This window comes from Buteo buteo, chromosome 12 (assembly GCF_964188355.1).
Source record: "Buteo buteo chromosome 12, bButBut1.hap1.1, whole genome shotgun sequence".
Lineage (NCBI taxonomy): Eukaryota > Metazoa > Chordata > Aves > Accipitriformes > Accipitridae > Buteo > Buteo buteo.
In genome coordinates this window covers 40,812,494-40,884,582 of record NC_134182.1, presented here as the reverse complement: position 1 = coordinate 40,884,582, position 72,089 = coordinate 40,812,494, and the positions used below count along the sequence as shown (strand labels likewise).

At 39.5% G+C, this 72,089-nt stretch overlaps 2 protein-coding genes across 9 annotated transcripts; both read right to left on the bottom strand.

Moving 5' to 3' along the window:
* Positions 1-9,737: 9,737 nt before the first annotated feature.
* BNIP3L (BCL2 interacting protein 3 like) lies at positions 9,738-24,535 on the bottom strand. Of its 5 annotated transcripts, none has more exons than XM_075043610.1 (6): positions 24,329-24,534; positions 18,517-18,703; positions 16,658-16,730; positions 14,735-14,838; positions 13,806-13,955; positions 9,738-12,533 (listed from the first exon to the last, which is right to left on the bottom strand). In XM_075043610.1, the coding sequence occupies exons 1-6, from the start codon at positions 24,420-24,422 to the stop codon at positions 12,485-12,487; spliced, it is 657 nt and encodes a 218-aa protein (XP_074899711.1). In that variant the 5' UTR covers positions 24,423-24,534; the 3' UTR covers positions 9,738-12,484. The 5 variants fall into 5 exon arrangements, with proteins under 5 accessions (XP_074899711.1, XP_074899710.1, XP_074899709.1 ...); XM_075043609.1 differs by lacking the exon at positions 24,329-24,534 and adding an exon at positions 20,927-20,945; XM_075043608.1 differs by lacking the exon at positions 9,738-12,533 and adding an exon at positions 12,540-12,884 and having other exon boundaries at positions 24,329-24,535.
* Positions 24,536-30,791: 6,256 nt separating this feature from the next.
* On the bottom strand, positions 30,792-71,245 carry PPP2R2A (protein phosphatase 2 regulatory subunit Balpha). Of its 4 annotated transcripts, none has more exons than XM_075043604.1 (10): positions 71,040-71,245; positions 68,433-68,507; positions 40,568-40,665; positions 37,015-37,180; positions 36,339-36,451; positions 35,886-36,063; positions 34,779-34,943; positions 34,007-34,176; positions 33,077-33,168; positions 30,792-31,805 (listed from the first exon to the last, which is right to left on the bottom strand). In XM_075043604.1, exons 1-10 carry the CDS (start codon positions 71,044-71,046, stop codon positions 31,526-31,528), a joined length of 1,344 nt encoding a protein of 447 aa, XP_074899705.1. In that variant the 5' UTR covers positions 71,047-71,245; the 3' UTR covers positions 30,792-31,525. The 4 variants fall into 4 exon arrangements, with proteins under 4 accessions (XP_074899705.1, XP_074899704.1, XP_074899703.1 ...); XM_075043603.1 differs by lacking the exon at positions 71,040-71,245 and adding an exon at positions 70,538-70,574; XM_075043602.1 differs by lacking the exon at positions 71,040-71,245 and adding an exon at positions 69,158-69,209.
* Positions 71,246-72,089: the final 844 nt, after the last annotated feature.

Sequence of the window (72,089 nt, the reverse complement as noted above, 5' to 3'; positions counted from 1 at the left end):
AGCAAGATCAGGGCATTAATTGACACAGAATAGTTACGAGATGCTGTTCAGGCTGGAGTTGTCTGCAAGCATCTGTGAAAGCACATAAACGAAAAGCTGCTTATTGCTTAAGTCTAGGGAACTCTGTGTCCCTCTTGGAAGGGACAGAACAATGCAGGTCCTTGGAGCGATGGGGGTGGGAGGATAAATACAGCTGCAACTCAGGGAAGACAACAGTGATTTCTTTTGCAATATAAACACACTGCTTGATTGCTACCTGGCCAAGGAAAAATAAAGGGCAATACGTGTCACTGTATTTAAATGGTTACCAAGAAACTGGCTGAAGGGAAGAAAACAAAGGCTTCCCAGTGGACTGACAAGCAGGACAGAAACTCAACTGCATTTCTACTGTGGTTTTACCGGCCATTACCTGCACCGAGACACCAGCCACTTCCTAGCTGCTAGCCCTCCCTCTGCAGACTGCTTTGTGAACCTGCTTGGATCTGATTCATCTCACAATCTAGACAATGTCTAAAGAAAGCCTGCCTTCGCTTATGCCTGCAATTAGGCTGGCCATTGCTTTTCTCATCAGATTAATCCAAAAATACGCATCTACCAGTACACTGCCAGAGACTACAGCTCAGCACAGAGACAGCTGTTAAGAGCTTTACACTCAACTTATGTACAAAGGGCCTTATAAAAATTTGTGTTATCCCACCCTGGTATGTTTAGAGAGGAAAACTACAGAGAGATAGAAAAAATATGACCTAACGAGTAAAACATAAGGCTGTTCAGGCTGCTGTGATTAAATGCTTTACAGAAGTGTCTTTTGGCTAAATCCTATTCCTTATTTCCCTGTCTGATCCTGATACTACAAATGTGTACCACACCTTCTTCTTTGCTTATATGACCATTCAAATAGATACAGATTTTACTCATTTTATTCCCTTTCATCTTGGGCCAAATTGCCCTGTACTTATCCCCAAACTGAAACACAATGTAATCTATGCATTGAGTGAAACTTTTTCTTTTATCTCAAATAAGTATCCACCCACTCAAGAGAACCAAAAAAAACCCAAACCTGCAGACCTCCTTTCAAACATTCAAAATAGTAACAATAAAATACCTCTACAGTTGTGAGAAAATATGGCATCACTTTTACCTAGGTTATAGGTGTTTGGGTTTGGTTGTTGTTTTTATAATTTTGAAAAGTTTTAAAAAAACAAAAATCTGCTCCAGCCACAAGCCAGATGTTGGGTTTCCTTCATGTGTTATACAGGACCAACACACACTAAGGTCACACGACGAAGAATCAGTGTCCATTGATGTTGATTTTTTTAAACCATCAAGCTGGGAGGAGAGAAAAGTGTGTTTTTCTAGGAAGTTATTGCTTTACCAGGAAGGGTAGGTTGCAGGAGTTCTTGGTTAATCAAGCTGCTGAAAGGTTAATTATCTGTCAGAATACACATGAGGTGGGGAAGAAATAATTTCGAGGCACTGAGTTGCTAGGGAGTAGAGGTTTCGGGAACAAAAGGCAAATGGGTGCTTGGGGCAAGGAATCTCCATCCCTCTCTTTGCAAAGCATCATGTGCATCTGCAGCACGGTATTAGGGATGGCTAATAATAAACTGTAGTGCTGGGCACCTGCTAGACTAATTGCAGCACAGCATGTTCAAGTGCTGTGTGGAGAGCATCTGGAGACAGAACTGAACTCAATGCAGCGTAAGAGCTCACAGAAAGAAGTGTATTAGCATGCTGGCTCCCAAGTGCCAGACCGCTACTAAATCTCTGCTTTGGGCTGGGGAATGCAGATCGTTAACAAGAAGACAGAAGGAATAGCTGTCAGTTGAGACTCCTATGCTCTGTCCCTCACTCTGAAGCCTGCAGAGGCCAGTGGAAAGACTCACCCTGGCTTTGAATCAGGCTCTCTGCCACGAATATGCTGCGTGGTCATGGCAACCCAGAATCGCTTGGGAGGTCACAACACTGGAGAAGAGCTTTGCATTTGCTTCACAAGAGATCTGAGTGAGGTTCACTTCCGAGCAGAGATCTGGCGTAAGGCCTGGGCAGCACTTATGTCCCACAAAAGAAGGCCTGTACACAGGGAACTTGACCCTCGTCTCTTATCAGTGCAGCTGATGAATTAGAGCTGCTTATATTTCATGTAGTCGTTCCTCAGAAAATAAGCCTTTGCTTGACCCTGCTGAAATCTACAGCTCCCAGTGAAGGGCGAGGCACAAACTTGGGTTACTCTAATCCAGTGCCCAGCCTGCCTGCAAGCCTCGGCCTCTCTTCCCGATACTTTTAGACCAGTCCTCTTTTGACAGATGCAAGGACACTGGATAGCATCCATCGCTCCTCCAGGACCCTTGTCACCCCTTCCTCACCCTGACCCTCTTTGCCACAGCTTTCCCCCAGCAGCTCGGGTGCGTGACCCAGCTCTAGCACACTATCTGACATGCAGAGCCCTCTGACAGCACAACGATGTCACAGACTCTAGAGAGCAGGTCTTACAGCCAACACAGTCCTGCATGGGATAGTTCAGCCATCCAAAAGCCATTTTTCCAAGTTGCTAGCAAATTCAGACAGATATGATAAAATCAAATATATTTAGCCAGCTTTTAGAAGCTTGACCAAAAAGACATAGAAACTTACTTCAGGAAGAAGCAGCAGCAGCAGATGACTGAATATAATCATAGTTCTAAGGAAGAAACCAGTGGTGCCAGCATAGTGCATTTGAATGTTAATCAAGCCCCATTTCTCTTGAAGTCAAAAGAAGGTATTTAGTGGTGCACTGGAGAAAAGCCTTCAGCAGGTTTAAATTATTCTGTCCAACCAATATTCTAATCACTCCGCCTAACCTCCAGAGATCATCATTAGGTTTCTGGCTCACTGCCCCACTACATGTGATAAAAGCATTTCAGGCTTACCAATGAGGTTTTCATCGCTCTCCATAGGAGGTCTGGGAAGGCCACTGGATTCTGCCTCGAGAACAATGCAGATTTCCTTGTTGATAAAAACGGTAGGGAATAGATTATATAACAGGGTCTGTGTATACACCGAAAGAGAAAGGATCTTAACGTGACAGCATCAGTCATCCCACTTCGTATCACCTACATTCTAGTGCACAAGTATGTCTATACGCTTCAGCTATGCTGCACGACAGAATCTGCCACAATCCCAGAGTTTGGTTCACACAAATAAGTTGATACCCACAGACACTGAACACAACCCATCGCTCTCCAGTGAGGCTCCACATGTATTAATTAACTGCAGAAACAAGGCAAGAGGTTTTCAGATCCTGACCCTCATGGTACAGTTCATATGGCAATCATGTTGCCCGATCACACTTAACAAATAGTGTTGTACTGTATATGGATGTGAAATATTCACATTACACTTTATCTTCAAAAATAAAGGTTAAAAATATGATTACTGACTCCACATGCTAACGTGCGAGCCCAGTTCAGTAATTTAAAATTAAAGACCATCATCTCATTACTTCACTAAGATATGGCCCACAAAAGCAGCTCACCAAAAATTGAGTTCCACACAAATTTGAGTCTCACAGGAATATTCTTCTATAGGAATATAAATTTAGTAATTGCTTCACGGGTCATCAAATCTGGCCTTACAAGCAAAGACAGACACATACCATATAATGCAAAAACTAATCAAACCAGAACAGGTCAGAGAGCACACACATCAGCATACAATTTGCTGACAGTAAAATTATCTACACTGGCTGAGAATCTGGAAAAAAAATCATTGGTGTTTGAGACCTTTACACAAAAGGATTGTAGAAATCCTTTGCTTTTAAATGACGTCATTAACACCTTTCTATGGTGAGCTAGTATTTCCATTTTACAGATGAGGACCAAGTCACAAAGACTTTCCTAGAGCCAAAATTAAGTCAGTGGCATAGAGAAGACTGCTTCTTTAAGTGCTTGTCCTCAAAAACAAAACCACAATTCATATTTCTAGCCTAATTTAAAAAAAAAAAAATCCTTAATACTTGGAGAACAAATTCAAATTAAACCACATATTAATAGAAAATGGTCAAATTCACCAGAAAGGGTAAATAGTAAAATAAACTAGTAAGAAAAAGGTGTAAACGGTGAAGTCGTATAGCTTGTGCTGTTTTGGTTTTCAGTGGGTGTGTCAATTATGCATGCAAATTTGCATGCTCAACTAGGTGTGTACATCAAGAACAACATACAAGCGCTTTGGGGCAAAAAAGACATCTTCCCATGTTTGTAGAATTCAGTATCACAAAACCTGAGTCAGAGGGTTAAGACAGACGCAGGCTCGGAAGAAAATGTCTTCTGTTGTGCCTTTTTTTTTTTACACTCATCTAATTACCTATTCATAAATGCTCACAACTAACACAATACTTTCAGCACCACTGCATTTGTCTTCCTTGTGCATTCATCACCGTATTTCCATAGCTCTTTGCCGATTCTTCGGAAAACCCTAACTCTTGTGCATAAGTACCGAAATCTAACATCCCCCCCCCCCCCCCCCCAATTTTACATTAACTTAGCTCTGACTGCATTCCTAAGAGCAACAGTAATGATTTACAAGCAACTCTCACTTTTGCAGAAGGAAAGGGAACATAGCACCTTTCAGGACCATCCTCTCTCTCTCTCATACACATTTCTGCTAAGAAATAAAAGCCCAAGCCTGCAAAGTGCCAGAACACAAGCTTGTGAATAGGCCTGCCGGGGTGACATCACTTATCATACCACTACGTTACCAGCCAATTGGCGAAGTTTCTCACGCAGCCGTTATTTCTCACCTAGCAGGGAAGCCTATAGGAAAATGTTACAGCACTGGGAAAGGACTCACTTTTATTGTTGATGCTTATCTTGCCACACCTCCATTCTTTCCCCTTTCCCACTCCAGTGTGCATGCACACAGACACAGAACACAGCAGAGGCAAAACAACCATGCACAGCAAAAATCCATTTCTGAGTGTTAGGCTTTTGGCAGTGATTCACATAAGAACTTCGTGCTGGTTCTGGAGATTCATATTTTCGTTCAGCAATTTCAGTGGGAGGAAGAAGCTTCCTCTTCTGAGCCAGTGATCATTTAAACTCATTGTTATGACACTGTGCAGCTAACAGTCTTTGTATTTCTATCCCAAACACATTAAAAGCGACCCACCTCCAGCCAGATAGCCCAGTCATGCCTGTAACCCTGTGAAAAGACAGCAGAGAATTTAAAGCTGGGCTATGTTCTGACTTTCCCCAGGTATCTCTGTTCATTTAACTAGACAAGACCCAATTCTTAGCACGCAGAAGCAAAGCCCAACATCAGATCAGGGTAAGCTGCAGTGCTGTAAACTGAGGCTTTCGAGTGCATTCTGTGTTTACACCAGATATACTTCACTGCTGCTGCTGTCTAGAAGGAGAAATAGGAAATGGGCACATAATGTTGTTCACAAGATGAAGCAACCTATTAAAATAATTGGTAGAAAGATCTCTTCTACTTAGCAGACAGTGCTCTTAGAGAAGCAGCTGTAATTGTCAATTGCTTCTCCCTCTGAAAGAAAATGACAATTGATACATCAAGTAAGCAAGTCTGTACAGTCTTTTGGTACTGGTATAGCCTACTCATACGAGAGGGGAAAAAAACCAGGCCCTTTCTGTGAGAATTCAAAAGATTGTACTCTAGGCACACAGCTTTAAACCCAGCAGCACCTAAAAAGCCTATGAATGCAAAGAGATTTTTGTCACTCTCATTGCAAAAATACTCAAGAACTGCTTCAACTCTAGATAGCAGTCACACACACTTTACTTCCAAGTTTGCAAAGATCAAGCTGAAAAATCCAACTCCATCTTGCTCTTATTGACTGATATGAACATTTGTTCCTATCTTATCAGTATTCACAAAATATTTGTATTTTTAAAAAGCAGAATCCTGCAACTAGAGCTGACTAGATAACCACAGGAAAAGGAACACCCTGTTCTTTCCCAGCACTGGCGCAGCACAACCACCCCAAACCCTGCCACGCTGTCCCAGGAGGCCAGTTTCTGCAGCTCGGTCAGACCTTGGCTGTTCTGCTACGCTGCTAGGTACAGGTAGGGATTATTACGGACCTCTCTGCCAGTCTGAACCAGACTGCAGAGCACCAGGTAGACGACCAGGACTTTTGCCAGTGCTGCCTGATTCACTACCCTCTCACCACCACCTAACTAGACTTCCTGAATCTTAAGTATTCGCAGCGATAGCTTCTTCATCTCATCTCCAACAACAAGCAAAACACTGGCAGAAATAGCAACTTATTTCTGCAAGTTCCCTTCTGTGTGGAATTCAGAGCTGTAAGCAATTATGTTTTATTCAGCACCACTGGAAGTGAACGCTGCTCACAAAGCATCCTCCAAGCCTTCAGGAGGACTCCTCCAACAGAAAAGTCCAGAAGATGATTCCAAGTTCAGAGATGAAACCCAATTTAGCTTACTTATTAAGCCACCATCACAATCTCTTACCTAGGAACATGACAGACTACTCTCTATATAACCTAATTCCTTTGAGGTGAAAGCAAAACAGTGACTTTTGAACACACACCCTTCTGGGCTTTACCAAATCCAGTTACACAGACCAACCACAGATTAACAGAGTGCAAGATCTGAAGGTGTGTCAGTGAGCACATACATACCTGAAGAAAGGGCAGATCTTGTGGAACCAGGAAACACACAACAAAACAAGGCAGTATTTTGTCTCAGTAACTGAAACTCTTCATGAAATAGGCAGGTACACAAAAAGACTGTGCTCGCTCATGTTATTTGACCAGAAATGAGAAGCAGCATGAAAACACAAGCAAATGAACGAAACACAAGGAGCACTCAACAAAGACTGGGCAGACCATAGGGAAGAGGAGTGCAATGAAGCAAGATGAGAACAGAAGCATCCAAGCAGTGAACTTCACGGTGAATAATGGGAATGCAGAAGCAAGAGGTTTTCGATCAATAGTAAGCTGCAGAAGAGGCATGTTGTTCCAGCTGCCGATCTGTCAGAATGGTGCCACAAAAGCTCTTTACACCACCTGAAGGACAACCAAATTGCTTGCTCCTGTTCACAAAACAATCTGGTGGAATGATGAGCATAGCTTCCATTTGAAACGCCACACATGCACCTTTTACATTTTGTTTGGTCAAAAGCTCATGTAACATTTTTTAAGTAAATGAGGAATTTTATTTATTTATTTATTAGGAAAGGAGGGGTAAGAAGTATGTTTTGCTGAAGATTTTGCACACATTTTTCTATTGGTCACAGATAAATTACTGTCTCCCAGCACGTATTTAGATGCATGTTACATGTCAGTAATAAAAGGTTGTGAAAATTCCCAGAGAAGATCTGTCTTAAAATACAGAGATTTTCATTAAAACACTTATTTAGGAGACACAGTCTATAAGGAGTATGCACCTGAAAGTCAAAGGCTTTTTCATCTACCACATGAAGGCATTCTGGGATCCAGTGGTGAAATTTAAACTTCAGTCCAAAGAAAGATGCAAGTTAAAGGCTGTAGGAGCTGAATCAAGTGGGAGGTCCAGCACAACTCCATACACTGAAATCTTTGCAAGGATATATGCATCCTTCTGTGATCTAAACTATATACTTTAACTAGAACAACTGAAACAGCCGTAGGACTCGCTATTCTTCCCTTTCATTACATACACCAGAATAAGCACTTACAGTATTCTCATTCATTTGTCTTTAGATAACAAACTGCAAGTTAAACAAACTGTACCAATGAAAAAAAAGTCTCTCTAAACAAACTCCACAATCTTATTGGAAAAGCGTTAGGAAATAGTTTAAAATACAAAATGCTAGTTTCCATACTCTCAATTTTCTGGCAGCAGCTCAAAAAGTTAAGTCATGTTTACTTTCCTTAATGGAAAACCACCACTGTCTCTCTCCCTAATGTCAAGATTAATCATGCTTTAAGTACTGCAAGCAAAAGTTTGGCTGAGTCAGCTGTGCTTAGCCAAGCTGACATACAGTGCAGGACACAAAGAGTGATTTAATGAAACAGAAATTAATTTAGCTTTTTCTTTTTCATGTCGATGCTGTATGCAGCATGAGATTTTTTCCAGGAGTATCTTAAGGTTTTAGTTTTGTTTTTAAAGTGATGACTGAACTATACAGCATAGTTCAAGAGTCCTAGCATTTTATTTGGTTTTCAAGACCCAAAACACAAAGGAGTCTTCATATATAACTAAGTACAAGGCAAAGATCCTACAAAAACTTGCACAGAATCAGGATTTCATTTTTAGATAGAATTTTTACATGTATGCACACACACACAAAAATGTATAAATAAAACTTTTATATAGAACTTTTTCATAAAACAACGAATTCAAAGTAAATTCTAATCTTTTCATATGTATACAGTCAAGTTTGAAAACAGACTGTAAGTAGGACTCAACATCCCGTCAGCCTCAGGTGAATAGCTAACTGAGCTAAATCTCTAGGTGTGTTGCAGTTAAGGTAGAAGGTAACCTTCCCAGAATGTAACATGAAACACACTTCTTGGTGCTGATTACAGAGGAAAACAAGACACTATGCAACTCACTTGTCTAGCTACATTGCACTTAGTTGAACAGATATGCAACATCACTATGCTGCTCTAAACTGTGTGTAAATAAATCCCTTCTCTTCATTCTTTACTGGAACACTCACGTACTAGAACAAAAAGAAACTTGAAGACAGTCCTCAAACTCCATCGAAATATGATTTATACCACAACAATCTTAGTGCAAAGATACTGATGCCTTATGCAGTATTATCTTCGGTTTATTCTTTTGCAAAAGATTGCATTACAACTAAAATAGTTTTGAAGCACACAAATTTTTTTCCTGTGGCACCTACTATCTAAATGTGTTTACTTCGGTTGGCTGCAGAGAAACAATCTGCTCAAAAACCCCACAACCCTGATGTCCAAAGCAGTTTCAAAGTAGTAGTAATTCAAAATTTAAAGCCCAAGTTTCATTGTAAGACCCAGACATCTAGACCTTCTGAAAGTAGGATTTCTAATTTTATGTATCTTATTCCTCAGGAAAAAAAAAATATCCTATTTTCAAAAAGTTCTGGATTTTTACATTAAAAACATGGAAAAGAATCATTAGGTAAATAAAGTGGTCAGTAACAGTATCAGAACAATGATGTTTCACACTTAGAATGAACAACTCTTCACATGACACTCCTAGAAATAACCAGTGCTCTTGAACCAAGAATATGGAGGCAGATTAACATCTAGGGTTTATGTCCCTTGTTCTTTAATTTGCAAATTTAACAGAGTTAGGAAACAGAAGAGAAATACAAGGAGTACAATAGGGTTGACCAATTATACAAAATCTCATCAATTCTACTTTACATTTCATATGCCACTACATTATTTTGCTTTACAAGTTTTCCTTGACAAGGTGCTGGAGAACTTGGCGCAGGTATACATTGCTGACAATGGAAATGTTTTTATTAAGTGCTTCAGGAAAAGAAGCAGATGATCCCAAGTCACTAAAAAAAACCCACCAAAACAAATAAAAAAAAAAAAACAACCAAAAAAACCCCAAAACCCACCCAAGCAATCTTTCAAAAAATTATTCCAGTCTATAAACAGCAGCTTCAATGTTCATATAACCCAGGACACAATAGTTTCATAAAACACTATATAAAGCAGTCCTGTAAAAATAAAGAAAATAAAAGAAAGAAAAAAGAGAAGAAAGGCGCAGCAGGAAGTAATTTCAGACAACCAGTTTTGTGAGAGCTTTAATGGCACAAAATGTTTATAAGCTACAACTTATACAGGTACTGTAAACTGTATATAATGTTACAAAGTGCTAACTAATTTATGAAGAATGCATAATCACTTTGGCTCAGTTAACTCCAATATTTCAACAAATGTCAATTAAAAAATTTGAATTTCTAACAATCTTCAGCTTTCACTTTTTAAAACAGTAAGTAAATATGCATTTGCTGCAGTCAAGTTAGCCTGCTGCATTTTTAATGTGCGAGTTTATGCATTTTTCTTCTTGATCCTATTTACAAATATTCTAGGCCAGTTTTTGCTGAATGTAAGAAAAATGAAGCCTGCATTTTTTTTTCCAAAACTGTAAACAGGTATAAAGCTTTTTAAACAACATTTATCTTAACAAAACTTCAACTATCAATAGTTGAAACCCCTTTTCAAATTATACAACAATCTGTTTCTGTTCATTGTAAAACTAGAAGTTGTAGACTGTCATCCAAAGCTTATAGTAGGGTATCAATAAATACTGCATTATATCCTAGCAAGTGTTACAGTGATCACGTATCCATTCCTCACCTATAGTTTTCACGATTTTTACTTCACGGCTCCTTCAAATATTATAAGCTGTGATGATACTCTAGCCACAAGCTTGCAATATTATTTATCAGATATTCTGAAGAAGAATTACCTTTTAATTTAGAAAGGGATAATTTTTTTTTTAAAAGTACTCCCTACTTAGTAAAAATCTATTTTTCCACTATTCCAATTTCCATACAAAACAAAGTGCTGCAATTAGAACTGGAAGTGTTTCAGCCTTTCTCCCGTTCCCTCAGTTTTTAGGACTGTAAAATGATGTACTTGATACTATCTAAAACACCCTTCACCACTTCCCCCTTCCCTCCCCCACCTTTGGGTGAAACCCAACATCCACACTTGAAACAAATATGCAGTTGTAGGCAACTCAAGTGCCACTAGTATTCACAACTAAAAGGAAAAAAGCAGATGTCTTCAAGAGAATTTTTTGTTAGATTGCCCTTTCACCCTGAAAGCATTCTCTAACAGCATTCAGAAGTAGAGAATAGAAATAAATACAGTTTAGCAGTGTATTTATACTTAACTTTTTTACTTCCTGGGAGCTAAGTTCTTTTAAACCAAATCTCAGTTGGGATTTAGCTTCTATGCATCAACTGTTTCAAGCCATCACTGCTATATCAAATAATCAGCTTTATAAAGGCTGATGCAAGCAAACAATTATAGGTAGCTGTTCTCTCCAAACTGGCTGACTGTATTTTCTTATCATTTTCTACAAGTCCGCCTACTGAAGTTTTTATTTAAATGAGATTTGTGCTAGTCTTAAAATTAGCATTGGTTCCCTAAATACTTAGTATTAAAGTCTATATCATATTTTTTTTATATATTCATATATATATAAAAAAAGAGTATTCTATCCTTCAGAGTCATGCTACATGTTCTGAAATCCAATAAAATCTATTTAAGGACACGACTGTCCCAATGCTTTGTAACAATTTGGTACTAAAGCTTCACATTTTGAAAAGAAGTGTCACTGAAGGAGGACAAGGCTTAATGTTCCCTAAGATAAAAGTTCAACAACATTAGTGAGAAGTCTATCTAACATGAGACATCACAAGTGACTTTCAGATTCCATGTATCCCCGAAGGAGATTGTACAGTAAACAATGAGCGATAGGAATATTGAAAACTCATTTGCAGAAGACATTTCAGAGCTTTACAATTTCTGAATCTTTACACACCTGCAAGATTGTCCCCCTTAAAGATAAGTCAAACGCTTTACTTTCTGAAACTGCCATATCATCATAACTGTAAATGGTTCCACAACAAACAGAATCATATCCTTTTATACAGAGTCTAACTACACCTACAGCTGTTGGGTTTTTCCTTAATTTAAAACTACTTTTAAAAGGGAAATTTCACATTTTAAATTTTCCCTTAAGAAAACAGGTAAGGAAAAGAAAAGCTTCTTCACATGCAAACAATGCAATTTTTCTAATATTTTCTAGGCATCAGACAGGTTTTCCTACAAGGAATAAGGAGCTGACTTCATAGAAAAGACAAGATTACAACAATTACCTAATATTAAAATATGCTGATGGTTTAGTTATCCTACTTCAAAATTTATGCAGTCTTTGCCTCCTGCAAATCAAATCGTGTTAGCCAATACAAGGGGCCAAGTAAATTCCCCCAAAAGCTGATTTAAACTGTTTTTATTGCCAGTGATTTCTTAGTTTATTTCACAACCAGCTTGTTTTTCAATAGAAAAATTCATTTTCACTCCAATCAATAATGTTCTTCCACAGAGACTGTTAATTTTATCACCATAATACAGTCAACATTTATACCATGCACAACTGCTATTTAAGTCAGGTTGCACTAAGGAGGCAACAGCATCACTGATAAAATTAAAATTTGCTGGTGGCATTTTGCATCAAGAGAAGCCCTTGCAACATATAGACAGTTGTAAACTCCGTTCAGCAACTCTGACGTGTCTTGCAGGCCAAGAGGCAGGGGAATGGGAGGAGAGGGAAAGAATGTGGATAGCGAAACACCTCAACAGAGTTCCAACACAATACTGAATTCCAGAGTTAGCAAAAACCTGGATGTGTAAGGAAAGGGTGAAGTCAGGGTCATGCTTAAAATGGTCTCAAGTCAAATGTACTAAATGAGACAGTAACACCTTCACAGGTCACGTGGATTTCCAGGTTTTGCACTCCATCTTTCAATAAGTGCTGGCTGAAGGTGTGGTCAGTCGTTTTCCAATGTAGATGCTGAAATAAAAAGTATAAGGCATATCGTATTTCATGAAAATACTCCCGGTTTTCCAAACAGTCCTCATGCACTCACGTTATTCTAATTTGTCTTTCAAGAAAGTCTGATGAGATTCTTCCAAGGACTTCACTTCTCTTCTATAAAATTACTTAAGGAGTGAGATTTTCAGACGAGCCTAGAAGGACCGACGACATCAACGTTCAATAAAAGTGGGTTTCTTCCAGTCCCAAGCTCATTTGAAAACCACAGTCCAAAAGTTTTTGTGTTGTTTGTAGAGTACCCGACACAGGGACTCTTGAACAGTCAAGCAACACTCCCATATTATGATGGTAAAACAAATGAAGGACTGCCTATAAAGGGAGGGGGTGAGCTTTAGAACACTGAGCATTGAGGATCTACACAAATGCTGACGTCTAACAAATAAATCCAGGCAAGATTTAATTGGTCGCAGAAATACACGATTTTGCTACAGCACAAATATCTTACAATTTATTCTCATATATTCTATCCTCCTAATGTATTTGACAGCTTACCAGAATTTAGAGAGACGCTTGAACTACACCCCAGAAACAAATACAAAGCTAAATAAAAACATATTTTGAGTACATGACTTTGCCCTCATCACAGAAGAACGTAAAATGGATAAACATAACGTAAGGACTTAAGCAAGCTGAGAGATTATGTTGGCAATGAAAACATTGCTGAGCAGAGTCATAGCTGATCTTGCAGGACACATCCAGTATTTCATGTATCTTTCTTTAAGTATTCAAAACTTGACTTTCAGTAATATCACAGGACTGCAGCATTAAGACATTGAAAATTACACAGTATGTGCCATACACACAGAACTTCAGCATCATTATTTGTACAATGTGTTTTTGTAATGGTGAGTAAAAGTTACAGCAGTTTTCCACCTATTCTTTTCTTACTTGCCCTACATTATAACCTGAAGCATTTAAGTAGAAGGCGTGGATAATCAAATGGCACGTTATAATTGCAAAGGTCATTTGCAAATTCATGACAATCCATGCATTTTCAATACAAGAAACTTGGTCTATTCTAGAAATAAAACATATTAGTGGCTGCAAAGTTTTAATTGCTGCAAAGTTTTCCTGCATTTCAAAAAGCGCACCAAGTCTATCTTGAGCAAGGTGCAACAGTATTCTAGTTTTTCAAGATAAAGCCCTTTTCAGCAGCCACCTAATACACAAGTAAAAGGGAAAAGCAAAGCCAGATGCAATAGTTAAAGTGAGAATTAGGTTAATACTTACCCTAGTCCCAAAGCCAAAACATGAGATATGAACAGAGATGGAATGAAAACCTTAAGAAATTCTGCAGAGAAAATGCCACCTTTTTTCATTGCTCCACTTTTTCTCATACTTAAAGACACTGAACGTTTAGGATGTCTGAAATGAAATTCCCTGAAAGAAGAGGGGGAGGGGGGAAAAATTCAACAAGATTTTTTTGTTTCTTTTTTTTTCCCCCACACAAATGCACAGATCTCTGTAGGAACATTTTTTTTAAAAGTACAAAGAGCTAGAGATCAAAGCAACAGATCCCTTACACAGAGTAAGGAATCAAAGAGAATAATAGGAGGTATTGTGGAGAGACCACTTACACAGACAGTATAGAGACAAAGGGAGCAGTAGCTGAAGAGAGAGGTAGGTCCGAGAGAGGGAATTTCAGGATGTGATTTGTTAGCAAGAGCCTCATTTTTTGTTCCAAACAGAGATACAGAAGTCTGCTACATTTAGACAGCATCCTCTATTTTAATAAAAATGCTTTGCATTCAAGGATCTCAACGTTTCCCCTTCCGTGGATGAACATTACATATTTTACATAGAAAGAAAAAAAGGTACAGAGAATTTAGGAGACTTGCTCAACACTATTCCATTCAATAAGCCAAAACTAAATCCCATGAATCCCAGCTCCAAGTACCCAGCTCTCCCAATAATTATGTCAAGAAACCTTGTAATCAGCTTGCTGTGGATTTATATTACTTTCAATAAAAAGGTAATTCTGTTGCTATTAAGATTTTCATACTTCATTTTTTTGACTTTTTGTAGCCTTCCCAAAGAGAAATCTATCTCTTTCTAAGATGATCTTATTTGGAGAGCCAGACTAATTCCATGCAGTTGTGACATGATTCTTCTCTCCTTCATATAAAAGAATATTCATTAAAGAAAAGAGTTTAACTCACTTGGGAGGAATGTTTTCAGGCCTACTTGACCAGTCTGACACCCAGTCAGCACTTTTCTTCAAAACTTCCAACTCTTTCTCTCCTTCTACTGCTTCTTCTTCAGACTGAAAATATACATGGGACAAGCCTTATAACACTCAATTAGCTCCTCCTTATGGTGTTAAATCGAGAGCAACAACAACAGTGGCAAAATGATATGCACCAAATGGTGGCAGCTGATAAACGAGCAAGTGTTCTCAGACTACTGATTATTTAGAAGAGATTTTATTATGCCAATAGGAGGACTGGCAGAAGTCAGTACACCACAAATTTTATTACTATATCTAGGACTTCCACATTATTGCAAGTTGTTTGTTTGGTTTTTTAAAACTAACAAAAAAAGATTATTTTAATCCTAAATGTAAGAAGCCAGCATTATGCAAAAAATATTAAACAAAGTTTTTACAAATGGCAAAAACTTTAAGTTGATGACATTCTATTTACAGCATACAGAATGTGGCTAACACACAGAAAGACAGCCAAATAAAAAGGTTTCATAAACAGTATTTTGACTTTCTTAGAGGTATTGTTAGTCATTTAGAATTTGTATTACTTGCAACTAGCAGCTTCTACTGACTGTGTCCCAGATGCAGTAGGGAAAGGCAAGCACTCATGACAATTGTCTTGATCCAGAGATTTAACATTACGTCATTAGATGCACATGTTACCATATAGGAAAAAAATAATTAGAAAGACTAGAGAACGCCACTGACTTTGGTACAACCTCCTCCTTCATATTAAAACATTTTCCTGAGTGACATTTAGTAAAATAAGATAAACCACTTAAAACATTAAAGCGGGAACCATACCAAAGCCAAAAATAATCAAATATGACAGTCACAAAAGTCAGATGGCAGACCTAACCAACAACTTCATTCAGATCGTTCTGGCTCTATAGGGCAGAACCACACCAGTCCTACTGTTTGGTCAGGCCTTTGACAAAATTAAATGCAAGGTTTCATTCTTCCAGGAATGCTTTTTATTTATACTGCTGAAGACAGCAAATTCTATTAAATGATCAAACTAAGAGTTCAGCATTAGCCTCCTCTCAGTTTGTATTACGGAGATTACTCACTATCATGTGAGCCGACTATCTGTAGAGCAATAAACTGAACATCCTGAAATCTTGTGCAGAAATATAAACATTTCAAAAACAAACAGGTTTGACACACAGAGTGCAAGCAGTGTTAAAACAATAATATGACTGCTACTAAACAGAGCATTTCTCAGCTTTAGAGATGTAGCCTCATTTTTCCCCTCACTCCAAAGCTGTTACTCTCTACAAGTCAAATCTCAATTAACACAGAATGTAAGCCTAAACAAAGTTTACTAACCCTGCCTTGTTGTTAAAAGTAATTGTTCTGGAATGTGTTTTAATTTAATAAAAACTTATTCTGAAAGCAAACCCTTAAAAGAAAAGATAATTTAGTTAAACTGACAAAAGCTTGAGTGCACAAAAATTATTTATTATACCTATTTACAGGCAGGTACTATATAAAGTTCCATTGAAAAAGAATGAGTAAAAACCTGCAAGAACAAAGTACAAAACAAGTAAACAGCCTTACCCAAATGACTAAGGGACACCTCCAAATTCTGAATAAATAAGGTTTATACAATTCATTTGCTTGTACTGCAGCTAACAGCCAAGTTTAGGGTCTCAAAATGGACAAAAAAGAACTTGCTAGCAAGCAGTAGTTTAATGCATTTTTTGGACATGTAAAATACATAACATTTTAGATCTTTTGACATAACAGAGAGCTTGCTCTACCTCTCAAGTACTCCCAGTACTGATCTATATAAATATATGATCTATATACAACATACACAACTTTAAAATATATTTTTTAAAAGTTGATGTATTTTAAAGGTTAATGAAGAAAATACCTGAGAACTACTGTCTTTACTTGTGTGCATTTCCACATCAAAAGTTATCTGTCCATCTTCTTGAGGTGAAGGGCTAAAGAAAAATTGATTTCATTATGTCATTTTGTCATACTACACTCTGCCACCTAAAGAATCATTAGTGTAAATAGCATCTCAGCTGAATCATTTCCACATGCACTTCTGCACACTATTCCAATGAGGTACAGACTACACTACCCTTCAGATCACAAATATCAGTATTAGAAAGTCTTCCAAAATTCTTCATTTTTTCAATTTTTTTTTCCATTTGTAATCCTACCTTTCTTAACAGGGTTGACTGTCCTTCCACCGAAACAAAGAAAGCATTGCCCAAAACTTCAACTGCTACACAAAAGATGTAGATCACTTCCTTCTTTTAGTAAACACTGCCACTATTGTGAATTATACCTCTTTTTGTATCATTACAAGAGGAAACTTTACACACCAAAACACCTTTTAATGCTTGGCAACAACACACACTCTCCTCGTTAGCCTCACTTTGAATATTAAAAATTTGGTCATCTACTTGAGAAATTAATCAACTATCAAATCTCAACCAAGGAAACGCTAGAGAATTTAAGTCAGGAACAATACAAAATGCTGTATGATGCACCAACGCAGGTGTGTCTCATTAAAATGCTAAGGGCATCTTTTTAACCTGACTTAAGCTTTCATGAAAAAGGTGTATTTATAGAAATACCCCAAAAGAACCCAAAACACCACATTTAAGAGCAACTTACTGTTTAGAACTTTTAGAAAAGAATGCAAAATATCAAAGTACCTCCCCTTTCTTGTACGTTACTTCAACTGTCAAAAGGGGAAAAGAATTACCAAGAAGTTAACAAGTGGAAAATTAAGTTTAAAAAAAAAAGGAAAAAAGAAAAAAAAAAAAAGAAATGTGTCTTCATTCACTTAAAACATGGGTAATGATTGAAAAAATCCTATGCTAGTAAAAGAAACTATACAACCATCACCTAGCAAACATTCCTGGTTGGACTGGAAAGTTAACTAAACTACTGACAACTAGTTTCTTAGCAACATAGATGTAACAAACTTTATTTTGTATAAATGTAACCATTCCACTTGAAATACTGGTATGGATCATTTTCAGTCTACTACATTTGCTAATTAAATCAGGCCTAACTAATTTTAAACAGCTTTTTTATCTGATCAACCACTTATATAAGCTACATAGTAGACAAGACAGTCAGACAGCATTCACCCAGCAAAACCAAAGGAGGCACGAGCAGAAGGACAGTTAAAATTATATATAGAAACCTCTCAAGGATTTCCAAAACTGCCCGAAAACTTCATAGGAAAAAGGTATAATGAACATGTAAGAATATCATAATGCTCACGTGTGCCTCAAAGGATTATATTGTTAGATATGAAATATTTTCCCTCCACAGGAAAAAAAAGTAGAATACTGAAAGTAGAATACTGAAAGCAAGGAGTAAAAATTCCAAGAATCTTTTTTTCTGTTAAGTCCAGTGATACATTTTATTATGCTTGACTAAATATAAAGCACGCGTACATAACACTATTATTAATGAGCCAGTAAAATTAGATATTTTTTATACCATATGTGATTTAAGACAATGTGAAATTTAACTGTGGTGTTGATGTGACTTTCCCACTTCTGGATTCGTTAGCTTTCTGTAGCAATGATGTATTTTTGAAGTCAGATATCTTATTTGATAGCCAGTTATCATGAGCCAGCAACTACTCCAAATACTGGAACATGACAAACTTAAGCCTGAGAAAAAGCTTTACCCCTCCATTAATTTCTAGAGGATAAAAACTGCAATAAATTGCATGGGGGACAGCAAATATTTCTTTACCTGTCACAGTGGGAACTACCTCTTGAACTGCTCTGTCCTGATTCATGCTGGGCGTCCAGGAGAATTTTTTCCATGTCTCCATTGTGGATGGAGGATGATGAAGGGACATGTTCCAGACCTCCGTTTTTCCCATTGCCATTATCATTGCTGTTGCCATTGCCGTTCATCTGTAACTCCACCCAGGAACCTGTTGGGCCAGCCAGATGTCATTTCATTAAAAGCAGTGGAACTAAAACCCATCTTAAGTTTATCAATTACACACAGAAAAAAACATGAATATGGTGAATTCAGATAACATACACTGCTGCTGGGAAAAAGCTCATAAACATGTACTGGAGACAGGAGTGATGTGTTTCTTCCTCTTTCATAAACAAACACACCCCTAAAAAAGTTACATTTTGTTGCTACCTACCTCCTGAGCTAGTCAAATAAAACATTCTCTTTCTCCTCAACTATTAATACGCCAAGTTTCTCTCTGCAGTTTGAAGTTTCAATTACCTATGTAGCACTCAATGTCGTAAGACATAACACTATACCAGCTAGTAGAAAGAAAATTAACTCTATCCCAGCCGAAACCAGGACACTCAATTACACTTCCCTGTTCTACATTCCTTTTTGAAACAAAATTTTCGGCCCCTAGCCCCTTCCTATACAACTCCCCCTTCTGCAATTTCATGTTCTCCTTCTTCCCTCTACTTCCAAAGGCTCCGAATCAAATCCTGATTTTTATACCCGTCAGTCAGCCAGCCTGACTTCTCAGGCCTCATTCAACTTTGCCCTGGCCCTCTAACAAACATCTCCCATTCAATGCCATCTGCCACCTCTCCTATCCTACCACAACCTTAATGGGTCCTACCACTATTCAAACCATCAGAAGCTTGAGATAGGCGTTATGTTTCCTTACACAGGTAAAGTACCATGCTAACATACGTTTCACTGCAATTAGATTAAAAGATTTCACTGCTAATAAACCAAAAAAAAGAACTGAGTAGCATGAGAAATCCAGAGGTCTCACATATAATAACAGTTAGTAATTTCAATGCCATCAGTTCAGCCTCTTTTTTTTTTCCTTAGCCAGGTAAGCCTGTATGGCCTACAAGTTGAGATTTACTGGTTGTTCCCCTTTTTTTTGTAATTGTACCTATGGGTATCCATGTGTGCACTGAGATTCGACAAAAGAGCAAGAGTATATCATAAGGATAAAAGCATCTGCTAAAAAATTCATATACGCTGTAGTTAGGTTGAGGATTCTTGTTTTTAAATGTCTTCATTTGCATTTTATGTGCAGATTAACTAAATGCAAAACAATATTTACCAGTATGTTCGTTAGTGACATTTCAATTGGAAACAAATGGAAACAAACAGGTTTTGAAAATATTCTTAATTCATAAATATACCATTTAATGTCCTGAGGGATAAAGATAGAATTCTACTGCTTTATCTGTTCCAAATATTTAAGTACATACCCTATCGAATTGCAGTTCCAACCTTCTCATTAAGACATATAACAAGAATCACTTGTCCATACAGCCACTTTATTAGCCATGATTATGGAGGGAAAGATCTCCAATTTCTCAAAAGCATGCTGTTTTCAATTTGACATTATTTCCCATTATCAGTCAGATAATGATTTCACACATGTATATTATGTCATCACAACTCCTATGTAATTTAATTTATACCACCTGAGGTTGAGTGCTTTCAGGGTTTTTGTTTCATTGATTTATTTTTTTTATTTTTTAAAGTTCTGACATCTTCACCACTGAGGTAAAAATACTCAAGAAAAGACGAGAAAGCCTAAAGATACACATACAACAGCTGAAACTACTTTTCAAACATTATTTTTACAGGTTCTAAATTTTAACACTGATTTTTTGACTTCTGAAATGCACCTTAGAGTACCTGCACTTATTTTTTTATAGCAAAGTTTTGGCTCTGGGAACTGTATCAGTGACACAGGAAGGGATGTTTGTCATAACAAGTCCACCTATTTTCAACTTGATTTTGTGAAGCTGAAACAGAGTTTATCCTTAGTACCAACTATTAACTACACCATTATACTGATGACCATGGAAGCATCATACTCTTAAAGAGACCTGGTGGTTTACAGTCTGGTTTCCCCAAGCTGTATTCACAAACAAGGAATTCAGGGTGTGCACAGAGCTCTTGTGCACAATCACAAGAGGTACACCAATTCTGTACTACACACAGAGCTTTTCAGATAATGAAGTGTTAACTGGGAACAAGCAGCCTTTGCTCGGACTAGTCAGTATGAGACACAGAGACCATATTATTTCAGATTTATGATGACTGCTGGTGTTTCAATTTCAAAATAAAAAGGTTACACTAAGAACTACATCAGCAGGGTAGATTTGTCTCGTAGCAACACCTCCACAGCAAGAGGCCACACCTGCAGAAAAGCATGTGGCAGCTGCAGTTGGGAGACAGTTAAGCCAGAAAGCCATATATTCCACGGTAGCCATCTCGGAGCAGAGAGCATCTATTGGGAGAATTACAATGCTCAGGATCTGCAGAGACATCTATCATAAAAAAAAAAAAAAAAAATCAGCAGGGAGTGACAAACAATGTGAAAAGAACAGAGGGCAAAGGTGCAAGGGGATGTCGTCCTCTGACACCAAGCATGGGCAGAGAAAAGCCCAGTGGAAGATGATCAGAACGGGTTGCTCTAGTATGCAGCTACTAAACACACCTCCACAGCACTTAAGATTATGCACAAATAAAATCTTTATTAACATTTATCCCGGACTGACAAAACTTGCCGTTTATCTAAAACGCATTGTGGCCATACTAGGAAGAACACTCATATTAAACTGTGAGTAAAGAGTCCCAACAAGTCAAGCAGTAGTTTACATGACAAGCAGCACGTTCTCCATCTGACCTCACTTTTAATGAGTCAAAATACATTCAAGGAAGCGTAATCTGACATCAAGCTAAAACATGCTACATACTCCCACTGGCAGTCACAACCGGTTTGGGAGAGGGAGCCCAAGAGCCCTAGTAGTTTCAAAGACTCTGATTAGAGGGACAGAAATCTCTGCTTCTTTAAAAAGATGCACAGGAATACAGTTTAGAGTAAACCGCCCACACAATAAAGGGTGCTTTTTGCCCCAAGCTTTTGTCAAAACTAAGGAAGTTACATTAATCACCCACGAGAACTCTCAGTTTTACCATATTTCCAACTTGACAGTAAAACAAGAAACATGGTAGAATGAAGAGCAGTAGAATTAAGAAATACGGCAAAATTGTCCTCCCTCACAAATCACATGACCACACAATTTGGGGTAACCCCCCCCCAAAACAACAACAACAAAAAAAAACCAAAAACCCAAGCCAAAACTGTTTCTATGAAGGGTATTTTTCTCCAGAATTATCTGAATTTTAGCCATGCTCTAAGGCTAACTATTTCACTATGAACTGATATACACTGACTTTAACTGCATGTTTTTCCGTAACTGGTGGACTGTTTAAACAACAGTAGCTAAATGTGTGGGGGAAGATGCACCTCATCTTGTTTATTCACCCTGTGATTTCACTTGGGTGGGTGGGGTGGAGATATCAAGGACAGTATATAGATTATATACATATATACACATTATAAAATACTCCAAACTAGTAGCTCACAAGTCTGAGTCATGGTCAACTTGAATAAGCTAAGAAATATCACTTCTACAATGAAGTACACCATCAAAAAAAAAAAAAAAAAAAAAGCAGCTAAAAAGAGAGAGAAAAAAAGAAAGCTGTTCAGATTCCCATAGTGGTAATTATTAAGCAGATTTTCCATGACAGAGGTAGAAGGGTTCCTGCCTAAGGTGGGATTTCTTCTTTTTGTCAATATGTAACAGAGCTTTATAATAATTAAAATATAGGAAGCATCTAGAATTCCCAGAGCAAGCAAGCTTTTTTTTTTTTTTTTTTTTTTTTTTTTGGTGAACCCAACAAAGCATAGGTTCAGTTACCAGTTTTATTCCCAGGTCTTCTGACCTTCGATTCAAGTACTAAGGGATCTTTGAATGAAAGGCCCTAAACATGCACAAATGACATACAGAACAAAATGAATAAGTGTCTAAGCTCATTAGCCTGAAAAGGTTCACTCAAAAGCTTATATAATGGCAGAAAATGTACCTATAACACCAAAGCATTGTGGAGCGGCTGAACATCTGAAAGCAGCACTAAGCCTACATGGAGCCGATTGGCTGCATTTGTTTTGTTCACGGAGCACAGACTATCAAACATTTCCTCTCATACCTTGTGCTCACCACCTTCAGTAATCACATTGATTTTGCTAAGCCTTTACGTGCTGATCCAGCAATAAGATCTACGTGGGCAGATCAAGCACAGGCTTACAGTGCACTCATCGCTTGTTGCTCCTATCTTACAGCAGGTTAACGTGTCCCACAGGGTAAATTAACATACTAACAGAAAGCAAAAAGGAAATATTAAAATATAGAAGAATCGAAGATCACAATTTCTAAAGTAAGCATTGACTTATGCACTAGGCACGTCACAACTTTAAGACAGCTTAAATTGTTATTTAAGTATGCTAACAGCCCTAAATAATTTGCTAAAATACCTATTTAACACAGGTGAACATTCTTGTAAACTGCCATCGTTATCACAAGACGTAGTGCTACCATAATACAATAGCAGTGTTATGAAATGGGCACAGTTTATTCTTCTTTAATACAATTCCCATTGAGTTACTGGGGATCAACCAACCAATATATTTCGTGGTCAGTTTAACTTCATTGTAAACCACGAAGGTAACAGTTAATCATTAATGCAATTTATTCACGTCTTCCACGGGAGTATCCTTAATAATTACAAACAAACAAAAGGACACATTTGAAGCAGCTGTTTAAAACGAGGGAAAAGCATCTGCCAAGTAAGTACGAGAGCCTACATAAAAACCACCGATGTGCCTTACTAGTGTTATCCTAGTAACAAAAGGATGCAGCAGAGCAGCTGACATAGATGCCGGATATAGAGGAAAATAGCTCACGTCAGTGGTATTGACTCAACCCCTGAATAAACTCATTCCCACAGTCACGCTCCTCCCCCTACCCTGCTGTATCCCCATCTTAGCTGTTAATACCAGCCACAGGAATAAACTCAGTTTAACCACGAAACAAACCTGCTCCTGCTCTCCTCGGCTAGCACCCGGCTACGGCGCTCGCTCGTTCCTCCGGCTGTCGCTCGCCGTGGTCGATTCCCCTCAGCCACCAGCGCTCCCCGTGAGCAGCAGCCCGGCCCCGAAACCCTCCGTCCCCGACCCTCCCTCCCACCCCACAGCACCCCGAGCTCTCACCCCGCTTTTGCCGCGCATCCCCCCCCCCCTCATTCCGCGCAGCCCCCTCCGTTCTCCCAGCCCCGCATCCGACGGCTCCCACAGCCCCCACCACCCCAAGCCCTGCGGACACCCCGCCAGCCCCTTTCCCAACCCCGCTCCCCCTCAGGCAACCCCCGCCGAGTGTCCGTCGTGTGTCCCCCCCCTCCACCCCGCGCCCCCTCAGGCCTCACCGCCCGCCTCTCCCTCACAGCCGCCCCCCCTCCCCCCCCGGCGGACACCACCGAACCAATTACACCCCTTCCGCCGCCGATTGGCCCCCGGCGGCTCGCGCGGCCCCGTCCTCGGCCAATCGCGGCTCAGAAAAAGGGAGATGGGGGGGAAGGGGGTCGCGGCCCCCGGGGCAGCCCTCACAGACAGCCCCCCCCCCCCGCCCCCCCGCGGTGTCCGTCGTCCCCCCCGCCCCGTTCGCGTTCGTTTCCACACGCTAACGGCGGCCGCACTCACTGTTGAGGCCCGGTTCGGTGTGCGTCCCCTCAGCCGGCGGGTTGTTGTTGTTGTTGTGCTGCTGCTGCTGCGGCGGTTCCTGAGGGCTGGACATGGCGGCGCGAGGAGCGGCGACTGAGGAGCCGCTGAGGCTGGGACAACAACAACAAACCTGGACTCCGCTCCGGGCCCGGCCACCCCGCCTCCTCACCACTGCGCAGGCGCGGGTCGCGCCGCTCCCGCCCTCAGCCGCCGCGCAGGCGCCGGCCGCCGCGGGGCGCGTGCCGCGCACCATGGCCCTCGCTCACCGTGCTTGCGCACGGCCCGCCGCCGCCGCCGCGCGTGCGCAGAGGGCGGGCGGTCTGTGAGGGGGAAACGGCGCGGGAGGGCGGCGAGGAGGGGGAGCTCACCTCAGCGGGAAAGGCGGGCTGGAGGGACCCGGCTCTCCCCACACGGCTCTCGGGAAGCCCTCGGACGGCGCCCTCCTCTCAGGAGAGACGGCTGATCGCGTTCCCTCACCTTGGCTGGAGGCTGAGCCCCCAAGGCCTTGCAGCCCTTTTCCAGGCGGTGGAGCCTGTTCTGTTTCCAGAGAGGACCCGTCAGACCCCTGTCACGGTTATCGCGGTACCCATCAGGCCTCCAGCTCAGACGTGTTTCCACATGAGAGATTGCAGCAAAACCTCCTCCCTTAGCAGAGCAGGTGTGAGGTAACCTGTCAAACCTGCATGGCGCAATGGTACGAGGCTCTGAACACTTCTTTCCCCTCTCATCAGTCTTCCCTTTACCTCAGATAAGTTTAAGTTAACTACTAGGTCCATGAAATATAGTTAAGGCACTCTGGAAAAACTAATGGTTTTTAAGATTAATACCCACCTGAAATGACAGCATTTAGTAGACAAACCAACCTCGCGCATGGGAGTTCTTTTAATTCTCGGCACACAGTTAAGATGGAGAAGATGGCATCTCTGTAACAAAATTGGACTCGTTCTTAACTGGGATGCAAAATCATAGCTACAAAAAGTGAAATTACTAGCGTGCGCCAGTTTCCTTTCAGCATGAAAATGAAGAGGCAACCTCAGGCTATTTATGCACATACTGCTGCACTGAGAATGGGAGTAACACTGAATTTCCATGGAATAGATTTTCAAATGCAGTGAGATACAGTTGCAAACATCTACCTTACCCTGCTGAGGTTTCTTCAGTCATAATGTGAGTAGCTTCTGTGCCAATAATCTAAGTCACTTTCATGTAATGGTCATATATAGAAAACAAGGTTCTAAATTATTCATTTCAAGGTAAGAGTCAATTTTATCTTGAAAATCAGGCGAGTCAATTCCTCAAGGCAGAACAACTTTTCATAGATACTTGGTATGGCAGTTAGCAGAACCTTTACTGGGATTCTTCTGTTTCTAATGTCCTCTTTCACTAACTTCCTCACAGATGATTACCTAACTTGCCTTCACAGCTTGAGAAATCACCTTTACTAACTTCACTCCATTTGACATCACTTAAACTTCAAAGTTTACTTTGAGGCCTAGAGTCTTTTTGGTGGAACATCGTAACTTAAGTCCCATCTCACACATACATATAAGCGTTTTGCTTCCCAACAGCAGTAAAGGAGTCTTTTACATCATAAACCCCTTCCATCAGCAGCCATGAGAATATGAACTGTGGTTTTTTACATTACTGTACCCATAATAGGAGTTCAGTAACAGTAATACCTTCAGAGACAGAAGTTACACAGATGCATTTCCATTAGTGTTTTTTCTTCCATTACCTCCCCATTACACAGGCAAAGAAATAGCTTTTTTTTCTGTTTGTGTCAGGAGTATTTCAAGCTAGAGAAAAAACCTGTATGTACAGCTGTCACAATTGTCCCATACTAGAATACTGGTTTCAGAGGTTTTTCATCTTCTATTCATCTATGCCGTGTTGACAAGCATCCAAATACTGAAGTGTGGACATCTGAAATCACCTTTTGTAACGCTGACCTTTCTTACCAAATTGACTGCATACCCTGCATGACTGTACCGAACGTTTAATCTTGTGGAAAATATGGATGTCTCTGGGATATCACTGGAAGAGAACTAGCTACATGTAGTAAAAAGAAAGCAGTAATTTAAATAATTTAATAAACCAGCTGTTTACAGGTAGAAAGGCTGCAGATACATTCTAGATTGGAATCAGAACAATGAGCTACTTATGATTTTGAATAGAAAACCTGCCTAGGTAATCCTATCCTACTTTGCAACCCCACCAATCACAGGCTAGCATGATGAGTATTTGTCATCTCCATCATTCAGGAAGCATTTGCTCTAATACCTGTGGCATGAAGATTTATCAGTAAAGTGGGACTACTAAAGTTTCTGAGTCAGAAATAAATTGATCAAGATTATAGAGTGAGTCAACGCAGAGCCAGAAATAGCATTCACAAGTCCTGACTTTCAGCCCTGTGCTCTAACCACTACACAGGTTCCTTAAGGCAGTTGAAAGATGTAATTAATGTTTGTAAAGTAATTTGAATCCTTGGATGGAAAATGCTATGACAATAGCAAGGTTGGAGGGACAGAAAACCACATGTTAATAGAAGAGAAACAATAGCCATAAACTCCTGGGAAAGGCCTTTCGTACTGAAGTGTAATGAAAAGGTTTTTCTTCTAGAAAGTTATAAAAGGCCTTTAAGTTGATTGAAATCAAACAAGTAACAAAATTTATCTCACAGAGCTGAGCCAAGCTAATACCACTGTTTTATTCTCATGGTTCCAAGGTGTTCTAAATGTTTGAAGCAATTTAAGTAAAGAATGATCTGAAGTCTTAAACACGCTGCGATTGCTTTTGTTTTCTTCATTTAGTACTACTTTGCCCCAAATCTGAAGAAAATGCTAACCTGCTGCTAAGATGGATGCCACCCCAGCAAACACAAAGGCAGTCTTTTCCCTACACACCTTGGTTGGTTTCTTTACACTGGAGATAGTGATGATGTGCACTGGAAATGCTTTTGTTGTATTTTATATTTAGCAACAACTGATCAAACAGACAGTCCTTGCAGGCAACTGGTGCTTCCAAAGATAACTTCAAGGGATAGTCACAACATCCAACCTTGATCCCTTGCGTTTTTGAAGCACCCACCTCTCGTTGGTAACATTTTGCCTCCTAGTGGAGAGCACCCATACAGAAAAACTCCCCTCAGAAAAAACTGCAAGTGCTCTTTTCTTGTAAAAGAAACAATAGATTGTTTGCAAAAGGTTGAGACTATTAAAATTCAAGAGTAGATCGTGTAGAGAAATGGAAGTCACACTGTTTCTTAGTCTCTCAGCTGTATCACAGCAGAAAGAAATGCTTACTGTTTTTATTCCAGGCACTATTGCTTTCTTCCACCACTCGTTTTTACAAGCCCAAACTTTTCTATACCAGGTTAAGTAATATGTTTGCCAAGAGCAAACTTAGACAAATCATTCAAGCCACTGACAGTCATTATGCAGCAACCTCACTTGCAGCACAGCTCTCCCCACACCTATTCAGTGCGCCAGTCCTCCAATTTACAACAGCTAGTTGCATGGGAAAGCGCAAAAGGAAACATCTCCCTCTGTTCAATTGCAGTCACAAGTGTCATGTTGTGAATTGGGAGATTATACACCTTCTCTACCACCCGAGATGAAGAGCTGAAAACCAGTGCACATGGAATTACTTCCTAGTTACGTCATACCCAAGAACAACCAATTCCAGAGCCGCCAATAAACAAAAAAACCCCACCCAAATTAGTACTCCACTATCCAGCAGCCCCTCTACAAGACGGGGAAAAGTACAGGTTTCTGCTTATCAGCTCTGAGATTTTTCCAATTAGGCTCAGAATAAAAGAGTAAGTATTTAAGTAATAAATGCTGGAGTAGAAGTTACACTCCTGCCTCAACAGAACAGTAAGGGAAAGCAGGGTGTTGCTGCATACCCAACGCATTTTCAAGGCAGCAGGCACTTCTCAGCAGGAAAATAGTGAAGGCACTTCAGCCACAGAACTTGCCTATACCGCAGCATTGTACCAGTCAGACAACGAACTTACACTGAACGTTAATTGGCGGCAGTAGTATCACTGTGGTTCAGAATACGGTTGTAATTTTGCAGATACTAACCACTTAAGTGGTAGTTGGCATTTAGGTAGTATCACTGGCTTCAAGACAAGACACTAGGGAACAGAACTCCTTGTCTGTATTTAGCTGGTATTCAAGGACCGAGAATGGAGAACATGCATTGGTTTCGCTGGGCTCTGGAGGAGACCGCTAGAGCGGAGCAGCTGCTTTTCTGCAAGAATTCTGCAGAATTACCCCTGCACCCACCCAGCCTAGCAAGCTGTCTAGGGTAAGGCCCAGAAATCACAACTCAGAAGCTAGCAGAATGGGGTATGTTCAACATGCAGTAGGGAAGAGATCAGCAATTTCAAAAATACCTGTGAACAGAGAAAAAGGAGGACAGGAAAGAGGATAAAAAGCAACCTGACAAAATGTTTTCTATGCATACTTTTATTAATAAAATATAAGATTTACAGCATACGTCAATGGACAGTGTGCTTAGAGAATTATCTAGTTGGATAGTATGACACCAAAGTCAGTAGCTGGTTTTGGTGAGGGTAAATTAAACCTCAGATGACATGCCAGGGATCACTGCTACTGACGAAAACCACAAAGCTTTCCCAAGACTACCTTTAAAACCCCCAACTCCATCCCAACATGCACAGCTGAGGTCCAAGAGGCAGTTTTGCTTGAATGTAGTATTGCTAGGAGGCTGCACTCTGTTCTACGTGAAATCTACCTGTTCCGTTCTGTGTCGTCTTCATATCCTCACTTCTTTTTCTGTCTGTGCTAAGCAACTTGTCAGGTATTCAGTGCATCATTCGGGATATAGATACGCACAAGAGCAGCAGTCTTGATACCACGACCATCAATCTTCCCAAAATAGCAGTCATTAAACCTACGCCATTCTTTGCAAAATGGAGATGAAAGTTACCAGCTCTGATGCAAAAGAAGCATCTAATTACCTCTTTGCCCTTGCGAGAAGATAAAGAATAAACCTTGGCCCTGATCCTGTAAACACCTATACACATGATTAATGTTACTCAACAAGTTGTTTCCTTAACTATTAGCAACTATAGTCATTTGAGTAAAATTAGTCACATGCTATGTAAGTACGAGTAGGGCCTACTAGTTTATTCACCCATTGGAAAACAGTTGCTGTCCCTGGGGCAGTTAAATTTTTTACAAGGCTAACAGGTGAAAAAAGAAGGTAAAATCCTTACAAAGGCTCATGGTCAGGCATGCATGTTACAAGACAAATACTGTATTTAAGAGAACCAGATCTAATAAAGATTAGATTTTTTACATTTTCAAACCACTGCACAAGGACTGAAAGAAATTAGAGTATGGTTGCAATAGTAGTCTTGTTAACAACCTCTAACCCAGCCATAATTTTACAGCAGAAACAGTATCTTAGTTGATCAAATAATAGAGGCATTACAATAACTACCTATAACTAAGCCACAGAAATAATTTAAATATAGGTAACTGAAAAGTAAAAGTTCTCCCAGTCAAAGTAAGTTCACTATGACTTCATTCTGAACATTTCCGTGAAGGAAGAATAAACCTAAAAGCACAATTAGCAAAAATATCTGGAGGTAAAAACTCATGAGCCTTATAAAGCATCAATATCTAGTTCGTCTTTGGATAAGCCTTATTTGCTGAAGAGTTTAAATCTCTCAAGTAACTATGAACACTTATTTCATGCAGCTTCTGTACTCCACTTATTTTCTGACCGTTGCACCATTTAACATTTCTGTAAGTGCAGTAACTTTGCAAAGCCAAAAGCCAGAAGAAACACTTGCATGGTAAAACTACATTTCCACTCAGTTACTGATAGCAATAAAATACAGAAAATAGAGCATCTCAGAATGCAGTGTAGTAATTATCTATGTAATCGCTTGGTATTTTGTACTACATAACATCATACTGCCAGACAAGAATTCAGACAACTTTTTAAAAAGCCACAGGGGACTTTGCGCTTTAAACAAGGCATTAAAGGTATTGTATCCTAAAACAAGGCAGTAAAGAAAGCAGGACGAAACTAAACATTAAGACATTAGTCCCATAAAATGGATTTTAAAACCTGAAAATTCTATTCCTGTTCCAACTGAAGCACTAGTTTAAAAAAAAACAGCCTTTAAGGACACTGGAAGAGTAACTGACCTGTTCAGATCATGGCAAAATCTGACAGCAGTTTATGGTTTTGAAATGGAAGTGGTCAACGCATACTATGGCTGGTATTCTTGTCATTCATGAATGAATGCAGATACTTGTGAAATCCCTCCCTCTCTTCATTCCCATGAAAAATAATTAATACTGGTTAAAATCATTACAAAAAACATCATTTTATTTTCATGCATCTAAGGTAAAACACAGAGTATTTGTATAAAGAGGTAGATTAAAAAAAAGAAAACAGATTCTCCATTCTTTGTCACTTTTATTCAGTAGTTTGTTTGTTTTTTTTCCTTATTTTCTCTTTTTTTGGTGCCAGACACGGCAAGGAGTGATTACAGTCAACTGTTTATTAAAACATTTGTTGCAACACAGACCCCCTATACCACTGACCCCAAACGGACCCATTTCATGTGCTTTATTTTGTGTGTGTGTGTTTGTTTTTTTTTCTATACACCACCACCAAGGCTAGGTGGAGGGGGATGAAAGGGAAAGGGGGAGTCCAGGAGGCCAGAAGGAGGAGGAATGCTACAAGCCACAGCAAGAATGAGCTGTATTTAATAAAAAAAGGGGGCCACGAATGATACAGTAATGAGGTTACACAATTAAATCCCATAGCATGATTGAAGGCTTTCCCTGTGTTTGACGTCATCACAATGGAAGGCATAAAAAGTGGAGTAAACCGATGTTGATACAGTCCAATCTAGTCCATTAGGCAAGATGGTGCAAGTAGTCATTTAAATTAAAAAGTGCCCTATCCTCACCTAAATGGCTAGCAGACATGGAGAAGAACACAGTGACGGATCAACAGAGCTTTCTCCATGTAGCTATAAAAGTGTGTTGTCATATGGCACATTTTTAAACACTGGAAAGGGGTGCCATAATGGACCTCTCATTCTCTTTCGTTTACAGGTACAAATGCTAGATTCAACTATTTCAACTATGCAGGAAGTGGACTCTTCAGTTAGGAATGCCAACCCTAATTCATTTTGTCTTGAAATATATACAAGTTGTTTGTAGTAGCTACAGCAATGATGTTTTCCTTAGGATGCCAGGCTGTGTGTAGAATCTTCTTATTGAAGTCTAGGCTGTCAACACTGATTTCATCCTTCTTTCGCTTACCACTTGCGCATACTTTACGTGGCTTCAAAACGGTACGGGGTTTATTGTTTTCCCGGGATGCCTCTAAGGTGATGTCTCGCTTTGTGTTTCTGTCAAACATTCTAAAGAAGTTGTTGTAAGATCCCGTCATGACAATGCTGCAGAGAGGGGGAAGAAAGAAATTAACAGTTCAGTTGAAAAGAACCTCCCCTTTTACGAAACCTCAGGGTTCCAACTAAGGTTCTCAAGTGAAACTAACACATTGGAATGTTTTTTATATATAAAAGGTATCTTTCTCCTTAACTGGACCTTTTAAGGTACACACTTTGTTATCTAGCACTTCCATGCAAATGTCATCATTCAATTTGATTCTCATGCACACACAGGGAAGTGATCTAATGAAAGCCAAATACATAGGATTTTTAGCCATGTAATTTCAGTTACTCACAAGCTGCATGAATTTAGGTACTTACTAACATAACTAGTTTGTGATAATACCTTATAGGAGATCCTTATTTTGTATCAGCTTTTCAGAAGGACAAATACACCTACTTACTTCCCTGTCCTTCCTTTGCCTCAAAAAAATTATTTGAACAGACAGATGCTAAGTTTAAAAAAAAAAAACAAACACACTGCGTCTGATGATTCTGATAGGGATACAACGAGCTGATATACATCTAGCAAATAAGCAGTTAATAACATCATTAACACAAAAGCGATAGCTGCCTTAAGTGGTATTATTGCCTAGTCAACCATGCCTGAGCCAGGCAAACTTGACAACTCTTTGTAAGGAAGAAAATTCCTAGAAGGCTTTTCCCAAGTGTTCTACCTTTTGACAAGGCAGCTTAAACAGAACACACACACGCAGGTTCCCCAACAGGCCTGGTGCAGATTCTTACAGGTAGAACACGCGATCAGACAACCAGGTTTGAGTACATGGGCCTTATTCCCATACAAATCATTCCAAAGTCAGATCATAACAGATGACGCAGGAGGAAAAAAAAAAAACCAAAAAAAAAAACCACACACACCACCACTAGGAATAATTAACCTAGTAGATTAGGGTATTGGTAGTATTTCACCAGTTAATGTTTGCAGAAAACCATCTCTAATCTTACGGCTTTGCCCATCTCTCCAGTTTAAGCAGCTGTAACATTTGATTAATATTTCATTCTGGCAAAGTGACAAACTCCATTTCCAGTCAAATTCTACCTCTCAGTACACTAAGGCAATTCTCTATAACCCTATGCTACAACATTAAGGGTTAAGAGCTAATATATATACGTTAAAGTCTACTGCAGTACTAAAATATTATCCAAGCCAGTCCATGAATAAAACCAGACAGATATTTAAGGCCATACTTCAAGTTGCCAGTTTTAAGAATAACTTGGAAAGGTCTTAAGTGCGTATAGAGAAGAATTAAACTTGCCTGTCTGATCCATTCCAACAGCATTCAAATTTGTCAAAAATGCAATCGTTCTCATACAGTGAACAAAGTTTACTTCTGAGGTATTCATGCACCTGGAAAAGAGTTAGTTCGATAAACTGAACAAATACTGAATTTGCATACCTGTAAAATAACCTTCATAGATTCTGTTCCAAAAGTAATTAAGTATCTGACAGTGCTTACACCCTACCCACAAGAGCACACACAGCTCCCTCCTCTGACTGTATGGATAAAGAGCAAAATGAACAAACACATGAATTACCATATTCTGCTCCACAGAGATTTCAAATGAACTCAAATAGTAGCAAGTCACTCAGGGTGGGGAAAGCAACATCTCCCAAAACTTGGCAATTCTTCAGAATGCTTTCCCCTCTGAGCAGTTGTCATACCCTCACTACCTTTTCAGGTATGTGAAATGATTTATCAGACTTTGCTTCTTTCTAAAAATCATGCTTTGGTGACTGATCTTCCTCCTATGTTTGACGAAGAGGATCCCTTCACAAATTTTCTTATAAAAAGAGAACACCACATCAATTTTCAGTGCCAGCTAAAAACATTTCCTGCAAAGGAAGTGTTTTACCTCCTATTTTCTCCAGGAAAGAACAGCAGACTATGAAAGTCAACTGAAGACTCTAAGAGAGATGTGCTATCTCATGGCTGAAGGTTACCTCTCCACACTTCCATTGTTTAAGAGGGAGGCTTTTTCATAACCAAACAGGGGTTTGGGTTCTGCAATCAGCCTGCAAATAGCAAGGTCCTTTAGCACATGTGTGGAACCCACAAATCTCACTGATGCTTTGTCTGGACATAGTGATCTATAGACAAAAATTTAACTGCCACATCAAGACCGTTATTAAGACTGAGCATCCTTCAAGGTTTTAATTTCTAGCCTACATCATCTTCACCAAATACCTGGTATGTTTCCACAGGTCTATTTTCCATATTTAAATCCCAGATCTTCACTGACAGGTAATCTCTAGTCATCATATATCGACCACTATGGCTAAATTTGACATCAGATATGGAAGAGATGATTTCAGAGAAAAACGATCTGTTGCTAGGATCTTCTGGTTCTTCAAACACTGTATAAAAATAAGACAGGCATTTCAAGAGGTAAATTTATGTCTCTTGCATGTTCTTTTCTTTCTCTCTTAGAAGATACACCCAAATTATGTTAACATTTTCTCATTAAGCTTGCCACTTTGGGCTAGTCTGCCTGCACTATATACAATAACTTTCAACAAGAAGGCCTTATAATACAATTCCCATACCCTGAAACATTTTATTTTCATAGCAAGTCAAAGTCAGCTTCTAAATAAGTGAACTACTCGTTAATATTCAAAGTCTTCATTCACACATAGAAGATCTCTAGCATAAAGTACAGACTAAACAACTAGTATTTGACTTTCTGAAGCCTGCAGAAAGCCATTCCTAGTCCTATTGTCTAGGCAGACTCCCTAGCTTAAGCTGCTAATAATTTTACTCACTACTTTTACTCTGGCAAAATATGAAATCTCTTTTTAAGATTTATTTAGATTTTAAATCTATTCAATACACTACAGAAATCCAACACAAATATAGACACACACTTCAGTGTTTAACAGATTCCGAGTGCTTAGTTTCATTTAACAGCAAGACACCATATTCCACAAAAAGACAATCAACAATGCAGGACAGAACTTACATTTTGAGTGTCTGTCACAGAGTGCTGATGCTCTCATATCACAGAGACGAATCGTTCCTTTACTGCTGCTGTATACAAATGTATTACAGCTGTTTGGGTGGAACTCTGCAGCTGTTATCACCTCTGTGAGCTCTTCCATGTTGGCAGGCTTAATATCTACAATATCTACAGCATTTTGTTAAGAAATTTTCCCCAGTTTTCATAACATGTTTTTCAGCTTTAAATATGTTCAGCAATGCTTCTTCAGTTCGCCAAAGTATATCTGAAATAGCCAAACAGAATTAAAACAAGCCAATAAAAGCAAAATAACGCTCAAAATTTGGAAGCAGGACAAAGCTTCCACACCAAAGGCTGTGGGACCCAGTCAAAAACTGGATAGAAGTTAAAATTAAGTTCCACAATTTGTCTAGAAAGCAAGACCATAACATTGCATTCTGTATCACTTTGAAGTTAATTCTTAACAGCACAAGCCTGCTTAATTTTTTGCTCCACTTCAGCAGTAATTAATTCTATACTAGATATATGTCACCCAAGTTTTCTCACATAGAACTTTACTTTGCTTAAATTCTAATTACACTACTACATTATAAAGAAAGCATGTGTGATTTCTGCTCAGGATCACATTGATTTGTCCACAAATCTCTGCTCCCAGCAATGGGACTGAACACATATTCCTGTGATCCTACTGCCTGCGACATTTGTAGGCGCACATGCGAGAGGGGCTGATAGTTAGGTGAGAAGGTAAAAAAAAAAAACCCACAAACATTCTTGAGACAAGGATGGTGGTCCTCTGACTTGCTTCCTACTGCAACTCAAGAAAATTTTCACTGTAATGCCCCCTCCAGAACTGCTCATCTAACTTGAAACCTTAAGCTTTTTTCTCTTTTAAAAGAGTCTGGTTTTCACCGTTCAAATGACTAGTTCTCCTTATATTGCTCATACTGAACCACCTCTCCAGAAGTAAAAGTCCTTACAACTACTAGGGAGAAATAACCAGGAAATGGAGAAACATGCTATATAAAAAGCTTTTTGTGAAAGAAAATACGATCCAACAGTTTTGTTGTAACCAAGCTGTTCCCATCATATAAAACAGCGCAAAAAAGATACTAAAACTTCTGTCTGTAATTTCTAGGTGCCACAGGTTAATCCGCAAGTCATCTGCAGATAAGTACGTTTCATAATCGCTATTAATGGAGATGGAATTGATGTGATACGTGTGAGCATTGGCAAATATTCTTCGTGGACTAGCTTCAACCATGAGGTCCATGGGCCTGAATACTGGCACCTGCAAAAAAATACAAAGCAATGACAGTCTGAGATGCAAACGTACTACAAACACATTGGCACTCAATCACAGTCCTTCAGTACACCAAGCCAATTAAAATATCTCAAAATCACCTGAGAAGTAAATGTGTCTGCCAGCTGGCATCACAGAAAATGTAAAGCTGATAATCTGATAGGGCAGGTACTCACTGAGCCACAGGCTAATCTGCGTGCCCGCGGGGAGGGAGAGAAGAAATCACTTGAATGCGGCTAATTCAGAGAGAGCAAACTACTCACCCGTAGTGTTGTAACTGTAGTAGGATCCCTATACCGTCCATCTTCTTCCTTTAAATTATAACCCTCTGGTCTTTTGTCCCTTTCACTGATTTTCCATAACTTTATTGTTTTATCTGAAATAAACCAGCCACAGTTTAAAATCAAAGTTCTAGCAAAGCTGCTAGTCTTCACAGTTGATGCACTTTTAACATGAAGCCTTCAAACAAGACAAGACCACCTACATGTACCAAAAAAGACAAAAAATACTGCTTGGAGAAAACAAGATAAAAAGCATTAAAAAGACCTCCTCCACAGTTTGTTCTTTTTATAGAAGTTATAGCAAGTTTCAGTTAGAACCAGGATTGTTATGAATGACTAATATAAGCTCTCACACAGTTAGTTATACACATACAAAGGTAATGAATGACAGCTTAGCTAAGCCCCTTTGCTATAAAGCAACCAAATAAAAAATGACTGAAGTACCACCTCATGTTGTGGGACTTCTGTATTCAGGTAAGACAGAACAACAGTAGAGTTAAACAGCGTAACTCTTGTATAGCCACATCCCTAGATACTTGCATTTAAAACCAACTTGCTTCCAGCCTTTTGAAAGTAGAAAGGGTTAGACAAAATCCTAATAGCAAACCAATGTAACAACAGGTTACCATGCAAAATTAACTATTAAGACATGACTTACCATTTGTAGACAATAAAAACTGAGCAGCATTTTTCTGGGGTAACCACCTAATTTTGTTGATCTTCTCTTCAATTTCTAAACTTTTCAAGTAGTCAAACTCTGGTTCATGGCTTTGAAAGGTACTGTAAACATTGTATTCTCCCCTACTGTGAGACTGGGTTTTGTTCTAAAAAGAGAATTACATGATCAAGTTACATATGCAATGTACAGAATGCTTTTCAAGGCTGCTGGCAGAAGCCAGAACTAGATATTTATGCAGCAAGATACATAGGCAGATTGCTAATTAGCATAAGAATAGGTTAAGACTTCTATACCCTATTGTTGCCTATGCCAGATTTGCCACGAGTATCCTTTGGTGTACAACTTGCCTTATTGTAAGGAGCCTGCAGAACGGACGAAATGAGGATCACCTCTTTTGCAAGAACTCAGTTAGAGTTTCTACTGTTTTGGCTAAGAAAGCATCAGAGAAGAAACAGTTATCGCAGCAGCTTTTGATTCCCAAAGTTTCCAGAAACTCCCCTCAGCCATGTGAATAGTATCTCCAGCAAGCTCTCATATTAATTCCAAGCAACTGAACTTAGAAACTAACATTTTGCCTAAACATTCTAGGCATCATAAGTTTTCTTCTTTTAAAAAAAACTCAAAAATCTTCATCATTCTCTCACCTCTAATTTTTTTTTCCACTTTTGTTTTTTAAAGAGAATATTCCCCAAAAGAAATACACAGCCACACATAGAGCAAATCTACTCAGTGGTTAAGTTCAGCTTGCTAGGCACACTATGGAAATACCACATGTCGCCTCTCAATTTATACGAGCAGCTCCGCTATTCTGGTTCATAATCTCCAGATTCCCCGAGACCTTCTAAACTGCTTAAGAAGATTTTTCTTCCTCATTCTGGAGATGAGGGGGCAAAAAGCTTAACACCTCTGCTGAATACATCTTTGACACTAAAAGTCACATCTGCAGTTAGCCTGCTCAGGATAGAACTGTTTGGAAAAACTGAAAAACCTCCAAACTTGCCTGATTACTCTTTCTAAAAGCTTTGTTTTAGGCAGGGGCTTCCTAGCACTAATATTGCACTGCATGGACCAAACCTTAAATTCCCTCCAATGGGTAAGGTGACAGAAAACTGGAATTATTTCTGAAATAGTGCTCACTAGGTGTACCTGAAATTAATTCAAGCTTAATTTTGTGATATATTCCTGTTCCACCTTCTTCAAGAGGCTGCACCATCAGATGCCTTTCCTGTGATATGGTCTTCACTAGCTACTTTGCTCCTTCCTTCTCTTGTATGTCTCATGTCCTTCCATCCATTTCATCCCTTAACACCTCACTAAAACATACTTCTTGATATGATCCTTGCTAGCCCACATTTGTCACATTCCTTGCATCATTTTCTCTTGCTTCATACCCTGACATTAATAGCCAGCAGGAATTCTTACATTTTACAAGAAGCTGTGGGGGAGGGAAAAGTAGACAAAATGCTTAGAAGTAAAATTTGGCACAAGAATATTGTACCACACCTATCAATTATACTGGCTTTCCCACCCTAGAGAACGGAAGGAACTTTGTTCTAAGTTTCAGTTAGACCTAACAAGTTAAGCAGGGTCACTGTTAGAACAGGCGACATCTAAAGTATTGTGCTTTAGGAAATGCTGGTCGTGATTCAGTGAACTTTCCTTCAATTCCATACTTACCATAATGATTGAGTCAAATATACTTCTTGTGTATTCTAGTAAAACTCTACAGGACTAGAATAACATATAAAAGCAATAATATATGCAGTCCACCCTTGGGATAAAAGCAAAATTTAAACCATCAGACCAGCTCGTGGCACTCAAAAATAATAATAAAAAATAAATTTAAAAAAATCAAAACAAGAAGAGGTGTTGGCCCAAGTGCCTCATGTTAAATTCCAATTTAGGTAATTACAGGCTGCCTACGTAAATTCCTCCTTCGGTTTCAATTAGATACAGTATTCATTTCCTGCCTGATAGTTATGTAATACCCCTTGCTTTGCATTGCAGATGGGCTGCCACATTCCAACCCAGAGGTGGCAGCATTTTGGCAGTGGGTGAAGTTACAGAAGCTTGTATAACTCAATACAGAGCACTTGCGTTTTAGTGTTTTTCTTCCTGTGCGTATGGTCTGTAAAGCACTCTGGAATGCAGTGTGGTAGAAGGTGGTACATAAAACCAACCAAAGTACTTCAACAGTTGTCTTTTAGATAATCTTACATATAAAACTTGCTCTAGACAGTAGTGCAATATGGCATAACTAATGCATTAGGGAATCCAGTCCCCATTGTTCATTCCCTAAACACCAAGGAGTCAAATCATGCCAAAACCAATTCTGTGCAACTTAAATCTGATAACCCAGGTGATTCTTACTATACCTAGATTCACAGATCATAAGGATATGAGCCATGGGTTATGCATCAAAAACAAATGTAGTCATTTAAAAGCAACTCAGGAACGGGCAAGTAGCTATTTAAGCTTCAAGCTACATTAAAGGATCCTTAAAGGATGCAAACTAAAACTCAAGGTAAAAAAAAAAAAAAACAACAAACAAACAAACAAAAAAACACCACTGAAAACACCACAAGAGTTTGTGCCTGAAACTACAGGAAGATTACAGTAAGGATACTCTACATGCCACGTTCATCTGACTCCGGCCACAGAACTTCGGGAGAGGCTGGTCAGTCAGGCACACCCCACGAGATGGCACCAACTGACCACCGCGACTCGTTTGTACAGAGAAGGCACTGCACTCGAATCGCCTCTGTACCAGCAGAAAGCAACTTCTTCTGGGGAACTGTGGAATTCTTAAGGCTTCAGGATTTTTAAAATTGAAATTGAATGAAATGCCAAGGAAAGAACTAACAGCACAACATTTCAAGGCAGTGAGATAGACAGAAGTGCCTTTTTATCCTCCCCCTGAAATAAATTCTAACCAAGTCAACTTCAAACTATAGCCTTAGTTAAAAATCAAGCATTCGATCTCAGCTTTCCCACCTTTAACATGGGAGAGGCCCTTTCCTAGCATTAGAAGATTTGTCTGTAGAATTCTGCAAAGACCAAAAGAACAAGTATAAAATGAAAATATACCTTTACTGCTATGATTTTATCTGATTGATAGCAGAAGGAAAAAAAGACGTCTTAGGTCACAGTTACATACATACTCACTCAAGGGCAACTTTTGTTTCCCCCACTACAGTAAAATCTGAAGTAATTATCACAGCCAAGTAGAGTCATTGTAAAACAACCAACTTCAGCTTCCCCAAGGTCTTTGAGTCCTATCCCCCCTTTTTTGTTTTCACTTGAAACACTCTTTAGACCACAGCTAAAGAGTATTTAAAGAGAAATTAATTTCTAACAGTGTCAGAAAGTTCTCAATGTCTTCACTCTTAAATGTAATTTCTTTAATCACTTATGACACAGGCATGCACTCTGTGTAACGTTTTTTATAAAAGCATGCTGCTTTTCTTTTTAAAAAGAGAATGAACAGCAAAAGAGAAAAACTTTAAGTATACTTTAATTAGTTAGCACTTACCTCCTGCTCCTGTTGAAAGATGACCACTCTACCTCCTTTGTCTCCTGTTGCTAACAGCTCTCCAGAATGGTTAAATTCTACTGTGGAAATTATATCCGCTGCATAGGAACAAAAATAAACCCCACAAGTCAATAATTCTTCTAAATACTGAATGGCCAAGAAAGCTACAAGTGAAAAAAAAGCATACTTCAATTCAGTTTAAGTATACTTTTGTTATAAAATACAAGTAGGGATTTCTTAAAAAATATAGAAGTAGTTTTTTAAAGCTATACATTTGAAAACCAGTTACTAATTCACCATGCCAGAGTTACAAGCTCAGTGTTGTGCCCTAAATTGTTTTTAAAGGTTTTATATCATCACTTCTTTGAACTGTTTTTTGTTATGACTGCTACTTTAGTATAGAAATGGATTTTCAGTATGTACTGTAACAGCAGAGACTGTTGTGGTTTTTTTGTTGCTGTTTTTTTTTAGGACTCTACACATGTGACAACTTAAGGACAAAACATATTAGGGTGGAGATGTTCAGACATCAGTGCCTAAGGAATGCAAGGATGTGGAACAAAAACATCTACCAAAAATAAGGAAATAAATTCAACAGTCTCTAAAAAAAAAAAAAGAGTACCTCTTCTGGATGAGGAAGGTTTACATTATCACAAGTATTTTTATATGGATTGCTAAGATTAAATTGTGAATATACATTGACAAAAAACCCAAGTCATGCCTACTATCAAATTGATCTGTTTATACAGCAAAAAGAACAAGTTACAACTTAAGCTGAGGCACACCAATTCCCATTTTCAAACACACACATGCCCTTCATACTCTCAAATAGTAGAATCAGAAGCCAAACCATTCTTCGAATGGCAACTGGAAACTGCAATATAACTATCTAATCTACTTTTCTGCAGAAGAAACTACCTAAGATTTTTACATATGCAAGTCCTCAGGCTACTTTGCTTTCATGTCAGTCTGATGTAGATGAGCAATGAATCCGTGTCTTCTATTGGATGGTTTCTTCAGTCTCTGTTTTAGAGTTAAAAAGGGTCTGGTACCTGCTCTACAGACTGAAAGCTACTGCTAAACAAAAGCTACTCAGTCTGAATTTAAACAGACACTACAGTGCAGCATATCATGGAAGCTATCTTACCATAGACCGCAATAGGGTTATTTGATTTTGAAGAAGTAAAACATGCAGGATTTTCATCTTATTCATTTTAATACCAAAATGAAACTTACATCATTCTTGGGTTTTCCCAAACACACAGGCAGTGGCCTCTGAGGACATGAACAAGCTGTTCTTTAATAACTGCATTACCCAGCAGCTACAAGCATGCAGCATACCTATGAAAACTGCACAATGCAAAGACAGCCTGGACAAGCAGGCCAAACTCAGCTGCAAAATCCTCAGAGGCAAAAGATGCAGAGTCAGATTCTTGGCACGAACAGGTATGTACAGCTCAGTTGTGTTTTCTATATATACAGCACAAACTGCCCTATAACAAAGGATAAACACAAGATGATCCTATCTCTATCAGCCTCCCTTGCTGTGATTATCTGGCACTGCTGAAACACAAACAGGCTAAAATTTCTCAAGAACACTGTGTTAAGGACATAAATATGATGTAAGCTTGTATGTAGATAAACCTGGATTCAGATCACGCATAGAAAAACTGTGATTTGAGTGCACATAATTTTTTCTTTTCCCCCCTGGAAGTTAACGGTTACTTCAGCCATTCATTCACGTACTTGTGAACAAGATTAAGTGACTTGTCTCACATCTATAAGACTTAAGACTGCATACCATTCAGATGAAGATATAGCATTCAATATCCACCTTTCACAGGTGAACAGGACAAAGATAACATACAATTAATCAAATCCAGTATGCAGAAAGAGTGAAGTGCAAACCAAGCAGTCTAGTTTTGTCTCTTGCATACAATGCAAACCACATAGTTGTATTCCTCTGATAAGACCTTAAGGAAGTTATCAAGTAATTGAAGAAAAACATGATCACTCACCTTCTCAATCAATCGTGAGAAGTGTACAGAATAATTACTATTTTGAAGAACATTGAGAGATCTAACACTGCAAGCTATGCCAGTCTTAAAACAGAAAAGATGATAAAGCAAGTCACCAGCAGATCTAAATGTACATGTATGTGGAAGGAGAACACCAAAGAAAAGTTTGCCTTAAAAATCTTATATGTCCGTCTAAGAACAGATGGATAAATTCATCATAAGTATCTATTTGGTGAAAGTCACTGAAAAGTTCTACAAGGTCAAAAGCCTTAGGCTTGAAGCCTTACGATTAGAACAGGCAGCAACAAAAGCCAGAAAAGCCTTAAATTAAGGGATAAAACCTCCATTTTCTTAGGTCTGCTGCTGTAATATATATTGTATTTAATAATTATAGAAGTCTCATACACAGCAGAAAGCTAACCAGTTTTCTGTAACCATTCTAGACATTATTACTTTTTGCATTTATTTTAACTTTTGAGATTATCCAAGCCTGACATCAGTGATCTCCAAGCTGATACAAATCCTGCTTTGTCTATAGGCTCAACTGCGTGAACAAACTTTCGGTACTAACATCCCCACACCTTCAAAAAATCCAGCAGGTTCAGTCAGTGGCAACAGGGTACTCGAAACTCTCTCCAGTGCCCAATGAACACTACGCAGAAAATCTTTACAAATACTTGGATCAATTTTAAATTAGAAACAAAATACATTCCTTAGCAGCAATCATAACAGAAAATAATTAAATAGTTTTTAAACTCAAGGTACATCTATAGAATCCAACATGCCTTCTACACTGTAATCTTGAACTGTTCCCTTTCCAAGAACAAAACAAACATGCTAAAAAAGTAGGCAGAAAAATTATGTCTACTTCACTAGTCCCAATCCAAGGCTGAGATGCCTATTTTATACAAAAATCAGTACTGGAGAGCAAAGCAACCAATCATACATTTTAAATCCAATAACTCACCGTTAAGAATATTGTATTCCCATACCTTGGTCAAAGAAAGAGACTGACATCAAGGCACTGGTGTTCAACTGGGCGGATTTAATAGTGTTTGAGAATTGACAGGGGAAGCATTTCATCTTCCGCAGTGCACTGATTCGCTTGTGTATTTTCATCTGTATTAACACCCTCGTTGCCAACAAAAAAATCAATGTTATCCTTTTCTTTTCAAATGTAACTATAATCGCCGTGATAGTTACATGTAGGGTTATTTTAGTCCTTCAGCACCGCAACGGGCAAAAGAGCAGCTATAGAACATGCTGCCTTCTTTGCCTCCTCCCTTTTGTGCATGCTATTTTTGCTACAGTCTCTAGGTGGGAGTCTTGCAAACCCAGAGGGCTGCTCTCACGGTCCAGAAGCTTGTAAACGATCCCTTCTATACGCAAAGAGCACCAGGGAAGAATATTTAAGGGAGAAGCAGACGTTTAGTGCTCTATTGTCACCAACACCAATGGCTTCTGGAACTATCACGCATTCTGTTGTTTACTGCTGAATTCATTTCAATGCCCTCTTCTTAAAGCACCAATATCAGACATAAATAACCACCAAAACCTTATCTGATAACCATACCCCTCACAGCTTACAGTTAAATAGCATTATCTGTTAACAGACTTCCACAAAGTCACCCAAGCCTTGGAGATCAGATTTGTCTCTCTTCTCCCCCTCGCCCCGAGCATCTTGAGACATCTTTGACACCAAGATGAAGCGTGACATTTCAAGTGCTGAGGTTTTAAAACACTACAGGGCATTATCAAACACACAGGATGAAGACATCATTCTGACAAAACCAAAAATAGGACAGAAACGTGTATCTACATTCCTGTAGTGTACCTACAATCCTGCAATACCTGTACTAAGTTTCTCTTGCATAATTTGGGATAGACAGCTCAGGGGTCAGTATAGTGCTTACGTGTACTTCTTTGCACAGATGTCCTTTAGTTCCACTTAAATATCCCTTCATAGACACTTATTGTTAACACTATAGAAACACTTCCAAGACTACTAAATACTTCCAAATAATGGTTTTCAGTGACCTGAAAGCAAAGGGTGGGGGAAAATCACCTACACAACCTGAAGTCCATCTACTGTTGGTGCACACATACATCACCGAGTGAAAATGTTTTGCAGCAGGTTGAGTGAAACGCTATGAAAAGAACTACTGTACAGTTGTATCTCTACCTCAAAGAAACAAAACACTACAGCCAAACCGAGCCAGTGATCTTAAAAATCCCACCAAACTCTGAAGAGAGGCTTCCTATCTCTGACCTATCAGCACACGCCAACAGGGCGGAGTCTGCTTTCCCAGGAGTCCTCAAAACCTCCTGACAGTTCTCCCAGATACAGCAGCTACAATCTAGTTTCTTGCAATTGCTGTCAAGCTTGTTTTTTCTTCTGTATGATCTTTATTTTCCTAACCTGGTCCAAGCTTTATATGTATTCCTTCAACGATACATCTTCACTTTAAGTGCTCCAACAGAAATGAAGAACACTGCAAGGTCTGGACAATTATCTTCACTAGATTTAGGACAAGATTTTCCCATGGTAGACACGGAGACACGAACTTGAAGAACCAAAGGAATCAAAACGAGGTGTCTAGCTTTGACAGAGAATGGGACAGGGGAAAGATATTTATCTCAAAGTTTTGATAATGCTTAAAGTAGTGTCTTCGCAGTTCACCATGTCAAAGGGAGACATACCAGAAGCTCACAAGCAATTCTTAACCAGTGGCAGACACACACTTCTGCTCATTAATCATCTCTCAAGAGAACAGCCATCCAACACAAACCTAACTTGTTTCCTACTGCGCTTCTGAAGATAAGTCACAATTTCAGAACTCTTAGTCAATATTTATTACACCAACTTTTGCTATTTTGAGTAATTCACCTGTCATGTGAGGCAGGATACAGATGGTTTGAAAAACTGCGGCGCTGAGCCAGTGCTCTTCTGAAAGATAGGCAGATTATACTGCTCAAAGATAGATGAATAAACTCATCTGACAGATCTCAAATGCCTTTACCCCCTTTAAAGGAAAGCAACATTTGAAATAAGAAAAACTCAGTGACAGATATTAAAAAACATTTTCACACTTTGGGGGTCTTCCACGCTTTTCAGTGAATGCTAACTAAGAACCACACATGCACTATTACAAGCAAGTTTTCTGAAACATTAGAGAAAGGGTTGTGCTGAAGTTTTACTGCTGTCAACAAGTCTATGGAATAAGGGAATAAAACAGCTTTATCAATCCAAACAAGCAAAAAAAAAATACTGTAATCCAATGACTTAGCTCCAGAAGGCCCATTGTGAACCTGAAAAGCAATTCTGTATTAAATTTGTTTCCAATAATAGAATAAAAGGTATTTTATTAGTACAGAAGAGGCTATCTATTTTAATGTACCATGAACTTTGTATAAACTCTGCTTATAAAACATGCTTGGTAGGCAAAACATGTCACCTACTCTACAGCAGCAAGTCAGTCATGGCAGTGAACAAAGAGCGTCTTTATTTCACCAGACCTGAAAGGTTTCTGTGCAAGTTTTTGGAATCACGTTGATCTGCTGCCTAAGCAGAGAGCAAGTAAATCAGTATGTTTACACAAGTGGAGCAATCTCCTGATGTTTCCAAAGTCTGAACAAAGAATTGTAGTATTTAAAAAGCATTTTGGTACTTTTTCATTGTTTATACACCTTCCCAGTGGCTCAAAATACCATTTCTGGAATTTTCCAGAGGAGCACTCAAACAAATCTCATCCATAATGTAGAGCAGATTACTTACAGGTTGGTAATTCTGTCCTAAGGAGTAAAAAGACAATTCACTGACCAAATGTGGAGCCCACTTCCTCAGTTTGCCAGCCTTAAGTATAGAAGCAGCTATTTTGATCAAACTAAACATCAATTGATCGTTCCAAGGATACTTCAGAAGCTGTCTGGAACGGGAAACATTAAGAAATCAACTTTTAGGATTATTATTAAAATCCAAGGAAGCTCAAAGGGCCTAAAATTGAGGAAGCAGCACAGGAAAGGATAAACAGCATAAGGGATAAAGACAGTGAAATATTTGAATTCAGCACACAAATTACTGAGCATACCTGAGCCATTCTTCCTAGATTATCTCTAAAGATAAAGTCTATGCGCTCAAAACTGAGCAAGAGTATCTGTTCAGGAGAACTTGCAGACCTTAAGCATCTGGAAATGACTTGTGAATTGTTTGGTCCTTTCTAATCCAGGGTGAAGCAAAACATCCCTGCTTCAGACTGCTGAACAGATACAACTTCCAAAAATTCAAGCTCAAGTCACAGCTAATGACAGAAAATTGTAACTTTTTATTGGACTTTCTTGTTTCCAGTAACGATTTTGTTTTGGAGTTATATACTTCATTGTTGGGGGGGGGGCGGGACAAAAAAAAAAAAAAAAACAAAGAAAAAAAACAACCAAAAACACTGGAGAGAAAACAAAAGCTCCTCCAAGGCTTCATATATTTTAAGAAGCTACACAATGCACTCCGAATGTCTGAGTCATCCCAGCATCACTCCATTGTTTGCATGATTTTGATTTACCACACTTATCAAGAGTCTTAATATATTGTGTATTAAATCTCTGAAGCTAGATAGTGAAGTGTTAATCTTGAAGTGAACAGGAAGGCTGTTTAAATAAGATTAAGAGTGACTATACAGGCGTGTTTGCAGAGAAGAGAGCTCCCAACACAGGATACCACAACTATACGCATCAGGGAAAGAGTAAGAGAGCAAAATGGCAAGCACTATTTTAGTACTGATGATATAAAAGAAAACACCCTCTGCATTCCAGCCTCATCCCTAATTTATGTATGTAGAGAGGGGAAGAGAACACAAGGATTGTATACTTTAAAGTTACCATGACCGGGTTTACTATTGACTTCATTTCCCTTTTCTTCATTCACTTTCAAGAGCAATTCTCTGCATTCATTCCGTCTCTCAGAAGTCACTAGGCAACAAAACCAAAGGCAGCTGGGATAAGGCATTCCTACTGTTCAATTTACTTCTCAAGACTCATTCCAGAAGTCCTTTAAATAGATCTCTTCTCTACTAGGGGAGGGCATTAAAAATGTATTAATTCCTCAGAAATATGGGGACAGGATGAAATACATGCAACACAGAAGCAAAGAAAGGGATTACCCTTGTGGCAAAAATTCTCACTCCTGCGCCTGTGAAGCATTGCAAGAGCCAGCTGGTTACTCGTTCTCTCTGAAGTACCAGTCCTGCAATACTGCTCCACACAAAGAGCACACAAAGCTCCCCTCCTTAACAGGGAGGGGAGTGGAATTTGTATGATGGCCAGCTAGCTTCACACTGCTGCTGGCCCCACCAGTGTTAGAACGCAAACATGCAGGAGCTGATGACATAGTTCAAGCAGCAGACAGTAATTAAGCTGGTTTTGTTGGCATGTGCAAATCTGGGAAATCTACGCACAGGGAAGATTTACAGAGTGTTCCCTAGCATTCACGTTCATTCCAAGTGCTCCAGGCCTTGTGATGCTGAAAACAAAAACCATGCAACCGTGAACTCGTCATTTTCCCCACTGATTCTGAAAACATTCTAGTCCTGTTTGGTAAAGATGTATTTAAGTGTTGAGACTCTCCCAGTCCTATTTACACATGTGTAATATACACACACAAGATATGAGTCTCCAAATCGTAAATACAGGTAGCACATCACATCTGAAGTTTACTGCATGAACTACTCACCGTAAGTAAAATAACCAAATATAAATCTTGTCAAGCAGTCCTAGAACCCCATACTTTCCCCCTATTTCTTGGGCTTTCCTATATTCTCACTTATTTTCTTTCATTCACTTTTTCTTCTCCCCTTCTCTCTCCAACTTTGCCAATCTTTGAGGAAAAATATCACTTTCTAGAACAGGCAAGTCCTAGTTCAACTAGGAGTTCAACTAGGGATTTGAAAGCCTGAGTGATTTACTCATCATTATTATTACACATCTTATTTTTAACTTTCTATTCAGTTCCCTAAAATAAAGGTTGGACCCCTCTTGATAAAGCTTTTTCCTGTAGCTTCCTAAGTTACCTTAACATGACCGATGCCTACCGTGCAACTCTGATTCAGTTCGCTGTGGGCTGATAGGTAAGCAGGGCTCACATAGTATCCGTAAGTACACCACATCCTTCCGAGATTACTCTTTATGCTGTCATATCTACATATTAGCAATGACAGTAAGAACTCTGTTATCCCCAGCCTTCAGAAGTAGGAGCTTGAATTCAGTCACTTTTTTAAATGGAAGCAAGAACAATACAAGCTAAGGGAAAGAACTACTACTGTAAGACAACTATTTCATAGAATACACACGCATTAGGATGGCTTAGAATTTACAGATGCATTTACAACATGTTCTTTGATAGTCCAGAGATAATGCAACTTCAGTACTAAGCTCAAAACAATGTTATTCTGTAGTTTTGTGAATTTATGCAAACAACAATTTTTAAGCCTTGAGACTTCTTAGAAAACACAACAGCTACTGAGTAGCAAACTTCCATTTCCTCCCACTGAAATAATACAGCAACACCAGCCTTAATCTTGTTGCCATTGGTTTTATCTAAGGCTAGTAATTCTCCTAAATAGCTTTACTAGGCTCAATGCTCAGAGGAGAATACAACTCCAAATCCATCTCCCCTACGCAACAGAAGCTGCTTCTGTCTGCAAAGCAATAGTGAGAAGATGGCGTTAGAACTGCAGAGAACAGAACTGAAATAGAAGTGACTCTCAAAAGCCCTTACAAGTTGGAATAATAATGAACATGCAGATGAAGTATTTTACCAAGGTAACAGTAAAACAGGGAACAGAATCACTGCCTACCAAAATACAGTGCTTCTCATCTGGAAAAGCAGCTCCTTACACACTCAGAAATCTTCAAGTCATCTTAAGTTAACCATGATATCAAAGCAGCTTCCTCATTTAAACACAATTCATAGAAAGCACACTCTATGTTCAATATTACCATCTAAGTTGTATAGGGAGTAGCATACTAAACATTTTAATTCTTGTGCTTGGTAAACAATTGTGCCTCACTGGGCAACTGCTGTTTGTGGGCCAACATTAGTAAGCCTCAACATCTCCATTCAGGTCAAGTTTCCACCATCAAATTTATCACTTGTTTCCCCCACAACCCATTTTCAGACCAAGGCAAGAGGCCAATGAACAAGCATGCTAAAATAACAGCAACTTTCAGAAGTAGCAGAAATCACTACGGGGAACACTATAATCACCACCTTCGACAGACATTACCACCACTAACTTTTGTGAATGATCCCTAACACTTTTCATTTACATTAAGCAGTTTGTTTTTTGCTAACCTAACAGAATTCATTAAGACTGAACTGAAGGCATTATATGAGCAAATCTGCTGGGGGGCAGGGCAGGGCACAGACAGATGAAAAGCTTGGGAGCAACTACATCTCCAGACAGCAGTTTTATTTGCAAAAGCCTATTGAGCCCACAACCAAAATGCTGATTAACTGTATTCCTGTCTATATGTACACAGTCTCCACAAGCTTACATTTAAAACAGTTCCCTAAAAAAGGTCAGAATTTGGCATTGCTAGAACAGAAAGGAAATTGATTTAAATCTCAGACCACTGGCTTCCTGTCTCCATCTATAGTAGGAAATTCAAAGTCTCCAGTAGACATGAGTCCAAGACACCTGTGGTGGCATAGAGAAAAACAGAGATAACAAACAGTAGCAAGTCAAAGCACTCTGAAAACAGATGTGTCATACACTAGTGCAAACTGATTGGTCCGTGCTTCCTACCACTTAAAATGGCATAAAATTGCTTTAAAGTTTGATCTTTGCGAAGGGAGTTAAAGCATTCACATTAAAAATTAGTATGAGCTTTGCGAAAGAACTTTTGCACCTTAAATGGATTTAAAACTGTGATCACCATAGAACTGGTGAAGCAATACCTGCACCACAATTACTGTAACCACTGGGCTATACCTTACTGTAGAAGTTTTATTTCTGCTCACCAAATCTGGCACTGCATTCTGTAATTCCTTTTATGCAAAGTTCATTGTAAACCTACAGAAAAAAAACAAACCCCATAGGGCTAGTATATGTTAGCTGAAAATTATCTTGAACAGGTGCCTTGAAATAATTTCATCTGATGAGAGAACTGAATAGCTTTGGTTTTAGTTTTTTTAACCCCTAAGTAGTTATTAATAAAGTGCTTCAAAAATTACTGTGAAAAATCCCCTCATATTAAAGTCGTAACAACAGCAGACAGAAGAATGTTCTCTCATAAACAAATGCAAAGCTGCTTGGTTTCTGGATAGAAACCATTAACCCTCATCACCCTGATTAATTACTTTCTATTTTTAAACCCTAAGACATTACTGCAGTTCCTTTCAGAACACACGCATAGGAAACCAATAGGCAAATTCCCTTCTTCCACTAGGTGAAAGGGAATAGATTGACCACAGCAGTATCTTTAGTTCACAAGAAGCTGCAAACCAACAGAGCTCCCAGTACCTCGTCTTGCCCCTAAACTAGACATCATCTAGTTGGGAGAACAGAATAAGGAGCAGTCAGTCTAGTCACATTCAGAGAAGCGGGAAACCAAATACATTTACAACAGATCAGTCCAGATACAAACACCACAAAAAACTACTGCTGACTTGGCTGCCCACACTTAGGCATTGCATGTTTAACTAATAAGGTTAACTTAGCTCCAGCATTAGTTGATATAAAAAACATAACACGCTGTGGAACTAACAAAACAAAACATTAGTTGTAGCCCTACTGGTGCAGTTTTCCAAGTCCTCTGGGAGCTGCCTTCACCTACGTATTACTAGGACCTCTGAGGGTGTATTTTACACATATGCCTAAGCTTATCTATCCTATGATCTTTCCCAGGGGTGGGTGGCGGTGCGCATGTAGCTTCTTATAGTCCTCTGCAGCTCTGGAAGACTATCACTATCCAATTACTGCAAAGTGGAGACATTACCAGTTCAAGACAGAGCCATTTTTCAACTCGACACAAACTAGATCAGCCTGAAAATACCCCAAACTCAATAATAAGGGATTATTTAATACCTGACAAGAATTCCCTTGAGTCTCTAAGGGCATCCTGTGCCTTGAAACCACAAATAGCATTGTTCTGGACTTTTACAATACCCTATGAAAGGCAACTGAACCTCAAGGTGGTCTGAAGCACCACCCAGATATATTTTTATTCAAATAGTTTCTAGTCTTTGCAAGAGGCGTCTAAGTTTTAACTTGGGGAACAAACCTGGTTAGGAAAGCAACAGCTACGACAATTCACCTCTTCAGATCTTCGTTACATAAGTTTAGAGTTTTTCCCTGAAGAATACCCTAGAGAATCTGTTCAAAGAAATGGGATTCTACCTTACTTTATTAGTACTGCAAGCATATTTATGAAGACTGATACATACACAGGGAACATTTTACTAGGGACAAAAAGCAAATGATGAGCATTTAGTTTAAATCTCTTAATACACATCCTTCCCCAAACTCAAGTATTCCTTAAAATATGACAGGAAGTGCCTATTTGCTTTTCCTATTCACACTAATTCAGGTCTATTGTTGGCTGAAACAAAGATCTTTCAACCTGCATCACCCGTTCCCAGGACATTTGACACCAGTTTATTAATATCATAAACATAAGAGGCATAAGTGGCAGAAATCCAGACCCACTCCTGGTACCCATTTTAAATAACCTCAGAAAGGCGGGTGAATAACCTCACAGGTTGTGGAACTACAACATTTATTCACAACTAGGAACAAGCAGTTAAAGGTCACAGCTTCTCCTTGAGTCTGTTCTTTGTAGCCACTGCAATACTATACAATAAAAAAAAAAAGAACCCCCGCAAAGCTCAAGTCTGTCCACAAGCTTCCCTCACTCCAACCAGCAGAATTGTTCTGCTTTTAAACAAAAAAGTAATCAACAGCAAATCCAAGATTTCAGTGTTTTTAAATACCAGCCAGCTGTTCAATGGGAAAGCTGTCATGTCATTCAGTTTTCTGAACATCACAAAATTCAGCTGCTAAGAGCTTCCAAACTGTGAAGCTTAAATCTATTTTCAGGTGGGGAAAGGGGAAAACAAGAGTGGCGCTCCTACTGAGGATGTGCCACACCTAGTTTTGCATCAATCCCCTTTCAATTGCAGTGAAAACTCCTCTTCACTCAAGATTAGGCTTATCAAAAAAAAGATTGTGAACAGTAGTTTCCAGCCTCTGCATAACATCACCTTCAGAGGCTATACACCCCTAAATTAAGTTGCTATCTAACACTCCATCAGAAAGGATGTTTTTGATGCAAAATATAAACAAGAGGAACAGAAACATGAAGTAAAGAAAATACACTTCCTAAGCAACACATTGTTTAAAACCCTAAAGGCACCGTAATTCTTAACTTACTCATTTTGAAAGCATCGTCTACCGAATAAAAAGCCATCTGGCATTTTAGAGACCTGGCCTAGGTGTGCTTGTGCCCCACTCTTGTCACAGCACACATCAGTTACACTTGACCTGGAAAAGTTAAGTGTCCCTGTCAGATGCAAACAAAGCTCAAAACCTTAGGCTTCAATCAAGTGCCACAGAATTCTGGCAACCAACAGAGTTTCTAACAGCCCAGGACAGTGATATAACCAAGCCTTTCTCAAGTGGCTTAAATACACTAAAAAAATTGGAAACAAACACATGTTCTTTGGCTCTGCAGCAATAAAACTCCACCTAAAACCAATTTTTTTCTTAACCCCAAGTGAAATCTTTGCTAAAATGTAAACCCAGTAGCATATGAAGTTCTATGGTTCGTTTGAAGGGGGAAACTGGCAGTGTCGGGGTTCTCTGCTTCTACAGTTTATGCTACAGAGGAAGCACTTTAGGTATTACTGCAGACATAAGCGATAACTTGAGTAAATGACACAAGAAAGAAAAAGGCCTTGCTCCCCTTTGAATTTTCCTGTTTCAAACATCTACTATCACAGGGATTGTGCCTTTCAACCATATATTATCCCTTTAAACAAAGTAATTGTACTAAGCAGTACAATATGCAACCTACACTAGTTATATTTCCATTACAGAAACACTGTTCAGCCAGCAAAACTTACACTGATTATGAGAGGTCTTCCTGGACAAAGATGACAGAAGGGTTAAGTTATATTAGTATTATGCATAGAATTTACTTGGGGAGTTACTCATCATTTTTGTCCTTTGTACAATCTCATAGAGATCATACATATCTAATTATAGGGGAACAAAATTAACTCCAGCAGGAACTAACTTCGTGCCCACAATTGCTTCATATAAGATCCCCTTAGGTGCCTGAATGTTCTGTCACTATCACTCACAAAACTGAGGAACTTACTGAGCAGTACGAGGAGAATTGAGACAAAAAGGCTTATAAATAACAGATTTGATTATTTCTGCTCTAACACAGCATTTGTCTAGCCTTAGTACTCTGGTACATGACTTGTTCCAACATACTTTCTGCCTGCAGAGCTTTACTTTACAACATATCATTAATAAAGCTACAGCAAAATTGGTTTGCCTATCTTATTTCCAAGAAAGTGACATCTCAATTTTAGCACTGCTGAGGACAAAAAAAATTCAGGTTTACTGATTTTCCAGAATAAACTTTATGCTGGAACAGAGAAATTAAATAGCCTCTATTCGGAGTAGAACAGCACTGCCATTTCTGACCTCTCTGAAAACATTCCTGCTGACCTGCAGATAAAGGACATCCTATTTATTAACCACATGCAGAGTGAAGATTCAGGAGACCACAACTCCCATCTCAAGCCACTGCTCTGTGGAAAACCTGTATTCTTATAGCTAACTCACAGTACTACGTACTCACCAGGCTCCTTCAGGGTTTATACATAATGCTAATGGAAGTGCTCCATAATTCTTTTAAGACACACTGTGATATGCAAGTTATACATAGTATAAGGATTCCCCAAAATGCATTAAAAAAACTGGATTAAGTTTTATTCAAGCTTTAGCTCTTCTCACTGTGATAAACATGTTAGCAATGTATCTATTTTCCAAAAACAGGCTAATCACCCCTTGGTAGCAGAAGTGCTTTGCTGTTGTACTTATACATCCATTTTCTTAGGGAACTGTTCACAAAATGCTAGGAGGAATGAGAAAGAATGTTCATAAAAGAAAATCTCAGCAAGCTCAGAAGTACCATCTAGGCCTCAAAAAAAAAAAAAATGTCAGCAGTTAAGCTGTTCTTCCCACTAAGTTACATCCAGTTAATAGCACAAAGTCACTGCCTTTTATGGCTATCAGGGCTAATTTCCATTCAAGACCGGTGTGCAATCCCCACACAGAAATTTTAGGTGCTCCGTCACCAAAAGTGATTTTGGACATTATGAAAAAAGTTGTTCAAGGCTATGGGTAGCTAAGTTTTCAAATATATGCTTCTGAGACTGTAGAATCTCCACAGATGAAGGTTTTTTTTAATAAACGTCCAAGAGGAGTAACAGATATATTTGAAAGATTTGCATGTGGGGAACATACATACTAACAAGCTCCCAAGGTCCTGTCAGCCCTATCCTCTGTGATACCATCCTCATTCTGTTGTGAAAGCTGATAAACACATTTGCTGAGAAGGACACTGAAGAGTCTACCACTCAGATCATGGACTTCACAAATGCCAAAGTTATGTTTATGCTCTTTGATTCCCTTTAAAAGGGGATTTCTGCTTTGTTAAAAAAATATTTACAAGCAACAGGACTAGCAGAAAATCAGCCCTGTGATCTAGGCAAAACATAGAAATATTTACTCAGCTCTTCTTCTAGTTCACAGAATGTTTACAAGCTTCTCTCCAAGACTACAAATTACCCTACTCAGGACAGCTTACACCAGTCATAACTGAACATATCTACACAGAAGTTGCCCCTGTATTATTTATTCAAGAAGATGTTCACCTACATAGCACCAAAAAGCCAGCACTACAAAATTAGCTGCGTATTAGTTCACATAAGCAAACATCCAATCAGTCAAAACTTTAAAAGGATGCTTTAATTTGGATGCCTGTTCATTGAAAGAATAAGTAATTTCTATTTCAAGTTGTATTTACCTGAACCATTACCTAATGCATAAAGTCATTACCTAATGGCTTTTATTTCAAAAACAAAAACAAAAAACAACCTCAATACTAAAATGAAAGCATACCTGCTTCTGCTTACATATGTTCATTATGCTTCCTCCCCCCCTCCATGCTCAAGCCAGGTGATTATTCATGAGTCCTTGAAACTAATTTGAACCAGTACTTATTTACTTCTCAATTCCTGCTGACAGCCCCCCCACTTCAACCTATAGAACCATTCCTCACATCCACCACAGTATCTACCCCCAACATACAAAGTAATAACATAGGCTACACAGTCCCCTTAGAAGACCTTACTTGAGATCTTTTCAGGGGCTTGTTTGTGTTCCGAAGTAGTACAGAGCTATTTATGGAAAAAATCTCTGCTGGAATCACAGCCAGAATTTCAATAGGCTGCACAGCACAGAAAAGCCAGTGGTTAGTTTTCTGTTTGCAAATAACAATATATTTGGAAATAACATACTGTGCTATTGTTTTGCCTGTACATAACAGAAGCCTTTAGGCAGTGCCTTTCTTGTCACTGAGCATGCTACAGATTAAGAGCACTGGAATATCTTGATTTTCTCTTGTTGCTGAAGCAGTTCCAAAACATACACTGAAAGTTAAAAATTAGTAGCCGTATTTTAGAAAAATATCATAGTTTGGCAATGCCTTTCAAAATCAGCTACTAGAATTCTGTGACTTGGTGTGCATTTCTCCTGTAGATACAAAAAACAACTCCTAGAAACGATCATGATGTTTCAGACTCCTCTCATACACTCTTTGACCAAAGCTTTTATTTAAGGTGCAAAAGCTAAGGCCAAAAATTTATAAGGCTTTTAAGCTTCATGTGTAGAATGCAAGAAAGAGACCATTGTACCTCAGATGTGTAAAATGCCTCCTTCTAAGCAAGGAAAATGAGAGCAAAAATCACTATTACCTACCATAACAGAAGGGAGGGAGGGAAGGAGAGAGGGAGGCAGACTCAGTAGATGAATTTCAGGCAGCTTGCCGGAGAGCACAGTGCCTGTGAAGGTCACAAGTACAACTGAAGTTTCCAGCAGAGTTGAATACACTGTTCTGACTATTAAGTGACCATGGAATAAAAATTTCTCAATTCCTTCACTCACTATGGGCATTCACTCTTTCATCAGTTCATTTTAATACTTAATGCATTTTTTAGTGGCACTTGGAACCTGAAAAAATAGTCTTCCCTTTACCCATTCCGTCCTCTTCCCCCCCCTCTCCCCCACTTGGCAAGTGTTTTCCTGTGTTTCTATTCTGGCCCAAGCATACATGCCTCAGCTTCTTAGAAAAAATTTTTATTAAACAGAGGCCAATACTAGTTTCTAGCCTGGACTTTCAGAGATTCTTAACACTCACTTCTCTAAATGATGCAAAATGGAATCTACAAATCTTGACAACTCTGTCAAGGTAGACGCTTATAACACATCTTAAAAATATATATATTGTCTACTAATCTGAGCAAAATACTGACCTTCATTTTTAAGTTAATTATTTTACCTCTCTCACCTTCTCAATTTATAGATTAGGACCTTTTCTTTGGATTTTGGAAGAGCTGTATAGCAGCTGAAAACAAGATAAAGAGTATTTAGCAGTATTACTGTCCTGCAAGGGTCTCAAAGTTCCTTGCAGTAATTTTCAAAAGTTTTGGAACTTCATTTTGGGAAACGGGCACACTAGTCTTACAGATAGGGAAAACAAAGCATGGAAGTGTTAAAATGACTTGTGACCTTCCAGATGAAACAACTCCAGAAGATTACTTTCAGTTATCTCCATTTCTAGTCTTCCTTTTTGTCAATCTCCCTACCTCCACCCCACCAGGGTAATTAAATTTAAAACTAAACTGTCAACCTGGTAAAAAGTAAAAGAGTAATAACAGCTCTGTAAGAAACTTGAGCCTCAGTCAAAAAAAACACTGGTTAGAAAGAAGGCGAATTGGAGGGTGCCAGACAACTTCCAGTTGAATGTTACATAATTATAAAACTTGTGGAAAAAGAATTTCAAGATATACATAAATGAGCTTACAAGACCAAAGAGGGCTGCGTACATGATCTTCTCTTGATGACTTCTTCAAAATGATAGCAACCAGCAAGAAGGAAAGATTAAGGCAGAAGTGCTCCTACACAGGATGCAATCACTCAGTCATGTCATTTTTTCTAACAACATACATGCTTAATAACCCTTGTGCAGGAATACTGAGGAACAGAACAGAGAGATGACCTAGTAGCACAGTTGTAAATGACAATTCAGAACATGCTTCCCTGATTTTCAGAAACAGCAGAAAGATGAGAAACGCTACATAAACAAGTGGATGTCTTATTCCCAGGTTTGGTAGGAGCTTCTTCAGGTCAAATCAAGGAAAAGAATCCACAAGCTGCAGGGAGGCAACAACCTGATGTGCAGAATCTCCAAGTGGGTTTTTTTGTTTGTTTGTTTTAAATGTTCTCTGTCTTCCTACTGCACTTTCCTCTGAGGCATCTAAATACTGTCAGAGACAAAATTGCTGTGTTAAGCACAGCATGCATTCTGCTCCAGTAACAGAACTGGTATATTACCAGCCCCCACCACTTTCAAGAGTTGGTTATGACTTCCAAAATGGTCTGGAGTAAAACAAAAGATCCTGGATATTTCTTGAAAACAAAAAGAAAGTAAAATTCAGCTAAAAAAAAAACAAAACAAAAACAACCACACAAAAACATGAAGCTGTGATAAGAACAGCCTGAGAACAGGCAGAAGGACTACATAAAAAGTATTAAAATTTTGGTCAAAAAGCCATTCCCGACAGTTCCACATTCCACTAAAACAGCTTATGAATGTTTTGCTATTACCTCTATAAAGCAGTGCCATTTTCTCACTGCTACACTGCATAATGAAAAACTTTGTGGGCTTCAATTGCTGTTTGTTCATACTGATCTTTTAGAAGAGATGTCCTCAAACATGAATCTCAATTCACCAAAATTAGAGTTTTCCATATGAAAGGCAGTCTGTGAATAAGCACATATCAACTGCACGCGTGAAAAGGCTGAGGAAGAGGCTAAGCAAGTTGTTCACAACGCCCTAGTTTCACATGTTGCCTTAAAACCGTTATCGTATCTCCACGAGAAGCAATCCATCCATTCACCTCTCACATCTCTTGTCACATTCCTGTAGCACCACTACCTATTCTACCACAAACGTTTGTTACAGTTTGACAAATCGGTCTGAGGAACCTAATTCAGGATAAACTTAATCTGAGAGCAAATAATCCAAAACATGTAATTTTCATTCAGGTCCGTTTCCCAAAGTGATCACTCTGCAGCTAAGTGAACACCTGGGTCAGCTCAAAGCAGTAACTGGTAAACATACAAGGAAGGAACATCTTTTTCAGAAGCAGCAGCTACTTAAAGTGACAATGAACCTACAGGCAAGTCAGGATGCAATTTGAATTCTAATTCCTCTTTCCGTACCAAGGCCACGCTGCACTCTAAAGCAAGCTGAACAGGGCAACTATTAAAAGACAATCCAAGATAGTTTAAAAAAAAAGTATCTCCAATATTTCTATAAATGAATCCTTACACAACGCACCAAGAACAGTACCTGCAAAGTTATGTTTTTGTTCTGTAATTCCATTGGAAAAAAACTCCAGGAACTCTCCAACAAGTGTCTTTGAGAATCATTATGAGAGTTGAAGCTAAAGATTTACTTCAGTATGTAGTTCGTGCCTGCTGGACCAATTTACTTTAAAATTTTAAGTTATTTGAAAAAAGTAAGTCCCTCAGACTACACTTATAAGCACTATACACAAACACACATAGGTCATAATTTCTGCGAATCATCTTCTAACCTTCTACTAACAGGAGAAAGGCCAGCTGAAATCACTACTTTTAAGAGTAGTCCCTGGAATACTTTTTATTTTAATCAGGGAAAAAGGAAATTACAGCTACTAGCATTTAACAGCCAAGAATATATTAGAAATTACTCCAAATTTTAAATAAGCAACTATAGTCTGAAGTCTCAATTACCTTAACTGTTCCTGAATATATGCAATTATCTTTTCTCGAGTTCTCAAAAACATAAGAGTGCCAACTGTGTGTGTTTGGAGATCACGTTATTCCCAGAGCATTAATTTAAGAACTGCAATTGAAAATACAAAGAGAAACATTTCCACACAAAATGCATTCTAGATACCTGGGAAATCAATCTTTTTTACAATACAACTCTTTTAAACCCTCTTTTCCTGACCCTAAAATTTTCTTCCAAAATTAGATGCAAGCATAACTGCCTAAGGGGTTTAACATGTGACCTAAATATGCTGGTTTTCTTAATGGTGCTATCACTTGTAGATTGCCAAGAGGAAAATACATTTTTATAAAGAATGGCTGACCAAATTAATAATTTCTCCTCCAGTGCTTAACAAAAGCCTGATAAGTTAGAAGAGAGAAGCTCACAGCCACTTCTGTTTCTGTAACTGAATTACAACCATGCACAGAAGCCTCAAATAATTCTTTTCAGTAATATTATCCACTCACAGTATCAATACCTGATGTCTCATTAGCCAGCATCTTAATTTTAATGGCAAATATAACAACTCAAAACCTTCCAGTCACGGAAAAGAACAAGGCAAGACCACCATCATGTAATGCTACCTGCTGCCCAGACCAAAGTCCTAAAGCAGTCCTGTCTGGAGAGCCAGAAAGTCAGCAACAGTATATTCAATAAAGGGTCCTGCTATATAAAATCATTAACAAGTGCACACACATGCAAAGTATCAGTACTTTACCTCTTAAGACAAGACACCTTTTTAGGCTTCCCCCCATTTTCACAAAGGCTCATGTAACAGTGTGAAAGAACGACAAAGTCCTTTCTATTTCCAGCTTGCTTACATAGTAGCCCTACAAAAGTAGCATTTAGCTAATGCATGCTGTAAGAGCATAACTGAGCTATAAAGCAATATAGCAAAGCTATAATTACATATATTCCGCTCAAGTTTAAAATCCAGAAAACTGTCCAGATGTAGTTATTTTGACTGTAAGACCTACCGCTGCTTGTTGAAAGAGATTATTCTAAAGCGGTTTGGATCAAGTGTCATACTTCCTGTATTTCTCTCCTTTTATTTTCATAGAAACATGGTAACTGTTGTCTCTATTCACATTCAGAAGTGCCTACCTATGCCGAGACTTTTCATTCATTTCAATCATTTCTTTAAAAGGGTAAACCTCAGTTTCACATGATCACTGAACACTGACTTATTCTGCACAACTTTTTGCTCCATACTAAAAACACTGTGGACATAGTTATGGTACTGCATATTATAGAGCATTGAACATATGGAAAAAGGTCTGGAAAACACCCTTAAGGCAGTTATAAAAGCATCTTATACTAATGAATTTGCTTTGGGAGCACAGTGTTTCCTAAAGAGAAAAGAACAAATGGTATCCTTAACTTGGTACCATTAGTAATTGATGTTTTTACTACAAGAGGTAGAGTACATAGCAGATTTAATTGTATGCACACTTAAACAGCATCTAAAACAAAGAAGGCCTAATTCTACAGCACCTAATATGAGACAACACATTAGTTTAGGCAAAGTCAAAACCCCAAACAAGGGATCGATTTTTCAAATCATATTAAGAGTGGTAAGACACGATAAGAGAAGATTATCACTTGTCAGATTATCTTTTTAAAGTACTTTACAGTAAAGCAATCAGTAAGTAATCCATCTCCCATTTAAGTGGCATTGTTTTCTACAACTTCCAAGAAACTAAACTGTACTGCTATTAACACAGCTCTTTTTACTAACAGAGCTAGTAACAATGCTAAACAAATCTCATTTCCACATACTGCTTGTGTGGACACTGAAGGAAGAAAACCTATTCCATGTGTACTAGTTCTGCCGCACAAAAACGTCAAAAAGATTTACAACATAATGATAAATGACATTGTGTGCGTGTATTCCTGCATGTGCGTTTGCACGTGTGTACGCGATACCCAATTTAAAAAAAATCTAGAACTGTCACACTGAATAGCAGTTTGACAACTGGCTTATGCCTGCCGAGATCTGTGCTGCTTCCAAATGAGGTAGTTCTGCATCCTGCACCTGCCCTCAGACACACGTTTTCATCACCCCTTCTTTACACCTCTAGTGTCTGCACATCCACACAGCCTTTAGTTCAGGGATCTGATTTGACTGCAGTGTAACCCAGTAAAAATCTACAGGTCCGTTTGTTTTCAATAGTAGCACAGACTTGGACCAACTTCAGTCTTTACATCTCAAAGAAGATCACCAGTGATGCAGGATATCTGTCAAGCGTTAGTGCACCATACCAAAGCTTCAACTATTTTATTTGGCAAGTATTTTAGTTCAGTCTCTTAAGATTACTGTTACAGTATTGGTATTAGATATATTCTATTGCTGGCCTTCAGATAGCACGTGCTCAAAGTATGTACCTCTTGAACAGAGAAGGTTTAAAGTCCTTTTTATCAGTTGATTTTACCATTTGTAGTAGTACAGCACTTAGGAGATCAGCATCTTGTGTTGACTGTACGTAAAGTCCTATAAAGAGACCAACCCTCTTCCAGAGTTCCTTGTGTTCCTTTGAGCCACTCGATCACTCTCCACACTATGCTGGCACAAGCACACACAGAGCACTGAGAACCAGATCAGGGTTCAATTCAGCTGAAAAATAATCCAGTAAAAACCACAATTTTCAGTATTTTTCAGCTCGATCAGCTTCCCAAACAAGTTCATTGTGCAGTTACATGAACACTTGTGCCAGCAAAGTGGGAAGGAGTGCCTCTTTAAGCAGAAATGCTGCCAAACATGTAGCCATGGCCTAAATAGGCAAGTCAGAAGGGAACAGAAGGGGGGGGGGGGAAGAGACGGTACAGCTAGGAACACCCAGCTCTTAACTCTTACTTCAGCATTGCATCCACTAGGACTTTATTCTTCATTTTATTTCTTCCAAAACACGTTCTATGTAGCTACAGCTACCACAGAAATCCATTTCTAAGGGTAGAAATACCCAAACCAGAATCATTTAGGTAGCACCTTTAAAATTAAAAGCTATGAAGTTTCACAAAGCTGATCAAGAGCTGTAATCCACCAGGATTGCCACTGATAGCCAAATTGCATTCATTTGTACTGTTGGAGTCTGATGGCTTGATCACTATAACTGCCGTATTTACGACACAAAAAAATCACTCCTTTTTCCAACTAATTTTTAATTTAAGCCAAAAAGATTCCAAGAACAGAAAAGCATCACAGAAGTTAACAGCACAACACTGGTCAGCGTGACTGACAAGCTGAAGTGCCCTAGCTACCAAACCCATGTCAAGAGAGAGTACTGAATAACCTCTAGGGAGCTAAACAGCCACTTACTATTCAGCTGTTTGCTAAATGCTCTTTGTTTTGGGGGACTTCACACTTTAAATGCACACTTTAGTCAATCTAGACCAGCAGTTCCTAGAACACAGTAGCCTATTTCTCTCTCTAGATACAGACAGCGATTCTACAAACGGCTGAAGATAAGAGCTAAAATACAGAAGCAGACTTAGGAATACAGAATAGGACTACAACCTTGGTCTTTTTATTTATCTACAGCATATTTCAAACTACCCCTTAAAAACAAACTATTACTGGTCCTTGCTCCTTCTAACTGGTGTTACCTTATGAGCATACAGAACATAACCACAGCCCTCAAAAACCCAAATTAAGCTCCCTCCCAGAGCTATACCCCAATCTTTCTTCAGCATTATTATCACAACCTCTCACACCCTTGCTACCTTTGAGAATTTTTCCTCCCCTGCTACTCCATCAGTTCCCATTAAAAGAGCCCATCAGTGACTTCTATAATAACGCCATTGTTTCTCTTCTGTGACTCCTGTCCACAAACACAGCTCAATAGAAGCCCTTCTTCCCAACTGATCCCAGCAACATCCCTCCATCAACAAGGTATAGGCCCCTATTAGTCAGTTGTTGGTAAGCCTACAGAACCAGATGCACCACCGGGAATAACAGTCTGGTAGGACAGAGCTAACCAACTTTCTGAAGGAGGCTCAGCAGCTCTAATCCAAAATTACAGATACATGTTACTTGACAAAGAGAAAGCTTTCTGGTAAGACAAGAGAAGATGGTGAACTGGAGGTTGTGATAAACTGCTTTTTACAGCAGTCCTCATTCCTGGCTCCAATATTCCTTACTCCAAGATAACTATTTTCGTGCGTTGAAGACAAACTACTATTACTGAAGCAACAACAGTTCCCATAGCTGCTCTGCAATTTTGAAGTCTGCCAAAAATAAACATGAAACTACACTTGAAAGATATAACATACCTAGAATCAAATACAGAAAGCATTCCTGAACAAGGCAAAAGTCAAATGCTGTTTATATCTCTGACCACACACACGAGCTGGCTAGGGACAGAAATATAAGAGACTTCATCTGTTCATCATCTGCACAAACTGAAACAGACTACAGAAATGTTTGGGCTATAAAAGAGGAAACATGAAACAAGTCCTAGATTATTAACAAAGCAGCACAGAATGGCTAAGCATCCAACTTTAAAATTATGTCAGTAATCAGCACCCACAGCAGATATTCCAGCATTTCCTTCAGAGACAATTTAGGCATGAAATAGTTAAACAACTTATCAAAGATGAGGGGTGATCACTCAGGGTTAAAGCTTAGGACTTAAATTCCTGGCTCCCAGCCTTGGACCCAGACTATCAGACTTCTACATATCTTTGGATTACATTTGAAAGAACATTTAGATAGAGCAGCTTGACTCTTTTCCTTCTGCCAAGTAATTAAACAAATTTGACTTAATTTGTTCTGAAGCACAAACTCATTCCATTAAGCAAGTGTCAAGTTTTCAGAGACAGTTTAAACTCATAACTCTTACTTGTTTCCAACTGGAGTTGCCATTATGCCACATCTTAGAGAACATAACAGGAGAAGAATAAAAACAAGTCCCAAAACAACAAAACTGCTGCAGAAAAAACTTCGTAATCCTTTTCTATAATCATTCCCATAAAAGAAACTTCCATTAAGAAAGCATGGTAATGTCTGCTCTTGAGTGTTTATGGACAGCTAAGTCTTACTTGCACTGAAACAGTGATGGCACAGAAGAAAGAAAAAAAAAATCCATATATTACAGATGCTTTTGATAACCTGATCATTGAACTTAACAAGGCCAATGACTCTGTGTTCTCCACTGGAGAAGTCCTGTATAGTCTGCTGTCCTGGCTCTGGATTCTCCAGAGTACACAAACAAGTTGAATACAGACAGGTTGTAAAACTGGGCTCCAGCAAGACAAATGTGAAATTAAGAAGGGAGGAAAACATCTGTTGAGCAAAGAATCAGCTATTTCAGAATCAGAGGCAGCACAAGCTACAACACTTATGCAATGGACTGCTAAATCAGAAAAGGGCAAACTTTTGCCATCAGTTAAAATTAATGACCCCAACTGTAATGAAGCTGACACTCAGACTTCAATTTATAACTCGATTTCTGTGCTTAACTTTGTGATCGGATAGGGCCAGGGCACATCTTACAACTGCGGATAAACTCCATACATACCCAGGGAAGAGAGGCTACTTCTCGGCTCCTCGCATCCATATTCCTCAAGCTAGAAAAGCTTTGCCACAGCGCAATGACACAGGCAGGCCCCAGCTATGAACTCATTGCCATCTTCTTTCCTCAAGTTTTAGTAACAGCTTTCCCTCCTCCTTCCCTTCCACCCTCATTAGCTCTAAAAGAAACACTGTCACATCCATCTATCATACAGTGCTTAGAAAGCCAGAAAATTAAAAACTATATGTATCAGAGTTCATGTTTCAGCCAAAGCCACCAAATATTGACTTTGTAATAGACAGCCATTCTAACCCAAGTATCTAACAAATTATAGGTTATACATATTATGTGAAGGTTATGAGGTCAGATCTGACCTCAAATATACTGGAAGCTACGTACCAGCATTCTTAGCAAGCTTTTTAAAGTTGCTGCCACTATTACTGTATTAAAAATGTTATTCTCCTTTGGCCTTTTTTCTAGGCAACATTGTAGAGAGACCACTGGTCTTGCATTCTACTGATTAACGCAATTAAATGCCTTTTTATTAACCCTTCTATTAGCTTAGTTTAAGCAAGCTTTCCAATATAAATATTGCAACACTGTTATTAACAGGAAGAAAACAGAAAGTGAAACCTCCCATTTCTTTCAGGTTTGTTTTCTACACTTTTAGTGAAGTTTCCGCATTCCATGACAAAAGTTAGTTTTCAAAATTTGAGCTCTAAAGCCATTCTAAAAAAACAAAACCACAAATCCACACCCTAGGTACTACCGTAAACAAATTGATACTGTCCTCAGCCACAGACATGATTAGAATCCATACCTGTCAGCTTGCAGTCCACAGTGGTTAAACAATCATTTAAGTTTTGAACAGCAAGATTTTCTTTAGCTTTAACCATGGTGCCTGCCACAAGAAAGCAGACAGAAAGGGAGGGAGGGAGGGAAAAAAGGTCCTCAGACTACACTTAGAGCCACTGTCAACTTGTCCTTGGGTATTTTGGAGGAGGACCAGAAGCATGCAAAGCTGCTGTTCCAATTTTTGCAAGAACCACACAGGGCTCCGTTTCATTAAAGTGAACCTTAAAGCCAGAAATATAGCTAATAAACAGAAAAATGTGACCAGCTTGATACATTAACCACCCTTCCTACGGTATCACAGGGAGACATTACGAAGCATAACAAAAACTCAAAAGGATTGCACAGAAGCTAAACTTGGACTTTGATTAGACGGCTGGCTTTCAACAATTTCCAGCGTGAATTGTGGGAGCTGAACACACAGGAAGAGGGGAGAATGTCAGCTCAACAAATTCATTACAATCAAGCATAATACCAACCTTGGGACCTCTCTCCAGAATCTCAGCATTTAAATTTCAGCATGTCTTGCAGTAGGATATCAAGGTTCTGGGGTCTGCACCTTAAGACTTAGGATAAGTCAGCTATAGCTGGCAATAAAACAAAACTTCTCTTTGCTCTTTGGGTCACAAAATCAGTAGGCTACATCTTCCATAAAATCAGAAATGGACATTCTTACAATTTTTTGGAAACCATCCTAACTGGCTTGCTGAAACTGAAGCTAGTTAACTTGGTTACAGTGAAGGCTTCCCTGAACTCCACCCACTATGACTCCAGCAATACACAGTACAGCTGCTAACCTGTCAGGAAGCATAAGGCTAGCAAGTCGTCTTTCGTAACATGAAGTACAATACTTCAGAACAGCTAAGGAAGTTAAGGACAGACTATTTCCTGACTTCTGCATTTCCAGTTCCCTGTAAAAGCCACTTGACTGTAAATATATATATATACACACACATATATAAAGTGCATCACTATTACACTCGTGTCACCATGTCCATTTTAATGAAGAATTATTTGCGAGCACCTGCCACACAACCACAACTTCTTCAATATTTGTACTTAATTAAGGATTTAGTTTGATATGTAATTAAAATAAAGGTTACAGAATTTAAAGTCTGCTGGGGAAAAAAATTATACTACATTTAACAGTAGTTTTGAGTTCAAGCTTTAAAATATACTTCCTGAAGAATTTAAAATTAAACTTTAAAAAAACAGTTACAGCTTTCTTGTTTCCATAAGCCATCTTTCAGCTTGTAAAAGACAGGAGTCTTTGAAAGTGCATCATTTGCCATATGCTACAGCTAATAAATAAAACCAAGTCACTTATGTTTATACCGATTTTTGGGCCTTTGGAAGTTAATTTGAACCACAAGTGAAATGGGGAAATAATGGAAACTGTAGTTACTGCTTTTCTAAATATAACATTAATCTCACTTGTAAGTCAGAGCATTCAAGATTTATAAAAAAAAGAAAAAACCCTAGGAATTACATAAGTGACAAGGCCAACCGCTTGCAAAAGAAAAATTTTAACTCATGATCTTACAGGCTGTGTTGTGCAAACAGGAATTTACGGCCAAAGAGATTTAGAAGTCAGCGGGACTTTCCTCAAAAAAGATCGCAGAAAAAATTTTGCTCTCTAGCACAGCGATTGAGCAGCACAGAGAAAGCACGATTCCTCTAATGATCCCCAATCCCAGTAAAAGAAAATAACAAGTACTTATTTTGCAGTCACAATCAGAGGCAGCCATCTTAGTGTAAGATGACATTTGTCATTGCCAGCTTAGAAAAGTTTTCGGCAATTTCCAGTATTATTTCAAACACAAACCCCCTCTTTACTTGGTAAGTAAGCATGCACAAATATTCAGATTTCTTCTTCTTCTGCTTAATAGAAGCTGGGAAGATTGGGAAAATTACTTGATCTTTATCTAGTACTTAGATCTTCAAAGAGTACAAACATTAATTAATTCTCACAACACCTCCCTGTGGAATGCAAGTATCACATTCCCCATTTTGCAGATGAGGAAAAAACACAAATCAAAAGCTGAGTGACAGGAAAATCTTAACTATCTTGGAAAACAATTCCAGCAAAGTATTTAAGAAGCCTGGATTCAGCCCTTCTTAGAAGTGTGCTGAACAGTACTCTCAAACCATAGTTTAATCCTGAATCTGCGTATCTGAGTGCACATTAAATGTATACTTACTTTGCTCAAGTTGCATACAGCAACACTGACATACTTCAGTAAGATTGCATTCACATCTCCCTGCCTAAGGAGGAGCTAAAAAGTCAGAAAACATTCAGTAAAAAAATATTGCTCTTACCTTCTGCTACATCATCATCTACAGCGCCTTTCACCTGAGAAAAACACCACTGAATGTCATTTCCTCCTCCAGCTCCTAAAAACCACAAACAAAAAAAATGAGACCCCCCACAGCAACACAAAGAGCACACAATAGTTACCAATTGAAAATTTCAGACAACATTGTACACGCCTACTTCCTCAGCAATGCTGTCGGCACAATTACAAATTGCCCCTCCCCACCTTTTTCCTTTACAGATATTGTTTTTGTCATTAGTGGCTTGCCAGCATTCAATGCAACATTTGTCAAAAACAGTGTAAGCGTAAGCAGTAACAGTGATAAAAGCCTCTATCACCAAAAGCTCGCTGGACTAAATAACATTGCTAGTGCTAACTTTAGCTGCGCATTTAAAATGAGAGTACGTGAACATCTTATTTCACACGACACTCCTTCCTAAGTCAGGACCCTCTACAAACACACACACACAAACCGTAACCATCAGAAAAAGCTGTACGTTTTTGGAAAATTTCAATCATCCATTCAATATACACCAAGCATGCTATTCATTTCCTTCTTTTACAAAAACGTTGAACTGAGCCTACATACTAAAGGCTAAAGAAAAAAAATTTTACCACAATTTTAGAGTCTCTTCGCAGAAGTAACGAAAGCAATTATCAGCCTTAAAAAAAGCAGCAAATCCAAGCAGAAAAGCAAACAAGCAATCTGATGTTAACAAGTTCTACTACCATAGAAAACGGATCGAAGAGAAAACTTCAGGAACATTACTGCCTCGGCGGAAGGCAGTGATTCATTTGAACCCTGCCACCAAAACACACAAAAAAATCACCACCCATTTCTTTTGCATTTCATTCTGAGCAAATCACTGCAGGGCTGAGTACATACAGGAAGAGACTGAAATGGGCTTGCCTTTTTTTTTTTTTTTTTTTTTTAAAAAAAGCCACTGTCAAAATGGAACTTTTCCTCAACACAATTCAAACAGGCTGAGCAACAGATGGCATTTACACATTAATCCAGAGCTCTGTTACGGCTTTTGGGATAACAAAGAATAAAGAAGGGACGACTTCTTCCCTCTTCTGCGCTAAGTCACAGAGGGAAAAAAAGTCAAAGACAAGGAAATCAGAATCACCAAAACCATCTTTCCAAAAAGGACCAAGTGTCTCAGAATGTTAAGAGAAGTGCTGGAACACAATCAGCGACCAGTTTGCATTTTTTGCTTGCCTTAATTTCTATTCTGAAGGATTACAGACACACAAACTACATAACCTGACAAGGTGAAGGCAAGTACAAGCATCCACCTATGCAAGAGATGTCAAAATGCTTTTTGTAGATACATTGGAAAGGTTTGCTATTGCCCAAAATCTGTACAACCCATTTTCTTTCCTCTCTCCAACCTCTTCATTTGTCATTTAGCAGCTGGCACCATGGAAGCACTTAAAGGGGACAGCTTGTTAAAAAAAACCAAACAAACAAAAAAAACCCAAGAAAACCACACTGCTCTTTCTACTTAAGCCTATAATTCTATTTTTCATACAATTTACTTGAATCAAGTTGGCACTTCCCCCCCCCCCCCGACTAAAACAAAAAGAGAAGGGTGGAGCATGGGCATATAGCGTAGGGGAAAAAGGCAAAGCACAAACCTAGTACAGCCTCTCATGCTTGCTCCTCCAAATGCAAAGCGCTGAAAAGACAATTCATTTGCAAAGGAGGGGGATGAATGTATCTCCAAATGAAGAAATCGCAAGGAAAACTAAGGAGGAAGAGATACCTTATGCATACACGCTTCCAGCCTACCAAGAGCACTTTAGGATGCAAAATGGGGAGCAAGCAGAGGAAGGAATGAGAAAGAAAACACAGTGAGACCTGTGTTATTTAATGACATCCTGTACCCAATTTTACTCTCATTTGCAGACGCTTAAAAGCTGCACCCTACAGAAGGGTGCAATTGTACTCTCGACACAAGCACGTCTGCGCCCTGGAACACCTCTCCGTGCACAGCAGCACTTCTTGCACAGTCCTCACTAACTCCACCTGAGAAATAAAAGCAACATACGAGCACGTATACAAATTCAAAAAGCCCGTGGGGGGGGGGGAGGAAAAAGACCCACCCTGTCTGCAAGCCTCCTGCATACCGAACTTCAAAATACACGGCTTCCCCCATGGAAGCCCCTCCACCTCGCTTCTCTCGTGCTTTCACCACCACCCCCGACAAGGGAGGGAAAGGAAGAAGGGGTGGGTGGGAAGAAAGCACGGTTTCCCAGAAGGGAGAGGGAAAAAAAAAAAAAAAAAAAAAATAGAAGACCAGGAAGGCGCAGGCGAGGCGGAACGGGAGAGCGGGGCCGGGGAGGGAGCGAGCGAGGCAGGGGCAGTCGGCACGCCGGCAGCCGGGGCTCGGCAGAGGCAGCCGGCAGGCTGCGAGGCGTTCCGCCGGCGGGGGAGAAACCCCCGGCGAGCGGGGGGCAGCCGGGGGAAGGGAGGCGGCGCTGCCCCCGGCCGGCAGCCCCGTCCGCCCGCCCGCCCGGCGGGCAGGCCGCTGCCGCAGCCTCACCTGCGCCCCCCCCGCCCGGCGGCGGCAGGGGCCGGTGCCCCGCGGGGGCAGCCTCCCCTTACCTGCCATGTTGGGCTGGCGATAGCGGCGGCGGCGGGTCGGGCGGTCTCGGCGCTGCGCGGCGGGGCCGCCGGTGCCGGGCGGGGGGCGGCGGCGGGGGGCGGATGGCGGCGGATGGCGGCGGGGGTGCGGCCGGCTCCCTTCCTGGGGCTGCCCCCGCTCCGCGCCTCGCTCCGGCCCCCCCCCGAACGCTCCACTTTCAAAATGGCGCCGGGCGAGCTGGGGTGACGTCACCCGCCGGCGGGGAGGGGGGCGGGGCGGGGCTCGGCTCCGGAGAGGGCGGGGCGGCGCGGCGGGTCCCTCGCCGCCCCCCGTAGGGCCGGGCCGGGCCGGGCCGGGGTGCCGGCATGGCGGACAGCCGGCGTGGCGGGCTGCCGGCGGCGCTCCGCTCCGCTCCGCGCCCGGGTTCGGCGGCGGCCGCCGGGCCTTTTCCGGGGGCTCGTCCGCGACGGGGAAAGCCGCCTCCGAGGGCCCCGACCCCCGCCGTCCCCTGCCTGCTCGGCAGGGTGCTTTGCAGGCTCTGCCTTCGTTTCGCTCATTCGCTGAATCTCTCCCTCCCCACCCCCGGCTTGGCATCGTTCGGTTTTGGGGTTTGGGGTTGGTTTTTTTTCTTTCCTCCACTCCCTCGCTTCCTTCTCCTGCCATTTCCTCATGCAGCAGTTCCTCGTTGTAGCCACATAACCTGTTTGATGCACATTTTCCACCCTCTTGGATGCTTTCCATACCGTCTGCAGGCTCGGTCTCTCATTTCACTGGAGAACCCAAGTGCGTCTTTGCCATTCTCATTGCTATTCCCTGCGTACACCCGGCCGTGCTCCCGAGCCATTTTTAGCCTCCATCCACCTTTCACACTGACAGCCAGCAAGAGCTACAAAGAAAGACTTGCAGCCGAGCCCAGCTTGGCACAACTCCCGCTGGCTCGGAAAGGATGAAGGCTCCTTTTTAGCTTACTGGGTCCCAGCTAAAGTCTCAGCTGTGGTTAACGTACAGGACTTGGATAATTGATTCAGTACAATCTATTTAAGATCTTGTGAAAGTCATCAGTTTCCCTT

Bases quoted from the DNA above. Each gene is read 5' to 3' on its own strand.
- BNIP3L (XM_075043608.1), bottom strand. From the start codon at position 24,422: ATGTCCAGCCCTCAGGAACCGCCGCAGCAGCAGCAGCACAACAACAAC. The intron at 14,839-16,657 runs GTATTTTCTTCA...GTATATTTTCAG, and splicing joins GTAAAGACAGTAGTTCTCAG to TCTGAAGAAGAAGCAGTAGA. The intron at 12,885-13,805 runs GTAAGTATTAAC...CTCCCTTTATAG, and splicing joins GTTTTGGCTTTGGGACTAGG to GCAGTCCTTCATTTGTTTTA.
- PPP2R2A (XM_075043602.1), bottom strand. From the start codon at position 69,194: ATGTTCCTGAAGTTTTCTCTTCGATCCGTTTTCTATG. The intron at 36,452-37,014 runs GTAAGTCATGTC...GGTTTATTTCAG, and splicing joins GTTTTTATTGTCTACAAATG to ATAAAACAATAAAGTTATGG. The intron at 34,177-34,778 runs GTAAGTTCTGTC...ATTTTTATACAG, and splicing joins CTGTGACAGACACTCAAAAT to TGTTTGAAGAACCAGAAGAT.